This window comes from Lolium perenne, chromosome 2, assembly GCF_019359855.2.
Source record: "Lolium perenne isolate Kyuss_39 chromosome 2, Kyuss_2.0, whole genome shotgun sequence".
Taxonomy (NCBI): domain Eukaryota; kingdom Viridiplantae; phylum Streptophyta; class Magnoliopsida; order Poales; family Poaceae; genus Lolium; species Lolium perenne.
Window position 1 is genome coordinate 4,290,116 of NC_067245.2, and position 72,089 is coordinate 4,362,204.

General features: G+C 42.2%; 3 protein-coding genes across 3 annotated transcripts; 1 reads left to right on the top strand and 2 right to left on the bottom strand.

Annotated features, from left to right (window-relative positions):
- Positions 1–36,525: 36,525 nt before the first annotated feature.
- On the top strand, positions 36,526–38,134 carry LOC127330958 (uncharacterized). The gene has a single exon (XM_051357039.2). The coding sequence runs from the start codon at positions 36,716–36,718 to the stop codon at positions 37,736–37,738; it is 1,023 nt and encodes a 340-aa protein (XP_051212999.1). The 5' UTR covers positions 36,526–36,715; the 3' UTR covers positions 37,739–38,134.
- Positions 38,135–40,602: 2,468 nt separating this feature from the next.
- Positions 40,603–42,316, bottom strand: LOC127328172 (putative F-box/LRR-repeat protein 23). Its single transcript, XM_051354793.1, has 4 exons — positions 41,991–42,316; positions 41,357–41,698; positions 41,060–41,236; positions 40,603–40,612 (listed from the first exon to the last, which is right to left on the bottom strand). Exons 1-4 carry the CDS (start codon positions 42,314–42,316, stop codon positions 40,603–40,605), a joined length of 855 nt encoding a protein of 284 aa, XP_051210753.1.
- Positions 42,317–44,014: 1,698 nt separating this feature from the next.
- Positions 44,015–48,076, bottom strand: LOC127330959 (uncharacterized). Its single transcript, XM_051357041.1, has 9 exons — positions 47,767–48,076; positions 47,011–47,126; positions 46,644–46,816; positions 45,597–45,690; positions 45,112–45,223; positions 44,913–45,001; positions 44,697–44,782; positions 44,506–44,570; positions 44,015–44,416 (listed from the first exon to the last, which is right to left on the bottom strand). Exons 1-9 carry the CDS (start codon positions 47,921–47,923, stop codon positions 44,307–44,309), a joined length of 1,002 nt encoding a protein of 333 aa, XP_051213001.1. The 5' UTR covers positions 47,924–48,076; the 3' UTR covers positions 44,015–44,306.
- Positions 48,077–72,089: the final 24,013 nt, after the last annotated feature.

Below are 72,089 nucleotides of genomic sequence, written 5' to 3' on the forward strand. Positions count from 1 at the left end.
CTAGGCGATCCAGTAGAGTGAGGTGGAGTGCAGGGACATGGTGGCCAGGGTCGGCGATGAAGGAGAGAGGAGGTGGTGCGGCATGGCCGGCATGTGGCCGGCATGGCCATGCCATGCTTGTTCTCTCTCCCTCCCTAGGGTTTCTATGTTGAGGTTAGTGAGAGAGGGGACCAGGGGACCATTTGGGGTTGGTTAGAGTAGGTTAGTTTGAGTAGATCACTATTTGCTATAGTGTAGGAATAGTGTTCAATTTTGGAAAATACAAAAATATCCAAAATGGAAATAATTCAAATGGTGAACCTTTTTGAAAAGTGAGTGTTGAGATAAGTTGTAATTGACCAGAGATGAATGGAGGTGGTGGTGGAAAAATTAGATTTCAAATTTTGGCCAAAATGGCTAAGTGGAGATTGTTGATCTTAATATAAAGTTGCAACTTTGGATGAGCATAGCTAGTGATCAAAGATGAATTTGGCAGGGTGGTCTTCATCAAAGTTGTTCACCTTGATGTTGACTTTGAAATGGTGCAAAGAGTTAGCAAGAATTGGTTTGAGAAAATTGAATTGCAGGGGCTCAAAGTGGTGATCAGACTAAAATTGGCAGATTTGGCCAATATCTCATGTGAGTGGAAAAAGTGTTGGAAATTCATTTGAAAAGTGAAACCTTGGTTCCAAAAGTTGTGATAAGTGTTTAGTAACATTATTCAACTAATGGTGAAGACCAAATAGGTCTAGGGTCAAAATTTATAAAAATGCCATAGGGCAAATGTGAGGGTTTTTAGGGTTTTTCAATTATGGAAATTTCTTCCACTTTGATTTATTTGGTTGGTGATCTTCATATGATCACTCTAGGGTTTTAGAGCACATCAAGATACAAGTAACAACAATCATCATGGCATATCACTCAAATGCACAAGTCCTATGCATGGTACTATATGCAAAAGAAAAGTTTTTGTTGGTTTGAAATTTTGCTTTCTGAATTCTCTAACTTTCTTTTCATTGAAATTTGGGGTGTTACAGCTAGCCAATGCTCAGGCAGCAACTCGAAACCCCCAGGGACCCAGGAGTGAGATCCACCTACCACCTCCTCCCGCGATCACGGACGAAAATCGACACCAACTCAGAATAGCGGCAGCACCACACCCACCTCCATATGTTGATCCTAACAACAACGGCGCGGTCTCGATGATCCAGAAAGCTAGACCATCTAATAGGGCTCAGAAGGTAATCTCGCGGCAAGTGTTCATGGCAGAGAAGATGCCTCCACCAACGATAGAGTACCTAAATTGGTCGGGACAGGACATCGGCTTCACAATTTCGGATCACCCGCAGCAAGTTCCTCGACCAGGGCAGTCAGCACTTATCTTACCAGTGGTGATCGCAGGATTCGACGTATCTCGAGTTTTCATAGACAAAGGCAGCAGTCTAAACCTTATGTATGCAGATACACTGAGGAAGATGAACATATCCCTGGAGAATCTAAAACCAACTGACACGCGTTTCCATGGAATCACACCAGAGAAGCCGAGTTATCCGTTGGGAGGGATTAATCTCGACGTTCAGTTTGGGACCGGAGAAAATTACAGGATAGAAAAGTTGGAGTTTGAAGTCGTGGATTTCCCGTCGCAATATCACGCCTTGTTGGGGCGACCAACATATGCCAGGTTTATGGTGGTACCACATTACACGTATCTGTTATGGAGGTTACCCGGACCTAAGGGACCAATCACAGTCAAAGGGAGCTTCGCACTAGCCGATAAATGTGACAAGGATTTTCATCGACTATCAGAAACTTTCGGGATGCAAGCAGAGTACATGGCGTCAAGGCTCACGACTGACTATGATGTGCTGCCAGATGTAGGGAGATTTAACAAGGAACCAACATTTAACACGACAAAAGATTCCAAGGAGGTGCAGATCCACCCGACAGATCCGAAGAAAACGACGTCCATCGCGACAAACATGGACCTCGCATAGGAAAGCGCGCTCGTCGAGTTCCTCCGTGAGCACTGGAAAATCTTCGCATGGTGTCTAGCTGACATGCCAGGAGTACCCAGGGAACTTGCCGAGCACCACTTAAACTTGGATCCAATAGCGAAACAAATCAAGCAACCTCTGAGGCGTTTTTCGGAGCCAAACCGCAAAGCTATGCTGTCAGAAATTGATCGACTAAGAGAAGCTGGTTTCATTAAGGAGCTGCATACAGAGGCCACATGGGTAGCAAACCCAGTGCTGGTTCCGAAGAAAAACACTAAAGTCCTTCGCATGTGTGTTGACTTTACGTGTCTCAACAAACATTGTCCAAAGGATCACTTTCCCCTCCCAAGGATCGATCAAATTATCGACTCCACGGCAGGATGTGAATGTCTTTCCTTCCTGGATGCATACTCTGGTTATAACCAGATCAGATTGAAAGAAGAGGATAAGGTCAAAACAGCGTTCATCACACCTTACGGCGTATTCTGCTATAGAACAATGCCTTTTGCTCTGAAAAACGCGGGAGCAACATATCAGCGGATGATGCAGAAGTGCTTAGCAACACAGATTGGAAAAAACGTACAAGTATACATTGACGATATCGTCATAACATCAAAAAAGGGGGCAACATTAATCGAGGACTTGAAGGAAACCTTCGACAACCTCGACAAGTTTTGTCTCAAGCTGAATCCGACGAAGTGTTCTTTCGGTGTCTGATACGTCGAAGACGTATCGATAATTTCTTATGTTCCATGCCACATTATTGATGATATCTACATGTTTTATGCATACTTTATGTCATTATTATGCGTTTTCCGGAACTAACCTATTGACGAGATGCCGAAGTACCAGTTCCTGTTTTCTGCTGTTTTTGGTTTCAGAAATCCTAGTAAGGAAATATTCTCGGAATTGGACGAAATCAACGCCCAGAGTCTTATAATTGGACGAAGCTTCCAGAACACCCGAGAGCCGCCAGAGGGAATCCCTGGGGGCCCCACACGCCACCCTGGCGCGGCCAGAGGGGGGGCCGCGCCCCCCTAGTGTGTGGGCCCACCAGGCCCCCTCCGAGGCTGCCCTTCCGCCTACTTAAGGTCTCCGTCGCGAAAACCCTATCACGTTCAACGAAACCAGAGAAAACCTTCCAGAGCCGCCGCCATCACGAAGCCAAGATCTGGGGGACAGGAGTCTCTGTTCCGGCGCGCCGCCGGGACGGGGAAGTGCCCCCGGAAGGCTTCTCCATCGACACCACCGCCATCTTCATCAACGCTGTTGTCTCCCATGAGGGGGGAGTAGTTCTCCATCGAGGCTCGGGGCTGTACCGGTAGCTATGTGGTTAATCTCTCTCCTATGTACTTCAATACAATAATCTCATGAGCTGCCTTACATGATTGAGATTCATATGATGATGCTTCTAATCTAGATGTCATTATGCTAGTCAAGTGGGTTTTACTTATGTGATCTCCGGAGACTCCTTGTCCCACGTGTGTAAAGGTGACAGTGTGTGCACCGTGTGGGTCTCTTAGGCTATATTTCACAGAATACTTATTCACTGTTATGAATGGCATAGTGAAGTGCTTATTTATATCCCTTTATGATTGCAATGTGTTTTGTATCACAATTTATCTGTGTGCTACTCTAGTGATGTTATTAAAGTAGTTTATTCCTCCTGCACGGTGTAATGGTGACAGTGTGTGCATCGTGTAGTACTTGGCGTAGACTATAATTGTGATCTCTTGTAGATTATGAAGTTAACTATTGCTATGATAGTATTGATGTGATCTATTCCTCCTTTCGTAGTGTGAAGGTGACAGTGTGCATGCTATGTTAGTACTTGGTTTGGTTATGTTGATCTGTCATGCACTCTAAGGTTACTTAAACATGAACATTGAATATTGTGGAGCTTGTTAACTCCGACATTGAGGGTTCGTGTAATCCTACACAGTTAGTGGTGTTCATCATCCAACAAGAGGGTGTAGAGTCTAGCATCTATCTATTTATTCTGTTATGTGATCAATGTTGAGAGTGTCCACTAGTGAAAGTATGATCCCTAGGCCTTGTTCCTAAATACTGCTATCGCTGCTTGTTTCTGTTTTACTGCTTGTTTACTTCCTGCAATATTACTACCATCAACTGCACGCCGGCAAGCACTTTTCTGGCGCCGTTACTACTGCTCATATTCATTCATACCACTTGTATTTCACTATCTCTTCGCCGAACTAGTGCACCTATTAGGTGTGTTGGGGACACAAGAGACTTCTTGCTTTGTGGTTGCAGGGTTGCATGAGAGGGATATCTTTGACCTCTTCCTCCCTGAGTTCGATAAACCTTGGGTGATCCACTTAAGGGAAACTTGCTGCTGTTCTACAAACCTCTGCTCTTGGAGGCTCAACACTGTCTACAGGAATAGAAGCGTGCATAGACATCAAGCTATTTTCTGGCGCCGTTGCCGGGGAGGAAAGGTAAAAGGCACTCATACTCCGGTCCCAGGTAAAGTACCTTTCTGTTGTCGTTGTGTGTGTGCTCGAAGCTATTTCCTTTAGATCCTGCAATTGCATCTTTTTGTTTCTTGTTTACACTAGTTTGGCATAATGGACAACAATGAGCTTCTTATTCTACTTCCTGATTTAAGACATGGATGGTTTGATGCGAAAATTAAAAAACCTATGGAACATATTAGTATGAACGCTTTGAACACCATTGTTGCTAATGATATGGAAAATTTTAAGCTTGGGGAAGCTGGTTCTGATGAGCATGATCTTTTTAGTCCCCCAAGCATTGAGGAGAAAATTTACTTTGATGATACTTTGCCTCCTATTTATGATGATTATAATGATATTGGTCTTTTAGTGCCGCCTACTATGGAGAGTATTTTTTATGATGATAATACTATGCCTCCTACACTTGATGAGAATAATAATGATAGCTACTTTGTTGAATTTGCTCCCACTACAACTAATAAAATTGATTATGCCTATGTGGAGAGTAATAATTTTATGCATGAGACTCATGATAAGAATGCTTTATGTGATACTTATATTGTTGAATTTGTTCATGACACTACTGAAAGTTATTATGAGAGAGAGAAACTTGGTTGTATGCATCTTAATAATGTTAAGTTTCCCCTCTTTATGTTGAGAATTGTGAAGTTACTCTTGTTTTATCCTCTTATGCTTGTCACTTTGTTCTTCATGAATTCATTTGTGTACAAGATTCCTTTTCATAGGAAGCATATTAGGCTTAAATTTGTTTTGAATTTGCCTCTTGATGCTCTCTTTTGCTTCAACTACTATTTCTTGCGAGTGCATCATTAAAACTGCTGAGCCCATCTTAATGGCTATAAAGAAAGAACTTCTTGGGAGATAACCCATGTGTTTATTTTGCTACAGCAATTTTTGTTTTGTTGAGTCTTGGAAGTTGTTTACTACTGTAGCAACCTCTCCTTATCATGTTTTTGTGCCAAGTAAAGTCTCTATGGTAAAGTTGATGCTAGATTTGGATTGCTGCACAGAAACAGCATTGCTGTCTGTCACAAATTCGCGCAGAAGTCTCTGTAAAAAAATCAAAAAAATCTGCAAATTTACGTGTGTGATCCTCAGATATGTACGCAACTTTCATTAGTTTTGAGTTTTTCCGTTTGAGCAAGTTAAGTGCCCCTTCCAGGTTCGTCTTTACGGACTGTTTTGTTTTTGACAGATTCTGCCTTTTATTTCGCATTGCCGCTTTTGTTAAGTTGAATGAGTTTCTTTGTTCCATTAACTTTCAGAAGTTTTGTGCAATGTCCAGAAGTGTTAAGAATGATTGTGTCACCTCTGAACATGTGAATTTTTGATTGTGCACTAACCCTCTAATGAGTTTGCTTGAAGTTTGGTGTGAAGGAAGTTTTCAAGGGTCAAGAGAGGAGTATGATATACTATGATCAAGAAGAGTGTAAAGTCTAAGCCTGGGGATGCCCCGTGGTTCATCCCTGCATATTTCAAGAAGACTCAAGCATCTAAGCTTGGGGATGCCCAAGGCATCCCCTTCTTCATCGACAACTTATCAGGTTTCTTCTCTTGAAACTATATTTTTATTCAGTCACATCTTATGTACTTTACTTGGAGCGTCTGTGTGCTTTTATTTTTGTTTTGTGTTTGAATAAGATCTGATCCATCATGCTTGTGTGGGAGAGAGACACGCTCCGCTGTTGCGTATGAACACATGTGTTCTTAGCTTTACTCTTAATGTTCATGGCGAAGGTTGAAACTGCTTCGTTCATTGTTATATGGTTGGAAACGGAAAATGCTACATGTAGTAATTGGTAAAATGTCTTGGATAATTTGATACTTGGCAATTGTGTCCAAACTGAAACTTCCACCATGATTCATGGCTTTAGTTAGCTGCCCAATGTTCTTCTCTAACAATATGCATACTCAAACCATTTGATCATGAAAATCGCTCTTACTTCAGACAAGAAGAACATGCATAGCAACTCACATGATATTCAACAAAGGTGTAAAAGTTGATGGCGTCCCCAGAAACATGGTTACCGCTCAACAAGCAACTTATTAAGAAATAAGATACATAAGTACATATTCTTCACCATAATAGTTTTTAAGGCTATTTTCCCATGAGCTATGTATTGTAAAGGCAAAGAATGGAAGTTTAAAGGTAGCACTCAAGTAATGTACTTTGGAATGGCAGAGAAATACCATGTGGTAGGTAGGTATGGTGGACACAAATGGCATAGTTTTTGGCTCAAGGATTTGGATGCACGAGAAGAATCCCTCTCAATACAAGGCTAGGCTAGCAAAGTTGTTTGAAGCAAACTCAAGTATAAAATGGTGCAGCAAGACTCACATATGAACATATTGTAAGCATTATAAGACTTTACATCGTCTCCTTGTTGTTCAAACACCTCAACCAGAAAATACCTAGACTTTGAGAGACCAATCATGCAAACCAAATTTTAACATGCTCTATGTAGTTCTTCATTAATAAGTGCAAAGTACATGATGCAAGAGCTTAAACATGATCTATATGAGCACAACATTTGCCAAGTATCAAATTATTCAAGACATTATACCATTTACCACATGCGGCATTTTCCGTTTCCAACCATATATCAATGAACGAAGTAGTTCAACCTTCGCAATGAACATTAAGAATAAAGCTAAGAACATATGTGTTCATATGCAACAGCGGAGCGTGTCTCTCTCCCACATAAAGAATGCTAGGATCCGACTTTATTCAAACAAAAACAAAAATAAAAGCAAACAGACGCTCCAAGCAAAGCACATAAGATGTGACTGAATAAAAATATAGTTTCACTAGAGGTGACCTGATAAGTTGTCGATGAAGAAGGGGATGCCTTGGGCATCCCCAAGCTTAGATGCTTGTGTCTTCTTAAAATATGCAGGGATGAACCACGGGGGCATCCCCAAGCTTAGACTTTTCACTCTTCTTGATCATATTATATCATCCTCCTCTCTTGATCCTTGAAAACTTCCTTCACACCAAACTCAAAGCAATCTCATTAGAGGGTTAGTGCATAATTGAAAATTCATATATTTAGAGGTGACATAATCATTCTTAACACTTCTGGACATTGCACAAAGCTACTGAAAGTTAATGGAACAAAGAAATCCATCAAACATAGCAAAACAGGCAATGCGAAATAAAAAGCAGAATCTATCAAAACAGAACAGTCCGTAAAGACGAATTTTCCAGGGGCACTTAACTTGCTCAGATGAAAATGCTCAAATTTAATGAAAGTTGCGTACATATCTGAGGATCACGCACGTAAATTGTCAGATTTGTCTGAGTTATCTACAGAGAACCCTGCCCAAATTCGTGATAGCAAGAAATCTGTTTCTGCGCAGTAATCCAAATCTAGTATTGACTTTACTATCAAAGACTTTACTTGGCACAACAATGCAATAAAATAAAGATAAGGAGATGTTGCTACAGTAGTAACAACTTCCAAGACTCAAATACAAAACAAAAGTGTTGTAGTAAAATGATGGGTTGTCTCCCATAAGCGCTTTTCTTTAACGCCTTTCTGCTAGGCGCAGAAAGTGTGAATCAAGTATTATCAAGAGATGAAGCATCGACATTATTACCTCGGGCTTTACGCCTAGCCTTCTTACTCTTTTTCTTACTCTTTGTTTTAGGGAATACATGTCTGCCTCCCGGTGTAGAGGTGAATTTTAGGGTGCCTTCTCCCACATCTATGATTGCTCCCAATAGTTTCAGCAGGGATCTTCCAAGTGTGATTTGTCCTGTTCCTGCACATTCAATAACAAGATAATCAGTGGATACCGTTCTTCCAAGAATGGTTGTGTGCACACACTCGGCTATTCCCTTAGGAATTATAACAGAGTTATCAATAAGAGTTACTCCTTCTCCCCCTTCAACGAGTCCCCAAAGTGTCAAAGATTCATAAATACTCTTAGGCATAAGGCAAAATTCAGACATAATATCACAATGGGCATGAAAAGTTTCACCACCAATAATAACTTTAATAGTAGGGTCCCACATTGAAGGTTCAGAGTTCACTAAAACTTGATCAAGACGGTTACGAACATAACTATACTTTTCTTTCAAGCAAGATGCACTTGTCTCAAGAGTGTTTAATCTATTATAAATGCTAATAAGAGCTGAATCAAAGTTATTAGCTGAACTATGTGATGCAACCAATTTTTTATGGCATTAAAAGGTTGATCCCCATTGTAATGAAGGAAATCTCCTCCCACTACAGCATCTAAGGCATATCTATAGCGAATCATAAGCCCAAAATAAAAGTTACTAAGGAGCAGACTTAGAGTCATTTGAGGTTCGGCTTTACGATAAGAATCAAAAATTCTAGACCAAGCATCTTTAAAACTCTCCTCATCCCCTTGTTTGAAAGTAAGAACTAATTCCTCAGGTGAGGAAGTAACAGGTACAGAGCTAGACATGATAACAAAACAAAGTAAATGCAAGTAACTAATTTTTTTGTGTTTTTAATATGGAGAACAAGACAGTAAATAAAGTAAAGCTAGCAACTAATTTTTTTGTGTTTTGTTTTAGTGCAGCAAACAAAGTAGTAAATAAAATAAAGCAAGACAAAAAAAAGTAAAGAGATTGGAAGTGGAGACTCCCCTTGCAGGGTGTCTTGATCTCCCCGGCAACGGCGCCAGAAAAAGTGCTTGATGCGTGCAATTAACACACGTCCGTTGGGAACCCCAAGAGGAAGGTGTGATGCGTACAGTAGCAAGTTTTCCCTCAGAACGAAACCACGGTTTATCGAACCAGGAGGAGCCAAGAAGCACGTTGAAGGTTGATGGCGGCGAAGTGTAGTGCGGCGCAACACCAGGGATTCTGGCGCCAACGTGGAACCTGCACAACACAATCAAAGTACTTTGCCCCAACGTAACAGTGAGGTTGTCAATCTCACCGGCTTGCTGAAAACAAAGGATTAAACGTATTGTGTGGAAGATGATGATTATTTGCGAAGAACAGTAAAGAACAATTGCAGTAGATTGTATTTCAGATGTAAAGAATGGACCGGGGTCCACAGTTCACTAGTGGTGTCTCTCCCATAAGATAAATAGCATGTTGGGTGAACAAATTACAGTTGGGCAATTGACAAATAGAGAAGGCATAACAATGCACATACATATATCATGATGAGTACTATGAGATTTAATCAGGGCATTACGACAAAGTACATAGACCGCTATCCAGCATGCATCTATGCCTAAATTGTTGTGCTCATATAGATCATGTTTAAGCTCTTGCATCATGTACTTTGCACCCATTAATGAAGAACTACATAGAGCTTGTTAAAATTTGGTTTGCATGATTAGTTTCTCTAGAGTCTAGATATTTTCTGGTTAAGGTGTTTGAACAACAAGGAGACGATGTAAAGTCTTATAATACTTGCAATATGATCATATGTAAGCTTTGCTGCACCGTTTTATACTTGAGTTTGCTTCAAACAACCTTGCTAGCCTAGCCTTGTATTGAGAGGAATTCTTCTCATGCATCCAAATCCTTGAGCCAAAAACTATGTCATTTGTGTCCACCATACCTACCTACTACATGGTATTTCTCTGCCATTCCAAAGTACATTACTTGAGTGCTACCTTTAAAATTCTATTCTTTGTCTTTACAATATATAGCTCATGGGAAAATAGCCTTAAAAACTATTGTGGTGAAGAATATGTAGCTATGTATCTTATTTCTTATAAGTTGCTTGTTAAGCGGTAACCATGTTTCTGGGGACGCCATCAACTTTTACCTTTGTTGGATATCATGTGAGTTGGTATGCATGTTCGTCTTGTCTGAAGTAAGGGCGATTTTCATGATCAAATGGTTTGTGTATGCATATTGTTAGAGAAGAACATTGGGCCGCTAACTAAAGCCATGAATCATGGTGGAAGTTTAAGTTTGGACACAAATCCTCAATCTCTTATGAGAATATTATCTGTTATTGAATGCTTAAGCATTAAAAGAGGAGTCTGATGCGTACAGTTAACACACGTCCGTTGGGAACCCCAAGAGGAAGGTGTGATGCGTACAGTAGCAAGTTTTTCCTCAGAAAGAAACCAAGGCTTATCGAACCAGGAGGAGCCAAGAAGCACGTTGAAGGTTGATGGCGGCGAAGTGTAGTGCGGCGCAACACCAGGGATTCCGGCGCCAACGTGGAACCTTCACAACACAATCAAAGTACTTTGCCCCAACGTAACAGTGAGGTTGTCAATCTCACTGGCTTGCTGAAAACAAAGGATTAAACGTATTGTGTGGAAGATGATGATTGTTTGCGAAGAACAGTAAAGAACAATTGCAGTAGATTGTATTTCAGATGTAAAGAATGGACCGGGGTCCACAGTTCACTAGTGGTGTCTCTCCCATAAGATAAATAGCATGTTGGGTGAACAAATTACAGTTGGGCAATTGACAAATAGAGAAGGCATAACAATGCACATACATATATCATGATGAGTACTATGAGATTTAATCAGGGCATTACGACAAAGTACATAGACCGCTATCCAGCATGCATCTATGCCTAAATAGTCCACTTTCAGGTTATCATCCGAACCCCTTCCGGTATTAAGTTGTAAACAACAGACAATTGCATTAAGTATGGTGCGTAATGTAATCAACACAAATATCCTTAGACAAAGCATCGATGTTTTATCCCTAGTGGCAACAGCACATCCACAACCTTAGAACTTTCTGTCACTGTCCCAGATTCAATGGAGGCATGAACCCACTATCTAGCATAAATACTCCCTCTTGGAGTTACAAGTATCAACTTGGCCAGAGCCTCTACTAGCAACGGAGAGCATGCAAGAACATAAACAACATATATGATAGATTGATAATCAACTTGACATAGTATTCAATATTCATCGGATCCCAACAAACACAACATGTAGCATTACAAATAGATGATCTTGATCATGATAGGCAGCTCACAAGATCTAACATGATAGCACAATGAGGAGAAGACGACCATCTAGATACTGCTATGGACCCATAGTCCAGGGGTGAACTACTCACACATCGATCCGGAGGCGATCATGGCGATGAAGAGACCTCCGGGAGATGATTCCCCTCTCCGGCAGGGTGCCGGAGGCGATCTCCTGAATCCCCCGAGATGGGATTGGCGGCGGCGGCGTCTCTGGAAGGTTTTCCGTATCGTGGCTCTCGATATTGGGGTATTCGCGACGAAGGCTTTAAGTAGGCGGAAGGGCAGGTCAGGGGGCGTCACGAGGGACCCACACACTAGGGCCGTGCGGCCAGGACCTGGGCCGCGCCGCCCTAGTGTGGCGTCGCCTCGTGGCCCCACTTCGTATCTCCCTCGATCTTCTGGAAGCTTCGTGGAAAAATAAGCCCCTGGGCGTTGATTTCGTTCAATTCCGAGAATATTTCCTTACTAGGATTTCTGAAACCAAAAATAGCAGAAAACAGCAACTGGCTCTTCGGCATCTCGTCAATAGGTTAGTGCCGGAAAATGCATAATAATGACATATAATGTGTATAAAACATGTGAGTATCATCATAAAAGTAGCATGGAACATAAGAAATTATAGATACGTTTGAGACGTATCAGAGTCCATTATATGTTGTCTATGTTGTCCCGGTATGGATGTCTAAGTTGAGAATAATCAAAAGCGAGAAATCCAATGCGAACTTTTTCCTTAGACCTTGTACAGGCGACATAGAGGTACCCCTTTGTGACACTTGGTTGAAACATATGTTATGCAATGATAATCCATGTTAATCCAAGCTAATTAGGACAAGGTGCGGGCACTATTAGTATTCTATGCATGAGGCTTGCAACTTATAAGATGTCTTATACATAACACATATGATTTATTACTACCGTTGACAAAATTGTTTCTATGTTTTCAAAATAAAAGCTCTAGCACAAAAATAGTAATCCATGCTTCCCTCTGCGAAGGGCCATTCTTTTACTTTATGTTGAGTCAGTTTACCTACTTCCTTCTATCTTAGAAGCAAACACTTGTGTCAACTGTGTGCATTGATTCTTACATTTACTTATTGCACTTGTTATATTGCTTTATGTTGACAACTATCCATGAGATATACATGTTACAAGTTGAAAGCAATTGTTGAAACTTATATCTTCCTTTGTGTTGCTTCAATGCTTTTACTTTGAATCTATTGCTTTATGAGTTAACTCTTATGCAAGACTTATTGATGCTTGTCTTGAAAGTACTATTCATGAAAAGTCTTTGCCATATGATTCAGTTGTATAATCATCATCTTTACCATTGCTTTGAATCACTTCATTCACTTCATATGCTTTACAATAGTATTGATCAAGATTATGTTGGTAGCATGTCACTTAAGAAATTATCTTTGTTATCGTTTACCTACTCGAGGGCGAGTAGGAACTAAGCTTGGGGATGCTTGATACGTCTCCAACGTATCTATAATTTCTTATGTTCCATGCTAGTTTTATGACAATACCTACATGTTTTATTCATACTTTGTATCGTTTTGATGCATTTTCCGGAACTAACCTATTGACGAGATGCCGAAGAGCCAGTTGCTGTTTTCTGCTATTTTTGGTTTCAGAAATCCTACAAAGAAAATATTCTCGGAATCGGACGAAATCAACGCCCAGAACCTTATTTTTCCCGGAAGCTTCCAGAGAGCCAGAGAGGGACCAGAGGGGAGCCTTGGGGGCCCCACACGTGGTGGCGGCGCGGCCCAGGGGGGGCGCGCCCCCCTAGTGTGTGGGACCCCCGTGGCCCCTCCGACTCCGCCTCTTCGCCTATTTAAGCCGTCCTGACCTAAATCTTCGACACCGATTGACAAACCTCCAGAAAGACTCCAGGGACGCCGCCGCCATCGCGAAACTCCATTTCGGGGGACAGAAGTCTCTGTTCCGGCACGCCGCCGGGACGGGGAATTGCCCCCGGAATCATCTTCATCGACACCACCGCCATCTCCATCGCCATCGCTGTCTCCCATGATGAGGAGGGAGTAGTTCTCCCCCGGGGCTGAGGGCTCTACTGGTAGCTATGTGATTAATCTCTCTCTCATGTACCCTAATACAATGATCTCATGAATTGCCTTGCATAATTGAGATCCATATGATGAGCTTTGTATCACTATTAATCTATGTTCTACTCTAGTGATGTTATTAAAGTAGTCTATTCCTCCTTCATGATGTAAAGGTGACGGTGTGTGCATCATGTCGTTCTTGGCGTAGGTTATGATTGTAATCTCTTGTAGATTATGGCGTTAACTATTACTATGATAGTATTGATGTGATCTATTCCCCCTTTCATAGCTATTGGTGACGGTGTGTATGCTATGTTAGTTCTCGGTCTAAATTGCAATGATCTATTATGCTCTAAAGGTTACTTAAATATGAACACCGAATGTTGTGGCGCTTGTTAACTCTGGCTTGAGGGAGCTCTTGTAGCCCTACACAATGAATGGTGTTTGTTATCAAACAAGAGTATATGTAGCACAAGTGAGGAGAAGTTATTTATTTATTATGTGATCAATGTTGAGAGTGTCCACTAGTGAAAGTAGGATCCCTAGGCCTTGTTTCCAATACTGCAAACACCGCTTACTTACTGTTCTGTTGCATGTTTACTCGCTGCCATCTTTATTTCAGATTGCTATTACCACTCATATTCATCCATATTACTTGTATTTCACTATCTCTTCGCCGAACTAGTGCACCTATACATCTGACAAGTGTATTAGGTGTGTTGGGTGATACGTCTCCAACGTATCTATAATTTCTGATGTTCCATGCTTGTTTTATGACAATACCTACATGTTTTGTTCACACTTTATATCGTTTTTATGCGTTTTCCGGAACTAACCTATTGACGAGATGCCGAAGTGCCAGTTCCTGTTTTCTGCTGTTTTTGGTTTCAGAAATCCTAGTAAGGAAATATTCTCGGAATTGGACGAAATCAACGCCCAGTATCTTATTTTTCCACGAAGCTTCCAGAACACCGGAGAGAGACCAGAGGGGAGCCAGGGGGCCCCACACGCCAGGGCGGTGTGGCCCAAGGGGGGGTGCGCCCCCTGTTGTCTGGCTGCCCCAGACCCCTTCCGACTCCGTCTCTCCGCCTATAAAAGCCTTCCTGACCTAAAAACTTCGGAGGAATAAGCCACGGGACGAGAAAAGTTACGCAGCCACCGCCATCGCGAAGCCAAGATTTGGGGGACAGAAGTCTCTATTCCGGCACGCCGCCGGGATGGGGAAGTGCCCCCGGAAGGCATCTCCATCGACACCACCGCCATCTTCATCGCCGCTGCTGTCTCCCATGATGAGGAGGGAGTAGTTCTCCATCGAGGCTAGGGGCTGTACCGGTAGCTATGTGGTTCATCTCTCTCTCCCATGTGATCTTTATGTGATCATGAGCTTTGTGATCTAGTTGAATATCATCTATGTGCTACTGTAGTGATGTTATTAAAGTAGTCTATTCCTCCTTCATGATGTAATGGTGATAGTGTGTGCATCATGTAGTACTTGGTATAAGCTATGATTGTGATCTCTTGTAGATTATGAAGTTAAATATTACTATGATAGTATTGATGTGATCTATTCCCCCTTTCATAGTGTAATGGTGACAGTGTGTGCACTATGTTAGTTCTCGGTCTAAATTGCAATGATCTATTATGCACTCTAAGGTTATTTAAATGGGATTTCTATTTTCGTGCCCTCGGGTCCTTAGTTGTGCTCAGTTTTCCCCAGCTCCTTAGTTTTTCCTCAGTTTTACCCAAGCGTTTGTCTGAAACCATCACACGTGATGTAACGGCCGGTTGCCCGACGGTTGACCGTTATCTTCTGACTAGTGGGGCCACGTAGAGCCTGCAAAGACACGTCAGACCATCCATCTTTGTTTGACCGTACGCATCGCTGTATCCCTGACCAAAACGCGAACGAGTGGGGCTTCGCTATATCAAATGACAAGTGGGGCCATGACGCTGATACAAGGGGCAATACACGGGTAGGATTAGATTTTTAAACGGAGCTCTGCAGCGATGGCACAGAGGAGGTGGCATGCGGGGTGCCGAGATGAGATCGACCTCCACAAAGAACTGCATGAGGCGAGACCAGACGCATTAGATAGATATGAACTAGACGCGTTTAACTATGCAAAGAAGAGAAGAAATGGTCGACGACATCGACGACCACCTCAAAACTTTGACTGACCGTGTCGGACACGAACGCGAGCAATGTAGAGAAAACTAGTGTCTCTCCTTTCTGGCGTGTATAGGTGGGTGCTAGGAGAGTGTGGTGGCGAAGGGAAAGACCTCGCGGCGGTCTGTGGCATCCAGCATAGCGGGTCGGCGTGGCCGTGCCCACAGCGGCGTGCATGCATGTTCGGCATTGGCATCAGCATGTACGTTCGGCATTGGCCTCGGCGGTATCTCTGGTGTGTCAGTGATCGAATGAGGGGACGGGATTGAGGGTGCATCCCGACGTTGACCTAGCAGTGGCGGCGAGCATAGCCATTCTGACCATGCCGATATCGGCATCGGCATCGTTTGGAGGCTGTGGTGCTCGAATCAAGTTGGGATTTGTTTCTTGTAGGCCAAAATGAATTTGAAACAAGTTTCATGTTGAAGGTTAGGTAACGAAAGTTTGTAACTATCCCAAAATTATACTAGCGCCATGGTGAGGTTCTTTTTGATAGAGCTATACGGTTGGGCAAACTTTTTTGACACTTTTTAGATAGGGTTCCTTGTTGTTACACGTATGGCATCATGTATGGAAAATTTGGGGTAATTTGGAGATGTTCGAAAAAATCACTTTGCTTAAGCGCATGCCGTTTCGTCTCGCTGAAACCAGCTTTTCTAACAAGGTGATTATTTCTACCTTCTCTAAATAACCTCAAATTTCATACAGCTGATCTTCTATACATAGATAGATAGATTGTTTCGTTTTTACATTTTTCGAACTTTTTATTTCCCTTTATAATACCCAATTGATTTTCAGGTCAAAACCTCGAAAAACAGCATCATGTATGGCATCATTTTCACCCTAAATTTCAAATTTTCTGAATCTTTCCCTTTTAGATATTCCTTGTTGTTATAGGTATGCCATCATGTATGCCAAACTTTTGTAACAAATTAGGTTTTTTCTCGCCTTCTCTAAATGACCTCAAAAATCGTACGTGATAGGTTTATCATTCTATACAAAGATAGATGGTTTATGATTTTTTGCGTGAAAAGTAATGGCTACAACAAATTGTTGATGGTTTATCATTTTTTGCGTGAAAAGTAATGGCAACAACAAATCGGTGATGGTTTATCATTTTTTGCGTGAAAAGTAATGGCAACAACAAATCGGTGATGGTTTATCATTTTTTTGCGTGAAAAGTAATGGCAACAACAAATCGGTGATGGTTTATCATTTTTTTTGCGTGAAAAGTAATGGCAACAACAAATCGGTGATGGTTTATCATTTTTTGCGTGAAAAATAACGCCTAAAAGAGTTTATAATTTTTAGCGCGTGAAAAATAATACGTAAAACCGCCCTTCAAAGATACTTAGAGGGTGGAAGCTAATTAACCGCCAACAGAGAGAGAGAGGGGTTATCCTGCCCGTTCCCTATATCATACGATCAACGGTCGGCGGGCACGATCCGCGTGACATGGGATAGACCAATCAGGGCGATGTTGCACGTCTGCGAGAATTTGTGAAGAGAGAGGGCAAAACTGAGTACTATCAAGAAACCAAGGGCACCTGAGTAGTAAATAGACTAAGGGATTCAAATATGAGATTTAAAAAATGGAAAATGCGTGTTTTGTACAATGAAACCCATCTTGGCCTACCTCAAACTATTTTCAATACCAATATACATCAGTGTGAGAATTGTGGCCTCATTTAGACAAAGTATGATTTGGGGGAAGCTGTTTTGGGAAGGGCTTATTGTGGAAAACCATGCACCTTCATAGCTACTAGGTGATTTGAGAAGTGCCAATTTGTGGTAAAACTTGATTTATCTACGATTTATCTATGATTTGAGAAGTGGCAATTTGTGGTAAAGACTCCATGAGTAAGTGCCACTCTTTTTCGGATTTTTTTGCACATTAAATGACTCATTTAACTAGTTAATCCCATTTGTTGACTCTCTGTTGACCAGCCACTTGAGGGTAAAACTGAGTATATTGCACTAGCCAGTATTAGCACTCGAGGGGAAAATTGAGCACACAAAAAATGCTAGTATAAGACTCGAGGGTATACCTGAGTATATCTAAATTTCCAGGGTTAGACTCGAGGACACGTGCAATTGTTGACGCGTAGACGCGGGTCGCGGTGGAGAAGTCTAGACGTGCAATCGTGGACGCGTGTCGCGTTGCAGAAGTCCAAGACGTGCAGACGTGCACCTGTGCACGCGTAGGACGCGGGTCGCATTAACCACCCCTCGCCTTTATAGACGCCTCCTCGCACTCTCTCTGTCACTCTCACTCGCTCACGCATCGCCAACTCTCTCACGTCCCATCATCTTCTCCAAAGCAAAAAACCCTCTCCCTCTTCCTCTTCCTCCGCCGGAGAGATGGACAAGGAGAATGCCAATCCCATCGTCGAGGTAGGCTCGAAGCGCGACGCCTCCATCTTCGGCGCCGTCCCGTCTACGGACGTCGCCGCCGCCGCCGGTGCATCGGAGGCTGCTGCCGCCGGTGGCAGTCAGATCCCGGCGGGATGGGACCCCTACGACCCCGTGCCGTACGTCCCGCCCCCGAACCCCTACGACACCTCCCTGGAGGACCCATGGAACGAGGTAACTACGGTTTGCTTCCTTTTTTGTTCCCCATTCCTTTTTGAACCCTATTTTTGCTGGTGTAGATGGATCTGTAGATGGATGAGTATTGGGCTAATATTTGCGCCGATTTTATTCCATTTTGTTTTGATCACTTCTTGATTTCGTTTAAGATTTGGGGTTCGGCTGTTCGGTTAATTTATGCAAGTAATATTGGATCTCAATCAGTTAATTTATGCAAGTAATCATGGGATCTCAATCAGTTATTTTATGCACTAATCAAAAGATATCAACTGTTTAATTTTGCAAATAATCTCGAATGTGTTCAAGTTCAGATCTAGTTCAGATCTAGAATCTGTTTCTTTGCCTATGATGAATGGTTGGGCACAAATTTTTACAGGGAGGGTTCAGCGAACCATTGCTGTGTACAAATCTGTTGTGCATGAGCTTTAGTTCGCTTACACCTTCCCTGTAGATATATAATCATGTCCACTCTAACTGAGGCTGACTCTGTTTTTCCTAACTTTGTTATCATGTACGTTAGTCATCGTTGCAACTCATTCACTAGTTTCTGTTTGATATGGATCAGATGTCTGGCAGCGACGTCGGCAGCGACGAGGAGGAGGAGGACGTCAAGACTCGCCAGGTGCTGTGGAGGCTGCAGGTCGGCCAGTACATCTCCTACTTCGCCAAGGAGGTCTACAAGTGCCCCTTCTGCACCAGGAGACTCGGCGCCACGGACTTCAACTGCCTCGTCACGCATGCTGAGAACATCAGCACCACCTTCCCCAAGGTCGGCACGACGGTGAACGTCCACTCCTTCCGCGCCAAGCACAGGGCGCTCGGCATGCACCTCCGCAGCTTGCAGCGGGTGGAGATCTCCGCCGGGCGCATGCCTCCGCTCAAGCCCAAGGCTCCCAAGGGGAGCAAGAGCAACAAGTGGAGGAAGAGCCAGATGGGGTAGGCGGAGTCCTGGACGTGTGCTGCTGCTGCTGCCTCCTAGTTTGTTGTTGGGATCCCTTTGTTGTTAGCTAGGGATCCCTTGTTGTTATGTTAGTATGATGGTGCTGTGAAGAACCTGTTACTATGTTGGCTGCTGTGTATGCAGCTTATTATCTATCCATATTATCTAGGGATTATCTATCCCTAGTCTACTATATTTTGTTGGCCGTACTTAGTTTTCTTGATTTACTTTGACTGTGAATTTATCGTACATTATCCTGGAGATTTGCTTCTAGATTTAACTACATACATATGGACCAGAGGGAGTACTAGATTTGCTGCCATATTGGGCAAACAACGAGGGCCAAAAGGCACAAATAATTGAAGAAAGTCAGAAATGCAAGCTTCTCTAGATTTTATACTAATTTGGTGAAAAGGACAGAGAGAAAGAGGGGAAAAAGGTGCACTTAATAATGCCAATTTGGGGCCGAGAGAGACAGAACCCAGCTCCTGCTCACGTGCAACCAAACGCTTCTCGTCCTGTCCCACGCGGTCCCTTTCTACCAGCCCCACGCGACGCGGGCCCACACGACGCGGCCCCACACGACGCGGCCCCACACGTGATAGAACGGTCAACTAAACGGGAATCCTGCCGTCTGAGCTGCTTCTGCGGGTTTCAAACAAGGGCTTGGGGAAAACTGAGGAAAAACTAAGGAGCTGGGGAAAACTGAGTACAACTAAGGACCTGAGGGCACGAAAATAGAAATCCCTATTTAAATATGAACATCGAATGTTGTGGAGCTTGTTAACTCCGACATTGAGGTGCTCTTGTAGCCCTACGCAATGAATGGTGTTTGTCATCTAACAAGAGAGTGTAGAGAAAGTAGTATTTGTTTATTCAGTTATGTGATCAATGTTGAGAGTGTCCACTAGTGAAAGTATGATCCCTAGGCCTTGTTTCCGAATAGAAAGTTACACCACAGAGAATTGCTTCCCACGCCAGCAAGCTATTTTCTGGCACCGCTTGTTTACTGTTTTACTGCATCTTTACTTCCTGCAATATTACCATCATCTATACCACCTGTGTTTTACTATCTCTTCGCCGAACTAGTGCACCTATACATCTGACAAGTGTATTAGGTGTGTTGGGGACACAAGAGACTTCTTGTATTGTGATTGCAGGGTTGCTTGAGAGGAATATCTTTGACCTCTTCCTCCCTGAGTTCGATAAACCTTGGGTGATCCACTTAAGGGAAAACTTGCTGCTGTTCTACAAACCTCTGCTCTTGGAGGCCCAACACTGTCTACAGGAATAGAAGCGTGCGTAGACATCAAGCATATTTTCTGGCGCCGTTGCCGGGGAGGAAAGGTAAAAGGCACTCATACTCCGGTCCCAGGTAACTAAGTTATTTTCTGGTGCCGTTGTAAGTGCTCGAAGATATTTCCTTTAGATCCTGCAATTGCATCTTTTTGTTTCTTGTTTTTATTTCACTAGTTAGGCATAATGGAAAGCGATTATGAGCTTTTTAAGCTATTTCCTGAGTTAAGACATGGATTGTTTGCTGCGAAAATTAAAAAACCTATGGAATCTTATTTGCATGCTAGTAGCAATGATATTAGTATGAACGCTTTGAACACCATTGTTGCTAATGATATGGAAAATTCTAAGCTTGGGGAAGCTGGTTTTGATGAGCATGACATTTTTAGTCCCCCAAGCATTGAGGAGAAAATTTTCTTTGATGATACTTTGCCTCCTATTTATGATGATTATAATGATAGTGGTCTTTTGGTGCCGCCTACTATGGAGAGTAAATTTTATTATGATTATACTATGCCTCCTACACTTGATGAGAATAATAATGATAGCTACTTTGTTGAATTTGCTCCCACTACAACTAATAAAATTGATTATGCTTATGTGGAGAGTAATAATTTTATGCATATAGCTCATGATAAGAATGTTTCATCTGATAGTTATATTGTTGAGTTTGTTCATGATGCTACTGAAAATCTTTATGAGAGAGGAAAATATGGTTGTAGAAATTTTCATGTTACTAAAACACCTCTCTATATGCTGAAATTTTTGAAGTTACACTGGTTTTATCTTCCTATGCTTGTTGCATTATGCTTCATGAATTTGTTTATTTACAAGATTACTTTTCATAGGAAGTGGGTTAGACTTAAATGTGTTTTGAATTTGCTTTTTGATGCTCTCTTTTGCTTCAACTCTTATTTCTTGGGAGTGCATCATTGAAATTACTGAGTCCATCTAAATGGCTATAAAGAAAGCACTCCTTGGGAGATAACCCATATTTTTATTTTGCTACTGTTTTGTTGTGTCTTGGAAGTTGTTACTACTGTAGCAACCTCTCCTTATCTTTATTTTATTGCATTGTTGTGCCAAGTGAAGTCTCTGATAGAAGGTTGATACTAGATTTGGATTTCTGCGCAGAAACAGATTTCTATCTGTCACGAATTTGGGCAGGGCTCTCTGTAGTAACTCAGAAAAATCTGCCAATTTACGTGCGTGTTCCTCAGATATGTACGCAACTTTCATTAGTTTTGAGATTTTTCATCTGAGCAAGTCCAGTGCCTCTAAAAAATTCGTCTTTACGGACTGTTCTGTTTTGACAGATTCTGCCTTTTATTTCGCATTGCCTCTTTTGCTGTGTTGGATGGATTTCTTTGTTCCATTGACTTCCAGTAGCTTTGGGCAATTTCCAGAAGTGTTAAGAATGATTGTGTCACCTCTGAACATGTGAATTTTTGATTATGCACTAACCCTCTAATGAGTTTGTTTCGAGTTTGGTGTGGAGGAAGTTTTCAAGGGTCAAGAGAGGAGGATGATATACTATGATCAAGAAGAGTGAAAAGTCTAAGCTTGGGGATGCCCCCGTGGTTCATCCCTGCATATTTCAAGAAGACTCAAGCGTCTAAGCTTGGGGATGCCCAAGGCATCCCCTTCTTCATCAACAATTTATCAGGTTTCTTCTCTTGAAACTATATTTTTATTCGGTCACATCTTATGTACTTTACTTGGAGCGTCTGTTTGCTTTTATTTTTGTTTATGTTCGAATAAATTCATGCTTGTGTGGGAGAGAGACACGCTCCGCTGTTGCGTATGAACACATGTGTTCTTAGCTTTACTTTTAATGTTCATGGCGGAGTTGAAAACCGCTTCGTTAATTGCTATTTGGTTGGAAACAGGAAATGCTTCATGTGGTAATTGGTATATGGTCTTGAATAATTTGATACTTGGCAATTGTTGTGCTCATATAGATCATGTTTAAGCTCTTGCATCATGTACTTTGCACCTATTAATGAAGAACTACATAGAGCTTGTTAAAATTTGGTTTGCATGATTGGTCTCTAGAGTCTAGATATTTTCTCGTTAAGGTGTTTGAACAACAAGGAAGACGATGTAAAGTCTTATAATGCTTACAATATGTTCATATGTGAGTCTTGCTTCACCGTTTTATACTTGAGTTTGCTTCAAACAACCTTGCTAGCCTAGCCTTGTACTGAGAGGGAATACTTCTCGTGCATCCAAATCCTTGAGCCAAAACCTATGCCATTTGTGTCCACCATATCTACCTACTATGTGGTATTTTCTGCCATTCCAAGCAAATAATTCATGCGCTACCTTTAAACAATTCAAAAGCTATTATCTCTTATTTGTGTCAATGTTTTATAGCTCATGAGGAAGTATGTGGTGTTTTATCTTTCAATCTTGTCATTTACTTTTGACAGACTTTCACAATGGACTAGTGGCTTCATCCGCTTATCCAATAATTTTGCAAAAAGAGCTGGCAATGGGGTGCCCAGCCCCAATTAATTAACTTGCATTAATAATTCTCTTCACATGCTTTGCCCTGATCTATCAGTAAGCAACTTAATTTTGCAAATAGACACTCCTCCATGGTATGTTAATGTTGGAAGGCACCCGAGGATTCGGTTAGCCATGGCTTGTGTAAGCAAAAGGTTGGGAGGAGTGTCATCAATAATGAAACTAAAATACATGTGTAAACAAAAGAGAAGAGGGACGATCTACCTTGCTGGTAGAGATAACGTCCTTCATGGGAGCCGCTCTTGAAAGTCTGGTTGATAAGGTAGTTAGAGTACCCATTACCATTCGTTGACAACAACAAACACCTCTCAAAACTTTACTTTTATGCTCTCTATATGATTTCAAAACTTGAAAAGCTCTAGCACATGATTTAATCCCTGCTTCCCTCTGCGAAGGGCCATTCTTTTGCTTTATGTTGAGTCAGTTTACCTACTTCTTTCTATCTTAGAAGCAAACACTTGTGTCAACTGTGTGCATTGATTCTTACATGTTTACCTATTGCATTTGTTATATTGCTTTATGTTGACAACTATCCATGAGATATACATGTTACAAGTTGAAAGCAATTGCTGAAACTTAATAATCCTTTATGTTGCTTCAATGCCTTCTACTTTGAATCTATTGCTTTATGAGTTAACTTTTATGCAAGACTTATTGATGCTTGTCTTGAAAGTACTATTCATGAAAAGTCTTTGCTATATGATTCAGTTGTTTAATCATTGTCTTTACCATTGCTTTGAATCACTTCATTCATCTCATATGCTTTACAATAGTATGATCAAGATTATGTAAGTAGCATGTCACTACAGAAATTATTCTTTTTATCATTTACCTACTCGAGGACGAGTAGGAACTAAGCTTGAGGATGCTGATACGTCTCCAACGTATCTATAATTTCTGATGTTCCATGCTTGTTTTATGACAATACCTACATGTTTTGTTCACACTTTATATCATTTTTATGCGTTTTCCGGAACTAACCTATTGACGAGATGCCGAAGTGCCAGTTCCTGTTTTCTGCTGTTTTTGGTTTCAGAAATCCCAGTAAGGAAATATTCTCGGAATTGGACGAAATCAACGCCCAGTATCTTATTTTTCCACGAAGCTTCCAGAACACCGGAGAGAGACCAGAGGGGAGCCAGGGGGGCCCACACGCCAGGGCGGCGCGGCCCAAGGGGGGGCGCGCCCCCTGTTGTCTGGCTGCCCCAGACCCCTTCCGACTCCGTCTCTCCGCCTATAAAAGCCTTCCTGACCTAAAAACTTCGGAGGAATAAGCCCCTGACGAGAAAAGTTACGCAGCCGCCGCCATCGCGAAGCCAAGATTCGGGGGACAGAAGTCTCTGTTCCGGCACGCCGCCGGGACGGGGAAGTGCCCCCGGAAGGCATCTCCATCGACACCACCGCCATCTTCATCGCCGCTGCTGTCTCCCATGATGAGGAGGGAGTAGTTCTCCCTCGAGGCTAAGGGCTGTACCGGTAGCTATGTGGTTCATCTCTCTCTCCCATGTGATCTTTATGTGATCATGAGCTTTGTGATCTAGTTGAATATCATCTATGTGCTACTCTAGTGATGTTATTAAAGTAGTCTATTCCTCCTTCATGATGTAATGGTGACAGTGTGTGCATCATGTAGTACTTGGTATAAGCTATGATTGTGATCTCTTGTAGATTATGAAGTTAACTATTACTATGATAGTATTGATGTGATCTATTCCCCCTTTCATAGTGTAATGGTGACAGTGTGTGCGCTATGTTAGTTCTCGGTCTAAATTGCAATGATCTATTATGCACTCTAAGGTTATTTAAATATGAACATCGAATGTTGTGGAGCTTGTTAACTCCGGCATTGAGGTGCTCTTGTAGCCCTACGCAATGAATGGTGTTTGTCATCCAACAAGAGAGTGTAGAGAAAGTAGTATTTGTTTATTCAGTTATGTGATCAATGTTGAGAGTGTCCAGTAGTGGAAGTATGATCCCTAGGCCTTGTTTCCGAATAGAAAGTTACACCACAGAGAATTGCTTCCCACGCCAGCAAGCTATTTTCTGGCACCGCTTGTTTACTGTTTTACTGCATCTTTACTTCCTGTAATATTACCATCATCTATACCACCTGTGTTTTACTATCTCTTCGCCGAACTAGTGCACCTATACATCTGACAAGTGTATTAGGTGTGTTGGGGACACAAGAGACTTCTTGTATTGTGATTGCAGGGTTGCTTGAGAGGAATATCTTTGACCTCTTCCTCCCTGAGTTCGATAAACCTTGGGTGATCCACTTAAGGGAAAACTTGCTGCTGTTCTACAAACCTCTGCTCTTGGAGGCCCAACACTGTCTACAGGAATAGAAGCGTGTGTAGACATCATTGGGGACACAAGAGACTTCTTGTATCGTGATTGCAGGGTTGCTTGAGAGGAATATCTTTGACCTCTTCCTCCCTGAGTTCGATAAACCTTGGGTGATTCACTTAAGGGAAACTTGCTGCTGTTCTACAAACCTCTGCTCTTGGAGGCCCAACACTGTCTACAGGAATAGAAGCGTGTGTAGACATCAACCAGCACCACGAGGAAGCAACTTGGACTTCCGTAGCTTCGGAAACCTATCCTTGCGAAAATGTACCCAGACCATATCACTAGGCTTGAACAACATCTCCTTGCGCTTCTTGTTCATCCTTGCAGCATTGCTCTTGCCTTTCTTCTCTATCAACTCTTTAGTCTTCACATGATTTTTTCGCACATAATCTTCCCTCTTGGATGCCTCCATATTGACTCTCTCATGTATGGGTAGAGGCAACAAATCAAGCGGAGTAATGGGTTTGAAACAATACACCACCTCAAACGGACACAACTCTGTGGTAGAATGTACCGTCCTGTTATAAGAAAACTCCACATGCGGCAAACAATCTTCCCACTCCTTCAGGTTCTTCTTGATCATGGATCTCAACAATTGTGACAATGTTCTATTCACCACTTCAGTTTGACCATCGGTTTGGGATGACAAGTAGTGCTGAAAAGCAGCTTCGTCCCCAGCTTTCTCCAAAGCGTCTTCCAGAAGTACCTCATAAACTTCACGTCACGATCAGAAACAATAGTCTTCGGGACTCCATGTAGACGTACAATCTCCCTGAAAAACAAGTTAGCAATATGCGACGCATCGTCGCTCTTGTGGCAGGCAATAAAATGTGACATCTTAGAGAATCTATCCACTACCACAAATATAGAATCATGGCCTCTCTTAGTACGCGGCAAACCCAACACAAAATCCATACTAATGTCTTCCCAAGGTGTAGTAGGTGCCGGTAACGGAGTATACAAACCGTGAGGCTTCAGCTTGGACTTGGACTTGTTGCAAGTAATGCACCTCTTCACATATCTGTCCACATCCCGCCTCATCTTTTGCCAATAAAAGTGATCAGCTAGCATGAGTAGCGTCTTCTCACGCCCAAAGTGACCCATCAAACCTCCAGCATGAGATTCCTGCAATAAGAGCAAACGCACAGACGATTCTGGAACACATAGTTTGTTAGCTCTAAACAAGAACTCATTATGTATGTGATATTTCTCCCATGCTTTACCAATAGCACACAAGCGATATGGTTCAGCAAAATCTTGATCACTAGCATACAAATCACATAGTATCTCTAATCCAGGAATTTTAACATCAAGTTGAGTTAATAGCATATTCTTCCTAGATAGATCATCAGCAACAATATTATCTTTTCCCTTCTTATGCTTAAAATGTATGGAAAAGACTCAATGAACTCAACCCACTTAGCAAGACTCTTATGCAAAGTAGACTGAGCTTTTAGATATTTGAAAGCTTCATGATCAGAATGTATGATAAATTATTTTGGCCACAAGTAATGTTGTCAAACCTCAAGAACTCTAATTAAAGCATACAATTCTTTATCATCTATAGGATAGTTCAACTTAGCACCAGAAAGTTTCTCATAAAAATATGCAATTGGGTGACCCTCTTGCATCAACACACCTCCAATTCCAATACCACTAGCATCACATTCAATCTCAAATTGCTTATTGAAATCAGGAAGTGCAAGCAACGGTGCAGAAGTTAACAATCTTTTCAGTTCATCAAAAGCATGATCTTGGGCTGCGCCCCACTCAAAGACAACACCCCTTTTAGTTAAGTCATTCAAAGGTGCAACAATAGTACTAAAATTGGGCACAAATCTTCTATTAAACCTAGCTAGACCATGAAAACTTCGTACTTGACTCACATTCATGGGAGTATGCCAATTTTGAATAGCTTCAATTTTAGACACATCTACTTCTACCCCATGCTGAGAGACAACATAACCCAAAAATATGACCTTATCTTTGCAAAATGTGCATTTCTCAAGATTACCATAGAGTTTATTATCACGCAATACTTGCAAAACATGTCAAATATGTATAGTATGATCAGATTCATTGCGCCTGTAGATTAATATGTCATCAAAGTACACAACCACAAACTTGCCAATAAAATCACACAAAACATGGTTCATCAGTCTCATGAAAGTGCTAGGTGCATTAGTCAAACCAAAAGGCATTACTAACCACTCATATAAACAAAATTTTGTTTTAAAGGTTGTTTTCCATTCATCCCCATCTTTCATCCTAATTTGATGATAACCACTACGCAAATCAATTTTAGAGAAAACATCAGCACCACTCAATTCATCTAGCATGTCCTCTAAACAGGGAATAGGATGACGATATCGAATAGTAATGTTGTTTATCGCTCTACAATCTACACACATGCGCCATGTACCATCTTTCTTAGGAACTAGAATAACAGGAACATCACAAGGACTAAGGCTTATGCGGATATAACCTTTGTCGAGTAGCGCTTGTACTTGCTTCTGTATCTCCTTCGTCTCTTCGGGGTTCATCCTATATGGTGCCCTATTGGGCAGCGAAGCTCCGGGGATCAAGTCAATTTGATGCTCAATACCACGCAATGGTGGTAGTCCTGCGGGCACCTCCTCCGGAAACACGTCGCTGAATTCCTATAACACTTTAGAAACACCAAGAGGAATAGGGGTCATGTCGTTAGAAACCAAAACTGTACCCCTGTACATGAGCACAAGAGGCATGGCTGTAGGATCCTCACTAAATTCTCTCATATCTTCTTTGGTGGCTAAAAGCATTAAGTAATTCACTCTCTCACTTTTCGTTATATCACTCACGACATTACAATTCTCTCGCCTATCTATAGGTGCATCCTCCAAGTTTACTTCAACTTTCTGATGAGATTCATTGACAATTTGTTGTGGTGACATAGGCTGTAAGTTGATGTTCTTGCCCTTGAACTCCAAGTGATATGTGTTGGCACGGCCATTGTGTTGCACAGAATGGTCATAGAGCCAAGGCCGACCCAATAGTTGGTGACACACCATCATAGGAACCACATCAAAATCAATGGAATTGTGTTCATGTTATCTTTTTCTTTTTGAATTTTTTTTCTTTTTATCACACGCAGCTATGTAGCTCTTTTTGCTTCTTTTCAAGTTTTTTTATTTTTATTTTATGACTCAACTCCTTGATAACAAGGCCAACAGATAATGCAAAGCACCAAAACCCTAATGAGCAGCCTGTCGAGCAGTAAAACTAGTCTCTTCTGGGGAAGTTTCTAGTCACTTATATCGAAAGGCTGTGTCTATGGTTTGGACAAACACACTGTATGCTATGTGGACTCGGAGCAACAAAAACTGACTCTAGATGAAAACGGAAACACAAACCATAACAATACTAGACGGAAGAAAAAGATACGCAAAAACAACTACGAAAAGCAACTAAAACTCGAAATTAGTGCAATCTAAGGCTATGGCAAACCCTAAACCTAATTTTTTTTGGCTTTTTCTGGATAGGAAACACTCACAACTCAACTATGGGGTGGATTGTGGATGGCTTACCGAGGAAACACTGCAATCTGATACCAAGATGATAAGGGGGTGGCCCGATCTTCTCAGTAAGCAACAGCGGTGATGATGATCACGGGATAAACACAGCGGAGATAACTTGATGATGAAGTGGATGATAACTTGTATGACGCAACGAGATCTCTCGATTGGTCCCTGTCGCCAATGCAACAGCTCTCAACCCTGCAAGATATTCGCAACTCCACACACTTGCGCACGTAGCCGCCGACTACGAAGCGGTAAGTTGCAACCATCTAATTCCCAATGGAACAGCAGATCACACAAGACTTTCAGGGTTTACACCAAATCAATGCAATATGGTGTAAGGATTCAATAGAGTTGCAAAGCAATCAACTATGAACTAGGGTTTATCTTAAATGTGGTCTAAGCCTAATTTGGGGGCGTCCTGGGCACTTATATAGGGGTTCAGGTCGACCAGGGTTCGAGAAAATACAAGAATAACCGACCCAGATCGGTATCTGGTCGAGACAGACTCGGACACGGCCGGCTCAGGGTCCTGGTCGACCGGGCCTGAGACCGTGTCAGGCCGGTTGAAACCGGAACTGGCGCCAGGTGGAAATCGGCTAGGTGTCCAGGCTTACTAGATGTGGCCCGGCTGGCACAAGCGTGGCGCCCGGTTTGGACCGGACGGATCCGACGTGGAAGCCGGTCGGACCGGGGCTGGGACCGGGTGGCCCGGCGGCACGGCCAGTCTGACCGGGCCTGACGCCGGCCTGAACTGCATCTCCTCCTCTCACGCATGCCTCCCGCTCCTCCCTCGCGCGTCCATGGGGTGTCTTCATGTCCAGCTCCATGTCCAGCTTCACGTCCAGCTTCTTGTCCAGCTGCTCCTCTCCTTGTCGTGCGATGCTTGCTTCCTCTTCATACCTGATCATACATAAGTAATACGACTTAGGCCGTATAAAGTTCTCATCGATCAAAATATTACTTAGGAACAAGTTCACCTGTTGTTTGAGTAGCTTCGCACGAGCTCGTGTTATTGGTCCAATCCTGACTTCATTGGACTTGAGCTTCACAGCAGGATCATCTTCATCTTGCAATGACGGGGGTAGTACTGTAGTAGGGATGTCCTCATCAAGGGTGGTGTTGGGGAGGCAGGTGCCGGAGGTGCGTCCGTGCAGCAGTGGGGTCGGTCGACTGCGCGCGTGCGGTTCGTTCTCCAGAGGGAGACGGGATAGGTTGGCACTTTGGACTCCCGAGCGGCGGCTCCTTATGGTGGGCAGTCTCGGCTGTGTGGGCAGCGGGATGGTCAACGTGGTGCAGGAGATCCCCGTGCTCCTTCCCAGATCTTGGCGTATTTCGTGGGACGGTGGTCGCTATTCGGGCGAAAGCCCTGCCCGTCATTGCCGGTGCGAGTGACGTCGGCACTCTCGAGCGCCGAGTCCATCCTTGGGGCGTCATTGAAGATGGTGCTCCTCCACCATTTGCTCCGGGTGAAAATCCTCAGTCTGGTTCGCCGGACGGGGCAACGACGACGCCTTGGCGCTGCTTCCTTCTTGAAGGCGCCGCCTTTGGAGCCACTGGTCATGTCAATTGGTGGTTGCGGTGTGGTTCTTTGGATACGACTGAGTGGCTTTCGGAATGGCGGTCTTCCCGTGGGGAGAAGGCTCAGAATCTCTTCTTTCTCGGTTGCCCGACTATCGGCTATAACTCGAGCTGTAGGGTGAGCGTTCCATCATCTAACGGTACGGTGCCCTCGAACCTGGGCAAGGTGGCAGGGGCCCTCTTCGGCGATGGACTGGTTGTCCCGTGATGCAATGTGTCCGTGTTTGGAGCAGATGAAGGCATTCTCTTTTGTTGGTGTGGCGTTCTCCGCTTCGCTTCCTCTACCTTGATCAGCGTTTGTTTCGACTTCTAAAGACCTAGGCGTTTGCAGGCTATGTATCTCGTTTCATTTTGTGTTGCCATGTAATGGTTCTGGATTTTGTTGTTGTTCTCCTCAACACCCTGTAATTCTAGCCGTTGGTGGCTTTATTCATTTAAAGCTGAGCATAATGCCTTATGTTTTAAAAAAATTCTCTTGTAAACGATATTATATTTCAGTTTGCTTAAATGGAAAGGGGTTGAAGTTTCGTTGGAAAATATCGTAAAAAAACACTCATGTACATACGATAACATGAGCTTTAAATTAAAAACGATAATATTTGTCCAAAAAAACTCAATATGTGTGCAATACATTTTTCAAAAGATAGAAAATAAACTAAGTGCTTAGTTACGCCTTGTGTGGCGTGCCTGCATGAGAATCAGAGGACGCCTACTCACAGGGATGGAGCCAGAAGTTGAACTCAAGGAGGACAGAGCTAGACTAATTAGGAGGGGTAAAGTAGCTAAAACACCATAGACATGGAGCGAATGTTAGCCAATTTCCTTAAGAAAATCATGGCCAGAAGGGGGGAGGAGGGCCGGGGGGGGGGGGGGGGGGGGGCCGGGGGGTGTAGCAGCCCTTGAACTGGTCATCTAGACCATCTTCAAGGCATGTTGAATGCTTTGCTCGTCCAGTGGTCGTTTCCCACGTGGGCTACCATCTGTCAGGATAAACGCAACACATCCCCTTCAATTGCCCTTGATACGATGATATCATATCGGGGATGGCAAAAGGGATGGCTGGTGATAACCGGTCAACGTTGGCCGAGTGAAGTGAAAAATGTTCGATTGTATAGGAGAGAGGCGAATGCCAGGGGAGGAAGAAAAGTTTTGGCGCAAAACCTCCCGCTGCTGTCCGCCGTCGTACCGACTACTACGACTCATGTGGCTGTGTCGATGACAGGGGTGACAACTAGGGGTTGAACAAAATAGTTGAAATAGAAAGCAACCTTACCGCCGTCCTCCGTCCGCGCTTCCGAACTTGCCCTAGGAGCGATCAGAGAGACTCTTTCAGAGATAAAATATTTTTATTTTTTGGAATAAGGAAAATAAACATATTGAAACTTTTTTTTTGTATGCGGGTTTGCCATAGGAGCTATGGAATATTAGGAAGAGAGAACAGCCATTCACCAGAATGCAGACGTACACTATATGCAGCCTGATATTTTTCAGAAAAACAAAATCGGTATCTAAAAGCTTCAAGAAAATCTAATATTTCTACTGATACATAAAGATGATTTCTATGAACGTCAGAAATATGGTATCTTGGCCAAATAAAAAATATTTTAGTACGTAGGTGTTAAAATATTTGATTGTATCTTCATATTTTACTTTTTTTCTGTAGGTCACTGAAAGAAACATAATTATATGTACAATGTAGACATCTATATGCTTTTATACCTTCAATAGACTTTTTAGAGTGCTAAAATGAAGATTTCTAAAGACAGGGCTACATGTACCCAGCTGGGGTTTCGGGTTCACCGTGCATATGTGGCTAGATTATTCCATGGCTAGGAACCTAGACATGTGGGGATCTGGTAATTACTCTTTTTTTTAAAAAACAAGAGAGGGGTCTGGAAGACCCCAAAGAACCATTCATTCAACACGTGCCGGGTACATTTTACACCGAAGTCCTTTTACATCACTCGCACAGAGAAACCAAAAATTTGAAGAAAGGACCTCGGAATTAACAAGAAACACCCTGGAGCAAAAGAAGAAAACGCAATCAAGCCCATGGGCCAGTCGCCGGCGATCTCAAGACGTTTCCGTCGAGATACGGCACCGAAATGCCCAGCAGCACACTTCCGGTGAGGCTTAGCATCCACCGGCCACCTCTCCTCCTCCGGGGACGGACCACTTGGCGTTGAAGAGGTGTTGAGCTCCGGCGAACGAAGCAGAGGAGGGCCTCCGACATGGAGGTTGGAATAGGGCCGCCTTGCCGGCCAAGGATCACGGCGCCGCATGATGACGCCGCGTGTTTCGCTCGAAGGAGTTCTTGGACAGCAACTCCGTATCACCCTATAGGCAGAAGCCAACGAGCAGGGGCCGCCAGAGCATCGCGGCCGCTTCTCATCTGGCCACCATGGCGAGGAAGAAGAAGCTGCGCACTAGCCTCGGCCAGCCACATGCCACATCGGCAGAGAGGACAGGGTCTTCCATCAGAAACCAAAACCAGCACACCGCACTCCAGCTCCTCCTCGCCACCAAGGCCGGCCAGGAGAGAAGTCACAGTGTACCTCGCCGCAGGAAGAATGATCCCCACCTCACCTCCACGGCCGGCCTGGGGATCTCCGTCTTACCAGCAGGCAAAGGATGGAGAAGAGCCTGTCGCCGCATCTTTATTGAAGAAGACGGCGTTGCTTGCCGCCTCATCTCCCTCCGATCACCGGAGCAGAGAAATTTCCAGCAGCAACCCTAGCTTGGCCAAGATCTGGCGGCAAGGATCCTGGCCACCGCCTCCTCTATGGGGCATCCGCCCAAAACGGTGGCAAACAGCCACAAACAACACTAAATATGAAGATCTACACCTAAGCTACTCCGGCGCTTCACCTCCACCGCCTCCGGCCGGCTATTCCGGCGGAGTGGCTTCGGATCGGCCCGGCGGAGAGAGAGGGGTCGACCGAGTACTGTAGCAAGGTGAGAGCTAGTGGTGGCGTAAAGAATCAAGTGCCTCCTGGTAATTACTCTAAATACATTATGTTTGTTATATACTTCGTACCCTCATGAGAGATCAATTGACATGAGAGGACACCTAAGTTCAAATGTCTTGTTCTTTGGACTATAAGCTATATATATTGCTTTGATTTCAGCTAATCGGTACGATAAATAGTTCATACTGCGCAAGACAACTGCCAAAAAATAGATGTATAAAAATAAGTAACCCGCTGACAATGTACTAAGAAGTTAATCAGATACGGATGAAAGGAAGCTGGCTTAAGCTATTCGGAAGAAGGTATTAACGAGGCAAGCATGATAAACCTAAGGACTATACTTCCAGCTGCCATATAAATTGGACTCCACACTCCCAGTACTAAAAGTCCAATGTAAGATGTTGACTCTTTGGTGTATAATGATAAGGATCAGGGTTGTTTTCTCCTGCAAACAAGTGTAGTGCGTGTACGTAGATGTCCATGGCTATGGCTAGCTAGGAGCTAGAGCAAATTAACTGAATAAGCGGTAATTATTTGGCGCGTAGTCAAACAGGGCATGTAGATATACTGTTCGGTTGACTGGCGCACGTATTTTGTCAACAGTCCGTGGATGGTTAGAAGGAAATTGAACCCTAGCTGGCAGCAGTATTGCATGTCCGCTACCGCAAAATGGAGGACATGTATGCACTGTTGTCCAAGCCATGGTTTTTAACAGGAACCTCCATCGCTCCTTGTTGGAACATCGTATCTCAAGTAAGTGCATAGGCCCGGAAGGGCTGCCCATGTGCTATGCTGCGCCCTAATCAGCCATGCCGACTGAGGGATAGGGAGTTATTACTTGAACTAGATGTTATTATCCTTTGACTAATCGGTAAGATTAGTGGTTAACTGATGCACATACGGAGTAAGGAACAAACTATCCAGCAATGTAGCGACAGTGATAGAAATTGACCAGAGTGACCGAAAGTAAACCAACATTATTCTTTGGCTAGTTAAACGACTCAGGCACAACGATAAGCGAGGGACTGATTATCATTGCATCTGTCCCAAATTGGACTCCACTCACGAGTAGCTAAAAGTCCAATGCAGATATTTTATTCTTGTAGTGGATAATAATAAGTATGGATGTCTTTTCATGTGAGGATGCAAGTGTGTAGATGTCCAAGCCTAGGCACGAAGAAAATAAGTACGGCAAAATTTTCCGCTAACATAGAAAACAAAGGAAAGCTTAATAACATGGATAACATTGCTATGGTCTAAAGGTGGAGGGGAGAAGGACACGGAGAATAAACATGTGGTGTCAGTGGAACCGAAGAAGAATATAACATGTGGCGTGAGTCGAAAGCCTCGAGCAAAGCATCCATAGTCACTCATCTCAAAGCTGTAGTTGGTCGTCGGAGGCGGTCTTATCCGAGCTACACGTAATTTACTAGCGCTGACAGCAACAAAGGTGATATTAGAGGGGAGCTACAAGCAGTACGTAAGAGGGAGCAATTGGTGGATGGTTGCAAGTTGGTGCCCGATGTGGAATCCCCACCTACTCACTCGGAACATCACTTACTTAGATGCATCACACCAAAAAACCAAATCTGAACTGGGGTGTAGATGCTCCTGGTTTAATAAAAAAATCAAAATAAATAGTAAAATAATTTTAAAAAATCTAATATTTTTGGACAATGAACATGAACAAGTGTTCTAACTGCACACCAAAAATTTCCGAGAAAAGACATCTATAGTGGTTTGTGCAAAAAAGCTAAAATACGGTACTGTTTAGAACGTCTAGATTTGTTTCTTACATCACTTCAATTTGTCTTTTTTGCACAGATCACTACGTAAGTCTTTTTCTGGAGATTTTTGGTGTAAAGTTAGAACAAGTGTTCATGTTCATTTTCCAAAAAATTCAGATTTTTTAAATTTGTTTTGCTATTTTTTTCGAATTTTTTATTAAATCAAGAGCATCTACACCTGGGTTCAGAAATGCCTTGTCCGCATCACACTTCTTTTTTTCTTTTACTAAGAAAGCCTTGCAGTACACTACCAACCACATATGAGAAATTACTAGTCACCTTTATACAAATATACCGAGATTCTAGTTTGTCGATTTATGTTTTGGCATGTCAATTCCTTTTTATCTATTCTCAAAAAGTATGAGGACCGCTGGGATTTGTATTGATTAATGCACAACCCCACCTATTCAATAATCAAAACCTAATCGCCAATGATATCTCCACAATCTTACCACGAAACCAAATTAGAGAGAAACATAATAATAATAAGTACACTACTCGTAAGGAAAGCCTTAAAACAAATTTATCACATGTACGCAAATGTTGTCAAATCGAAGAAATGTTGGAACTTGAAATCTTCGCAAAGTCGATCTTTGAGCCAACACCTTGAAAAAGGTAACAATGCACATACTTCGATATTGCATGCTCTAGATGGAGGAGAGATCATGTGTTTTCACCCATAGTATATCTGTACACACTTCTACCTGCAATTTATATTTGGGTTGACGACTTATCGCTAGCCATTTCCGAGTGCCAAGAGAGACCAATCCGGCTCACATCATAAGACTACTCATAATAGGAATATCATAGCTAGTATCATGCACTACATGTATGCAAAAAAGCTGATGTGTCACATCAATTAATGATGAAAAAGATGATAGTGGTATCATAGGTAGATACCGTATCATATCACGTAGAACTAGAAAAATAATGCCAAACAAATCTTGTACAAACTTTTGTACTGAGATTCTCCAAATCATAAATACATGTAACATATGATATTATTATATGATACTACATGATACTTTGCATTGTGAAGATAATATCGTACACTAGTATCATATGCATGATACTACTATATGATACTCTCGATTGTGACTTGTCTAACAGAAGACATGGAAGCACGCGAGGACCTCATAAGGGCCAAAGTTTGAAGAGGAGGAGGGTGAAGCAAAAGTCACATTGAAATCAACCTCATCACGGCATAAGATGTTTATTTTGACTTTGGAAATATATATAGGCTTGTGCCATGCAATTAGCTGTATGTATAAATAGACCACGAGCCAAGGTACATGGATTTGGGTCGTTGACATCTAGGTGTATATTTTTCATTTTGATTACGGCCTAACGCACCGGCCTTTGACTTGAGCATTTCGTGAGGGGTTTGACATATTTTCTAGCTACCTCCACCAGCGCATCACGGAATCCGCGAGCTATAAAGATCCACAGCCATTATGTGCACGTAAGACATCGATGCGGATGGCGCCGCGCTCTTGTCGGCTTCCCCTGCTTCTGCTCTTCGCCTCGGCGACGGCCATCTCCTGCCACGGCGCCGCGACTGGCTCCGGCCACTACAGCTTCCCGGTGTTCGACGGCAAGTCAAACACCGACGGCGTCGTGGTGGTCACCAACTCGTCCATGCTGGCGCCGGCCACCTTCCTCTTCGACGCCCAGATCTTCCCGGAGTTCAACGAGTCCAAGGGCTTCGTGCTCCTCTCCCGGGCCGTCGCACTCTGGCGCGCCGCCGACGATGGCACCCGCGATGAGGCGTCCTTCAGCACCAGCTTCACGGTGGACGGCTCGGACACGGTCGCGTTCGTCGTCCTCCTCGACAGCTTCCCGCCGTTCAACAGCAAGAACAGGAAGCCGCCACGGGACAGGAATGGCCCGGCCTTGTCTACCGTTGCTGCCGTGTCGAGCGCCGCCAACAGCCTCGCCGCCGTGGAGGTTGGCACGGTAAGCTCGTACGGTCCACGGCCACCTCCGGGCGTCGGCCTAAACGTCACCATCACGCCGAACAGCTCGTCTGCGGCCAGAGCCAGCCAGCTCGCCGTGCGGATTGAATACAAAGCCTCCGTGCACCGATTGTCGGTCTACGTCGGATACGCGGACGCCGGCGACAGCACACCCGCCCTCCTCGAAGCGCCGCTCGACCTCGCCGGCCGTCTGCCTGCCCAGGACGCGCTGGTGGGGTTCTTCGCCGCGACGGTCCGGGACGTCGTCGTCGGCGTCAGCGGCTGGGACCTGACGGTCGACGCTCTACCAGACGACGACGACGGCGACGCTGGACCACCGCTTCAAGATGGCGACGAACAGAGCGCGCGGTTGTCGCCGTCATCGCGGCTGGCGATACTGCTCGCGGTGCTGGGTTCTGTGGCGGCCGTGTGCGTCGCCGTCGTCTCCGTGATGTTGTACCGCGTCGTGTCCAGGCGCAGAGCGGTGGACATGGAGGTGCAGAAATGCTACAAAGATTACTTCGCGAGGACGACTCACTGATCGAGTCAAGTCAAGTGGTTGGTGTGACTTCAGTGACTGTGTGTGACGACAATACATAGCCAGCTGCTGCTCGCCCGACGGGATCCTGTTTCGCCTGACAATACCTAGCGAAGAAGGCTTTGCACAGCGATCAAATTGCTCGTCCCGTTGGAAGATTCACAAGGCCGGTTTGGGTGTCCGCATTTTCCAGAACAAAAGGAGTCCCATGCATGAAATTTTTCAGGAATATGAACATGCATATAGGAGCATGTTGTCAGCATAATCTATACTCTAATGACTTGACTGGAACATGCATATCAGAGCATGTTGAGTTATAGTAGTATTTGTTTAGATAAGTTTTTTTTCTCTTTCCTTACGTATAGATTTGATCACAAGAATCAATTAAAATATTATACGGTTAGATTTTTAATAGAAAAGGGATCACTGCCGCATTTGTTCTTAATATATGAAGTTTTATGAATTCAATTGAAACTTCTAAAACATCTTATATTTAGGAACATTGGGAGTTCTAATTTATAGTAGCGCATATGAGGTGATCATGTGAACCAATTTTTTGCAAATCCTAATCGATGTGTAACATACATACGCTATTCTATGTTATATGTTTGGTTGGAAGTAGGTTGAGATCACCAAGGGGATCGCTAGACACGGCGTATCAAAATTCGGACCACCTCAAATTGACGTGTACCAGACGAAGCAGCGAAGCAAGGCATGTCGAACACGTCCCATGGCGACGGCCACATCGGCCGGAGCTCGCCGGAGGGAGGAGGCTACGGCGCAGGTGACCTAGTGTAGCGGGAGACGAGGGGGGATTAGGGTTAGGGTTCGGCAATGGGGGGAAATGCGACTGGGGGTGAGTCAAACCGGGTCAGTCAGGCCTAACCCAGTGGGTTTGGTGTGACCATTGGACCTAGGGGCATTTCGAACATTTTCAAAATCATTCGAAACTAAATAAATCATAGGAACCCAAACATGGCCCCTAAAAATAAAATAAAAATAGGATTATAGTAAAATAAATTATGTATTAGAATATAATATTAAGTTATTTTTTGTCAGTATCGTTTAAAAACTAAGATTCCTAAATTTAACATAACTTCGGAAACTCATTTAAGAATTTTATTTAATGTTAAAATAAAATATTAAAATAGCATATATTAAAATTATGTTCTCTTAAAAAAGAATTTTTTGGAAATTCATAAAAATATTTTTTCTTATTTTAAATAATTCTAAGGAATTCCAGAAAAACCTAAAAAGTTGATTCTTATTTCTTTTGGAATTCATTTAAATAATTATTAACCATTATGCTTGAAATGAATTCAACATGTTATATCAACTTTATTCTAAGATTTAAACAACAATCACGGCATAAGAAGGTAATACCACACAATCCACAATCCACTAAAGCATGCATCATTTGGATCTTTTAACCATTGCACTTACCGAACAATAAATGCTATATTTTTATAGAACCCGAGTGATAAGGGATTAACTTGTCAATGGCTACGGATTGTAGACTTAGGGTTTCGTAGAAAGTAGAGGGCAAGTAGATCTCAAAGGTTCAGCCGAAAAGGTGCTTGACTAAGAAAACTAGGGTTATGTTGACAATAGATTCGATCATTTTTCCTCCCCTCGGCTCCCCTTCGTAGAAACTAGGGTTGCCGTACAAGTTACAAACTATGGGAGACTATCCGAGTCTTTTCCGTACAATTACATGACTCGTGATTTCTAATATAACCCTATATTCCATATTGATGTTCGCTATGCTTCTGGGCCTTGAGAATCTTCTGGTCGTGGGCCTCCAAATGCCCTCGGGTACTTTATTCGGCAGGTCCATTCGGGATGCTTATGTCAGTAGCCCCCGAGATTTTGTTTGAGTCATAGAGTCGAGCAAAATCTCCAACATAGAATTGAATCATTTTTATATACCAACGAGTCGAATATTTTTGTTTAACATTTATTTTCTACAGAGATACTAGTAGATGAGGTTGGTTCATCTGACGGATAAGGTAGCAGTTAACTGCTCTTGTGGTAAACCCGCATAAACCTACTTCAAGCCCAAGTCCATGGACTTGAACTCGGAATACTGGCGTAATTCGACACGCGCCGCTTGAGGACTTATCGTGAATCGAATCTCAGATATGTTTTATCGAGTACCTAACGCGTCCGCAAGGATTTTTCTTCGTATCTGTTGATACGGATGAAGTGATAGAGCACATTCGGGTGCGATATCACGTCATGCAGGATGGATCCTGGGGACTTAACTTCGTAAAATATTACGGCATTCAGAATTTTTACCGCGATGGCATGCTCTGAGAATATATTGTCGAGTGCCTTTGTCGGCTGCTGGATTTGTGAATTTCTTCGAGTTGTCATATGACAATATCTTGAACTCCCGATGGGAGTACATGACGAGTTACGTGTAACTCGAAGATGTACGATGAAAATTCTTCGTATGTACTTCTATATTGTCTTGTCATTTTCTTATTTTTTTCTTCCTCATATTTAATCGGGTGTGCGACCAGCGCTCCCGATGGGAGTAGCCCCCGAAGCTACAGCCGTCCTCATATTTCTTCCTCATATATCCCGGATGCCGTAATATTTTACGAAGGTATGTCCCCTAGATCCATCCTGTGCGGCGTGATATCGCACCCGAATGCGCTCTGCTACTTCATCCGTATCAACAGATACGAAGGAAAATCCTAACGGACGCGTTAGGTACTCGATAAAACATATCTGAGATTCGATTCACGATAAGTTCTTAAGCGGCGCGTGTTGAGTTACGTCAGTTTTCCGGTTGTCAGGTTGATTGGGCTCTAACTTAGTTTCCGGCTAATCAGGAGTTAGCAATCCGGTAATAGTAATAATTAAATTTCTCTGCACAAGACAATAAGGCAAGAAAAACTTTACACATATTCAGAAGGGGAACACGGATGGGTGTTTCAAGTTTGCCACCATGTAGGTCGACGCAAGTGTCAGCCGAGACTGCACGCAGCAACCAGAACCTCCATATCTCAGTTCCATTATGCCCTCATTTTATCTCAGATACGAATTCGGATGATGTTACATAGCTCATTAATTATCATAACTCCGGAAACTCGTTGATCCACTTGTTCTTGCGAAATGAAGGAAAACATGGCCACTCGGAGACTCGAGAGTAGTTTATTTCAAAGGATCCTTTATCTTGTGAAGGTGAGATCTTGCACACACAACACATGCTAATACCATGAAGAAAAGTCGGTCCTCATTTGATGAGTTGTGGACGGAACGACGCAACAAACCATCATAACATCCAAAGCAACACCACTACATTAGCTCAAGTACCTTCGCATGCTCTTGACGTCGAGGATCCTTTCATGCTCCTCAAAATCGGCCCCATCAATCTCATCACCTAGGTAGGAATAAAGAGAAAGATCATGGTAATCGTTGGAGTCGTAGTCACCCCCGAAGTCCGAGTAAATCGGAGAAAAATCCCTTAAGTCCCAATAAAATGAAGAAAACCTACAGGGACAAGGTCCAGATAGCGGAATGTACTCGCAGTAATCCATGGTGATCGCTGCACACTTTTCTGTTAGGTTACCATTCATATTGATATTGCAGCAATCACTTATGTTAAGATACTGTAGGTGGCGGCAGCTGTCAATGATGGATGTCAGGCCTTCATTGCTGAGATTATCGCCGACGAGCTCCAAGGAACGTAGCCCGTACATCCTTGTGATTGCGAATGCTTTTCGATCATCGGTACGCCCCTTAGCAGGGCAAGAGTGACGCCTTTTCTGGACAAGCCTGAAGCGCTTCAGGCATGGGCACAGTTTTGCTACTAGCTCGAGCACTTCTTCATCGTGTAAACAATGATAAAGCTCAAGCTCCTCCAGCAAAGGGAGCTTCTTTATTGCATTTGCAAATCCTCCTTTCGAGATACCATAACACCTGGTGAGATCAAGGCTCTTCAGCATAGGCGCCCTGCAACATATAATTAATATTAATATAACAACAATTAAAAAACCATCCTAGCATTACAGTTCTAAATAAAACTGCCGGATATCTATTTTTTTAAAGGGCCAGTGAACTCGTATCTTTGTTGAGCAGAAATGAATAATTGGAGCTAGCGTGCAAGAGAACATTTATATGTGCTATAATTTGGCATACGAGAAGAATTGCAGCCGTGACCTAATAAGAACGTAGGGAGATTATATGAGAACAGCCAGACAATTGCCTAAAAACAGAGGGAGGTTATAAGACGAAAAAAACTAACCGCTGAGCGATGAGCATGAAGAGGTTGTCATCGAGGCTCTCGGCGAGGAAGGTGTGGCACTGCCCCGCGCTGAGCCGTAGGGCAGACCGCATGACATTTTCGAGCGTGGCCCGCCAGGTGAAGGGCGGGACGTCGGGAAGATCGCGCACGTCAATGCGCCGCCACAGCTCGGGCTCCTCCCGCGCAGCGCGTCGCCATGACCGGCACACCTCCGCCACGCCGCCGAGCAGAAGCTCCGGGAGGCTCAGCTTGTGCAGGACGCAGGAGATCGAGTCCGCGGGCAGCTCCGCCCAGTCCCGCTCCCACGCCTCCACCGGCTCCGGCATGCAGTGGAAGACCGAGACGTGGAACGCCGGGGCTTTCCTGGATCGTCCCCTTCGCGTACGCCGCCAAGCGGCTGCAGGCGGAGGCATCACGATCGCGTCGCGACCTGCAAGGCTTGGGAGGATTTGGTTTTATGGAGAGGGGTAGGTCGGTGGCCCCTTTTTTTTCATGGGGCTAGCCCGATCCGGGGACTATAGGTACTCAATTGTTAGATGAGAGTTAACAGCAAAAAAGAAAAGAGTTTCACCACATTCATGTTGCAACTTCCAAGGATTCAGGTATAAATATTTCAATTTTCTCTACAGTAATTTATTTGAAGATTCTTTGATAGTTCGATTGGTTGTTGGGATGTCGGAAATCATCGTAACTGCACTTCCAATATGTTTTCAGGCGAAAACTCGGAGTCGGAGTTGATCTCGTGTTCTACGTCAGATAATGGAGGGATTACAGCTTATATGTTCTAGTTATACTGTTCCAACAAACAGAAGTCTCGGTAGAACTTTCAGAACAAAAAAATTAACCGGAAATTTAGATAGAATGAACACTGAATCGTAAGAGATCGAGATAGATAAGGCATTGACATTATATTTCTGGTGAAAAATAAGGTTAAGTTCAGAACTGAATGGCTAGAAAGTCAAATGGAGAAATATTTCCCGTAGAACACTGAGACGTGGAACGATGGGGCCTTCCTGTCTCGTCCCCTTGGTTGCGCTGCCAAGTGGCCACCGGCGGAGGCGTCGTGATATCGCTTTGGAGTTTCAATTTAAAACTTGGTTTTATTGCGATCAGTACGTGGGTGCCCCAATTTCATACTAGGGTCCACATGTTAGGCAATCGTTAAAAGAAAAAAAAAATGGTTTCACCACATTCCTGTTGCATCTTCCAAGGGTTCAAACACAAAAATATTATCAATTTTGCATATTTCTTTTATTTGAAGGTTCATCGATTGGTTGCTGGGATGTCTCAATGCGATAGAACTCAACTTCAAGTATGGTTTTAGTTGGAAATTCAAGGAGGGTTTTACAATTCACCACACTTTTCTTTATACTTATATTATTTGCCACACTTCAAGTATGGTTTCAGCTCGAACTTCAGATGGCGCCTGGATTTAATTTCATTCATGAAACCTATAATCCGTAATTGGTTCTGTGACTAACAAGCACGTCGTTGGTTTAAACTTTGGTTGAAGGTGGTAGCTCAAAACAAAGTCACACCAAATTAATATGTTCCAGCAATGCTGTATGCCCTGTACCAACAAATCAAAATTAGACGAATGTGAATGGATAAAATGAACACTAAACCAAAAGGAAATATGACACACGAATGTGACATATTTCCGGTGAAAAAATAGGTTTTGTTCAGAGCTCAGTGGCTAGAAAATCCAACAGAGGATGACCACCGAGAAGGATAAATATACACAATTGCACTGTGCAGAGGTGAACAAGAACACTCAATCGAAGGAAATGAGACAGACAAAGGTTACTATATTTCTGGTGAAAAATCAGGTTAAGTTCAGAACTCAATGGCTAGAAAGTCAAACAGTGGAACTTGTGCAGTGTCTACATAGTTTCTAAACCTGTCAGGGCAACAAAACCGATGGTATGACACATCCCTACGACCCCCTTGACATTGTCATTCACTCTGGGTAAGAAGAATTGTTCAACGTACGGGTAAAATGAACACCGAAGCCAAAGGAAACAAGACAAGCAAAGGTGACTACATTTCCGCGGACAATTCAGGTCAAGTTCAGAACTCCATGTTCAGAAAGTCAAACAGAGGATGACCACCGAGCAAAACAAATATACACCCTTTACATTGTGCAGTGTTTGCATAGTTTCTAAAACTGCTTGGGGCAACAAAAAAATCGGCAGTTACGCTGGTTCCACACATCCCTACTGTCCCCTTGACATTGATATTCACTCAGACTGAGGGTAAGAACCCCCGCAAAAAAAAAACTCAAGAGTAAGAAGAATTGTTCAACGTATGTGGCTATTAATTACTGACACCAAGGAACTCTGTGAAGGTTGGGTATTTGGGCTCCCATCCAATATCAGCCCGAGTTTTCGGGTTCTCCATCCTCTTCCCTAATGGACCATCGGTACCTGAAGTAAAGGCCAATTGAAGATTATCCTAGAAACGGTCAATGTATGTACACCAAAAAACGTCACAATGGAGCAGGTACAGAACTTACCAGTAAAACCTTGAAATTCTGTGTCAAACTTTCCACTTTTGTTAACAGCATCCATTATTTCTTGCCTGAAAAGTACAAATTTATCCATTTTAACTGGCAGAATGAGTTGATCGTTCAGCTATCAGTAGATCCATGATACCCTCAAGAAAACCGAGCTAGATGGATATATAATTGATGTGAACAACCCTAACCTGGAAAGAGGCTTATTGTCACAGCCCAAAAAGATGCGACCCCGAGGTCTCTTTTTCATTATGGCAATTGCAAGGGACGCAGCATCCTGAAATTATATAAGTATATAACACAAGATTACAGCTCACAAAATGCTGATTGAACAGCAGGAGACAACATCCCCACAATATCAATATTAAATGAGTATAAAAAGATAAATTTTACTAAGCTCATTTAACCTCATAATGGATCTGATTGATAACATGATCTGGTCGCGAGTCCAATGTTCCCTTCCTCAACCAGAAAAAATGAGCACCTCTATCTATTTTGTGTGTCCAAGTTAAGGAAATTATCTACCAGTTCTTTTCATCCTATATTGCTCAAAAGCTCTGTGTTCATGCTTGCACTTTTGAACAAGTAATTTATAAGTTGAGGATATATAAAGTCCTGCTAGCCTGAGAACACAGCCTCCTGCCTCCAGCACAACATTTTCAGCTCTAAGAAGGACATCAGTACGAGGACCCCTGCCAACAGGAATAGATGGACAATCCTGCAGAAAGTTAGAGGAAAAAACATGGTCAAAGCAATGAAAATTCACAAAATATTTAGAGGTAGTTGTGTGTTGTAGGCAAGAAATGTTACTACTGTGAACGAAAATAAGAAATGTTTCTAGTGTAAACTATAATAAATATGAAGTTGCAACTGTATTACTATGCTAGGGATGGAGTCAAGACAAAGGGAACAACAAGAGAAAAGCATTCATCCATTGTTTCTTTTGCTAAGATCCATAGCAACGCATGGGTACTCTGCTAGTTTCTATGATTTGTGAATATGTTTCATTTACTGTAACTTTTATCACCTAATGGAGCCAAAACTGGTAGACACTTATGATCTATGCAAAATACGCAGTCTAGCAGTCATACCTCGTTGCACAATTTGTTGTCGCTGCAGTCATAGAGAGCAGTGCTCGATGTAAACAGGAAAGAACCTTCACCACTCCAATTTGAGGCAGCCACTCTGCATGCATTTTCTGAAATGAGGATACAATGCATGTCCATGAAATGCAATTTGTTTAGCATAAGATAGATGCACATTGCACAATAATATAGGGAAACTATTCTAGTTACTTCCTACCAGTTCATTGAGATGCAAAAAATGGTGTAATTCATGAACAATGGTAAAATCCTACAAACCAAATTGGTGATAAACAGGACTGTATTGACATCGGAAAAGGTTGGCGGCCCCCATCTGTATATAATACTAGTAATAACATATCCTTTGTAGTTTATACATTAAAAAAAAACTATCCAAAATCAACAACCATAAGAGCCTAGTGGAGTTAGTTGTTCCAAGCACAGTGTACATGTAAAATCCATAAATTAAAAAAAAATACAATATGAAGCCTCGTGGCGATATGTATGTACATGTGTTAAAATTGCGATAAGCTCATCTAATATGTTTATAAATACCACAAGACGAGAAAGTCCTGGCTGAACCATGTTATACCACACATTTCCCTCTACTACTCCGAACAGCACGTTGAAAGTGATATTGCCACTAGTAACTCTGACACGTGTCACACGTCCATTTGCAGATTGCAGTTACACTTAAACTAGTGTGATCATCTGCATAATGTCTGACCAACCATCACTATTGATGCCACCATCGCCGTCCATACATACGTCCATCAAAATCAATTCCATTATGTGAATGTCTTCATATTAAGTTCTTAACAAATGTTCACTATTGTTCATAAGCCCTAACCTTTGTATCAGCAATTAAACTTCCTTGCTTTAATATATTCAGTTTCGACACAAGTTCGGTTTGGATATGAGACCCCAACCCAAACAGCCCAGACATAGGGAAGTAACCACAAACTGGAGATAGGTACCAATGCTTCCAATCTTAATTGTTCCAGATCGGTACCAAATCTATTTCATGGAATTATCACTAAAATCACCGTCACTTACCTTAAATCACCAGGGTAATCATCAGAACGAGATGGAGGGGCACAGAAAATAACATATGGAGCCTTCTGAGAAATCATGGATCCCTTTAAGGAGGGAATGATGCCCATATCGGTTAGCTCGCTGTGATGATCTGTGCTTGCAGTCTGGCCAAAAACTTTGCAGCCTGGATGTTCCTGTAGAAGATGAAGTTGAGTACCTAATTAGACAAATTGACAATGTGGTTCCAATTTTCCATCTTCGCATTGAAATTTAGCCTTACAAAAATAATATCCAAACAGGAAAAACATAAGCAGAAGAGATGTCATAATTTCGCTCATTCCGACAAGCAAGATTATCTTTAACAAGTATCAACCACATGTATTCATACCTTTAGCCACTTCTCAGCTACCAGTCTCCCAAGCACACCTGGGCCCACAATCAGTAAATCATTCTGGGTAACAACGTTGGTGTCGGGCATCACGACCCCTGTATTTTGAGTTACCCCTAGCAGCAATGAAGAACAATATACAGAAGTCAGTTAGTTGCAAGCATCACTATGGAGTTCAACATTTGGAGATAAAGAAGACGGCACTAGAGACTCTATCAGTTATATAACCTTCACCACACAGAAGCTTAGGTAAGTTCAATATGTACATCTGTTCAATGTCTTTTCATAATCAATTCCACCATGACTCAAGGCCATAAATTTCCGCATACTGGTGAAGTTACTACCTAATGTTGCCGCGTCCATCATTATATGAGAGGAGATGGATGGCCCAAGAACTAAACTAGTATAAACTAGTTACTTGCCAATGAAAAAATGGGCATAGTGATAATTATTGGCAGGGTGCACGTCATGCGAGCTAGCCTGATCACATGGTTTCTCCAGAAGCCTTGTTCTAGTTTCCAAAATTCATGTAGTCGTGTCATGTTGTTGTTGCCTATTATCTATCAGAACGTGTATAAAGAAAATACAATGCTGAAGCTATGCACACCTACACAAAACAGCAACATCAGTGTTGCTTGAGCTGAGTTGGAAACAGGTTGGTACCAAATGTTACGGGTCAACTAACAGTAAATACTTTAGGCTTGCACGCGCAGGGAATGGAAGAGAAAGGGGGGCGAGGGCCAGTGGGAATGTTACCGAGAGAGGCGGCTATAGGCGTGCGGCGGGCGAAGCGGACGCGGGCCGGGCCGTCGGCGGAGGCGGAGAGCGCGCGGTGGCTGACGAGCGGGGGCGCGGACGGGAGCAGCCTGGTGCGGAGCGGCGACGGCGACCCCACGAAGGTGCACGCCGCCATGTAGTACGAGAGCTTTCCTTCGCCGGAGCAGGGATGGAGGATGGATTGGATGGCGACGACCTGAAGACGATATTTGGGTTTGGGGCCCACGCCCACCACGACCTGAAGCGAGCCCTGTTGCCTGTTGGTGTCCGGCTGACATGTGGGGCCTGCTTGCTAGATGCTTCAGAGCTTTTTTATGTTCCCATTTTCGTTTTCCCCATTTTTCTCGGACTTGTAGTTTTGATTAAAGCTCTGGCGATAAACTATTCAAGATTGAAGAAGAAAAGGTGTGGTATCGTCATGCATGGATGGATGAAACCGAAGAAAACTTTTGTAAAACTTAATGTGGATGCAGGCTTCGATTTGGATTTAGGTATGGGAAGCACTTGAGCTATCCTTCGGGATGACAAAGGTTTCTTTCTAGCAACGAGTTATTGTGGAATACCGAATGTCTCATACCCCTCTACGGAGGAATCTTGGGCCCTCCGATATGGTTTGATCCTAGCAGGATAGTTCGGGTGCAATAGGATTGAAGTCAATTTTGATTACCTCAGCGTGATTGAGGTGATGCGGAATGGGTGAATTCTTTGGGACTAGCGGTAGAAATCTATGAAAAACGTTCCTCTTTATCAAAACTTTGTAATAGTTTAATTTTTTCATTGTCCTACAAAAGTTAATGTAGCGGCAGACTGTCTGCCTACACGCTCGGAAGGATCTATGTCAATTGCTTGGCATGAGGCACCTCCCAATTTCTTAGTTTCGGTTATGTCAAACCTCGATGTATCCATATTGCCGATTTAACGACATGTTGGCTTTTCCTAAAATAATAGGATAACACGTAGGAATAGAAATCCTGTAGAATTAGGACGCCATGTCCTACTTGAATTTCATAAGAAGAGACATTCTCTTTGATTATGGTGATGAAGAAAAATTTCCATGATGTATCTCATGCTATTTTTCTATAAAACTTGACCGCGGCTTGTTCTCAATTAACTTGGAACTAGCTTAATTCTCAACCACCTAATTTCTTGTGCACCTGGAAAAAAGATGTGCAATTACACACCCATATACAATTCTCGCATGCACGAAACAAGAAGCAACTGTAATGGTCCTAGAGTCAACCTAAAACTAAATTAATTCTCGTACGAGCAAGAACTAGCAAAATATATAAAATTTGCAATACAGGATTCTAATGTGATTTTTGCCTATGAAATCTGGTCCTATGAATCAAACGGCTTTTCAAGAAAAAAATTCCATACGATTTTAATCCTACACAAATCTTTGTAAAATTCTACTAATCAAATAGGCCCTTTGGATCTTCTAACCCAGTCCACTACATCTGGATTAGTATAACAATTTGATTAAAAATATACGGAAACGGTTCCTTAATTATGTCATTTCCATGTACAATGCTCTACACTCTAGTTCTCCTTTCTCCCCTAGCTTCTTCCGCCATGGCTCCTCCTCCTACTATTTCGTTGTTGCTCCTCCTCGGAATCTATAATCACAAATGACAACCATGGATGGAACTCATAAGAGGCTCGACTTGAATAAAAATGGGGCTTTTTTGTTGTACGAAGTTCAAGGAAGGCGGTAAACTAGGTATAGTTGATATTTTCAAATGATCTGCTACAGGCACTGCCGAGCCCGAAGCGGCGAAGTTAGTGCTTGAAAAGTAAATATTACTACTATTGATTAAGAGTATGTATTTGCTAGATACCATTGTTCAACATGCTACAGTGTTCTTTTTGGTTTGGTGTGAACACATGGGCAACATGTTGTGGTGATGATGAGTGTCTATTTCAACACGCCATTTTTTTCCCATTGTTGTGAGTGTTGGCTTGTACTACATTGATTTTCTCGTGATTTGGTTAGATGTGAGTGTGACCAGTGAAGATTTGATGCATGACCTAAACTTTTGCTTCATAAGTGGTAGACATTCTTTTTGCATATTTTGTATGCACCTTCTACTTGGCCACCCAAAAAGATTTAATGATCCCTATTAAAACATTGTTTTGATATATAGTGTGTGCCACGCTAGTGGCTTCAGTACCCCATACATGCCATGCCTAGTTAATCAGTCACATCAACATGACAATAGGGACAAGAAAAATACTTAACTTGGCACCTTTAATTCTAATAAAAAGTTAAGCATTGATGTTTAAAAAAACCGATTTTTAACACTTCCATTATATATGACCTAACACATATCCAACTGCTAACACAGTAACATTGATTTTTTTTTTGACAGAACACAGTAACATTGATCTAAGGTCGCGCGCTCGGTCAAAACGGCGCGTTGGCAGGAGCCCAATACCACCCACGCCGCTTGTTGAAGGCCAACGCTGGGCGTCGGGCGACGGATTTGGTGCAAAAAATCGGTCGTTCCTGCACCGTCCGATCGTAATCCGGCGGGCGGAATTAGCAGCATTGCGATTTTTGCATTTTGCCCCCGGTTTTTAGAAAATCAACCCGCGGTCCTAAGCCTATCAGTTTAAACCGAACACGTGTTTTCCTTTGCCCCCAAACTTTCAGATATTTACAACAAAACCCGCCGCTTAGTATAGCAACAAAACCCGCCGCTTTGTGTACAAAAGTTAAAAAGTATTACAACAAAATTTTCACAGTAAATCTTCACATATATGTACAACAAATTATCAATATATTTACAATAATAATTAACAACAAAAACAATATTTTTTATTTGTGTGTTTACAATAATAGTCAGTTTCCATGCAAAAATATCTTTACAACAAATCAGAAACATACTTACAACAATAATTAATTACAAAAACCAACATTATTTTATTTGGATGTTTACAATAAAAGTCCGCTTTCATTCCAGAAATATCTTTAGAACAAACCAGTAACATATATACAACAATAATTAGCAACACAGAACACAAATAATTTGGGTGTTTACAACAAAAGTCGCAAACATCATCCACAAAAACCGCAGACTATTTACAACTTAATATATATGTTTGCAAATAATTCAAAAGTTGTTAAGAAAATAATTTAATTTGCTACAATTTGAATTACAACAAAAATCATCGTCTATTTTTACAAAAGTTAGAAACAAATACAACAAAAATTCATATGTTTGCAAACAATCAAAAGTGGTCAAGCAACAATTAATTTGTTATAGATTGAATTACAATAAAAGTCGCAAACTATATTTACAAAGGGTGTCAAACGATTACAACAAAAAGTCTATATGTTTGCAAACACTGCAAAAGTGGTGAAGCAACAATTAATTTGCTACATATTGAATTACAACAAAATTCACCAACTATTTGTACAAAAGTCAGAAACAATTAAAAACAAAAAATATATATATGCAAGACATTGCAAAGTGGTCAAGCAAAATTTAGTTTGGTACATATTGAATTACAACAAAAAAAACATCAACTATGTTTACAAAATGTCACACATGGATACAACAAAAATCGGTTGCGTAAAAAGAACGAAACAGCGCCAGCAATTGGTTCCTATGTGTCTTGAGTGCTGGGTCAAAACGTGTGGGCGAACAAGTAATGGGCCATGGGCCAGCCGAAACAGCGGGTCGCGGCCTAGCAGCGAGCGCGGACCGAGCGACCGATCCTTTTCGCTCGATCGGTCGCCGGATCGCAAGCGTTTTCCCTTGTTGAACCTCCGCACGTACTGCTTCACCACCCTCGACGGAACACTGTCGCAGTAGCTCCCGCAGCAGCCTGCCGCGCGGCCGGTGCCGCCAAAGCGAGCCCACACCTCACCGTCTTCGTCGATGAACTTGTCCACCCCGTAGCAGTTGGAGGTCATCTTGCGCAACATCACTGCTCCGCCGGCCTCCGCCACCGCTCGCCGCCGCGGTCCTCCAGCAGTTCACGCTACGGATGTAGGCGCTCCTGCCCCGGCCGCCTTCCGAGGGTACCCGGTGATACGTCTCAAACGTATCTATAATTTCTTATGTTCCATGCTACTTTTATGATGATACTCACATGTTTTATATACATTATATGTCGTTATTATGCATTTTCCGGCACTAACCTATTGACGAGATGCCGAAGAGCCAGTTGCTGTTTTCTGCTGTTTTTGGTTTCAGAAATCCTAGTAAGGAAATATTCTCGGAATTGGACGAAATCAACGCCCAGGGGCCTATTTTTCCACGAAGCTTCCAGAAGTCCGAAGAGGAAACGAAGTGGGGCCACGAGGCGACGCCACACTAGGGCGGCGCGGCCCAGGTCCTGGCCGCGCGGCCCTGTTGTGTGGGTCCCTCGTGATGCCCCCTGACCTACCCTTCCGCCTACATAAGGTCTTCGTCGCGAAACCCCCAGTACCGAGAGCCACGATACGGAAAACCTTCCAGAGACGCAGCCGCCGCCAATCCCATCTCGGGGGATTCAGGAGATCGCCTCCGGCACCCTGCCGGAGAGGGGAATCATCTCCCGGAGGACTCTTCATCGCCATGATCGCCTCCGGATCGATGTGTGAGTAGTTCACCCCTGGACCATGGGTCCATAGCAGTAGCTAGATGGTCGTCTTCTCCTAATTGTGCTATCATGTTCGATCTTGTGAGCTGCCTATCATGATCAAGATCGTTTATTTGTAATCCTTCATGTTGTGTTTGTTGGGATCCGATGGATATTGAATACTATGTCAAGTTGATTATCAATCTATCATATATGAGTTGTTTATGTTCTTGCATGATCTCCGTTGCTAGTAGAGGCTCTGGCCAAGTTGATACTTGTAACTCCAAGAGGGAATATTTATGCTCGATAGTGGGTTCATGCCTCCATTAAATCTGGGACAGTGACAGAAAGTTCTAAGGTTGTGGATGTGCTGTTGCCACTAGGGATAAAACATCGATGCTATGTCTAAGGATATTTGTGTTGATTACATTACGCACCATACTTAATGTAATTGTCTGTTGCTTGCAACTTAATACCGGAAGGGGTTCGGATGATAACCTGAAAGTGGACTTTTTAGGCATAGATGCATGCTGGATGGCGGTCTATGTACTTTGTCGTAATGCCCTGATTAAATCTCATAGTACTCATCATGATATATGTATGTGCATTGTTATGCCTTCTTTATTTGTCAATTACCCAACTGTAATTCGTTCACCCAACATGCTATTTATCTTATGGGAGAGACACCACTAGTGAACTGTGGACCCCGGTCCTATTCTTTACATCTGAAATACAATCTACTACAATACTTGTTCTTTACTGTTCTTCGCAAACAATCATCTTCCACACAATACGGTTAATCCTTTGTTCACAACAAGCCGGTGAGATTGACAACATCACTGTTACATTGGGGCAAAGTACTTTGGTTGTGTTGTGCAGGTTCCACGTTGGCGCCGGAATCCCTGGTGTTGCGCCGCACTACACTTCGCCGCCATCAACCTTCAACGTGCTTCTTGGCTCCTCCTGGTTCGATAAACCTTGGTTTCTTTCTGAGGGAAAACTTGCTTCTATACGCATAACACCTTCCTCTTGGGGTTCCCAACGGACGTGTGTTAATTGCACGCATCAAGCACTTTTTCTGGCTCCGTTGCCGGGGAGATCAAGACACGCTGCAAGGGGAGTCTCCACTTCCAATCTCTTTACTTTGTTTTTGTCTTGCTTTATTTTATTTACTACTTTGTTTGCTGCACTAAAACAAAACACACAAAAAATTAGTTGCTAGCTTTACTTTATTTACTATCTTGTTTGCGTTCTCTATATCAAAAACACAAAAAAATTAGTTACTTGCATTTACTTTATCTAGTTTGCTTTATTTACTGTTGCTAAAATGAATACTCCTGAAAACACTAAGTTGTGTGACTTCACAAACACAAATAATAATGATTTCCTATGCACACCTATTGCTCCACCTTCTACTACAGCAGAATTCTTTGAAATTAAACCTGCTTTACTGAATCTTGTTATGAGAGAGCAATTTTCTGGTATTAGTTCTGATGATGCTGCTGCCCATCTTAATAATTTTGTTGAACTATGTGAAATGCAAAAGTATAAGGATGTAGATGGTGATATTATAAAATTGAAATTGTTTCCTTTCTCATTAAGAGGAAGAGCTAAAGATTGGTTGCTATCTTTGCCTAAGAATAGTATTGATTCATGGACTAAATGTAAGGATGCTTTTATTGGTAGATATTATCCTCCCGCTAAAATTATATCTTTGAGAAGTAGCATAATGAATTTTAAGCAATTGGATAATGAACATGTTGCTCAAGCATGGGAGAGAATGAAATCTTTGGTAAAGAATTGCCCAACCCATGGACTGACTACTTGGATGATCATCCAAACCTTCTATGCAGGATTGAATTTTTCTTCGCGGAACCTATTGGATTCAGCTGCTGGAGGTACCTTTATGTCCATCACTTTGGGGGCGGCAACAAAGCTTCTTGATGATATGATGATAAATTACTCTGAATGGCACACGGAAAGAGCTCCACAAGGTAAGAAGGTAAATTATGTTGAAGAAACTTCCTCCTTGAGTGATAAGATTAATGTGATTATGTCTATGCTTGTGAATGGTAGATCTAATGTTGATCCTAATAATGTTCCTTTAGCTTCATTGGTTGCTCAAGAAGAAAATGTTGATGTGAACTTCATTAAAAACAATAATTTCAACAACAATGCTTATAGGAATAATTCTGTTAACAACTATAGGCCATATCCTTCTGCTAATGGTAATGGTTATGGTAATTCTTACAACAATAATAGGAGTGTACCCTCTGGTCTTGAAGCCATGCTTAAAGAATTTATTAGTACACAAACTGCTTTTAACAAATATGTTGAGGAAAAGCTTGATAAAATTGATATTCTTGCTTCTAAGGTTGATAGACTTGCCTCTGATGTTAATCTTTTAAAATTGAAAGTTATGCCTAATAAGGATAATGTAAATAAGATTGTTACTACAGCAAATGCCATCCAAGTTAGAATTAATGATAATATAAGATTAATGGCTGAATTGCGTGCTAGGTGGGATAGAGAAGAAAATGAAAAACTAGCTAAAGAGAATAATGTAGCAAAAGTTTGGACTATTACCACCACTATTAATGATAATGATTCACATGTTGCTACACCTCCTACTATCAATGGTAAAATAATTAGTGTTGGCAATGTTTCTACTCCTAGTACAAAGCGTACAAAACTGCCTGAAATTGCTAAAACTGCTGAAACTGCTTGTGATAAAACTGCTGAAATTTTTTCCAACATTGGGGACAATGATCCCATTGCTGTAGCTCATAATGGTTTAGATTTTGATGATTGTCACATCTCTGAAGTTATAAAGTTCTTACAAAAACTCGCTAAAAGTCTCAATGCTAGTGCTATAAATTTGGCCTTTACAAAACATATTACAAATGCTCTCATAAAAGCTAGAGAAGAGAAACTAAAACTTGAAACTTCTATTCCTAGGAAGTTAGAAGATGGTTGGGAGCCCATCATTAAGATGAGGGTCAATGATTTTGATTGTAATGCTTTATGTGATCTTGGTGCAAGTATTTCTGTTATGCCTAAGAAACTCTATGATATGCTTGACTTGCCACCATTGAAAAATTGTTATTTGGATGTTAATCTTGCTGATAATGCTATGAAGAAACCTTTGGGGAGGATTGATAATGTTCGTATTATGGTTAACAATAACCTTGTCCCCGTTGATTTTGTTGTCTTGGATATTGAATGCAATGCATCTTGTCCCATTATATTGGGAAGACCTTTTCTTCGAACTGTTGGTGCTACTATTGATATGAAGGAAGGTAATATTAAATATCAATTTCCTCTCAAGAAAGGTATGGAACACTTTCCTAGAAAAAGAATGAAGTTACCTTATGATTCTATTATTAGAACAAATTATGATATCGATGCTTCATCTCTTGATAATACTTGATTCACACTTTCTGCGCCTAGCTGAAAGGCGTTAAAGAAAAGCGCTTATGGGAGACAACCCATCATTTTACTACAGCACTTTGTTTTATATTTGAGTCTTGGAAGTTGTTACTACTGTAGCAACCTCTTCTTATCTTTATTTTATTGCATTGTTGTGCCAAGTAAAGTCTTTGATAGTAAAGTCAATACTAGATTTGGATTACTGCGCAGAAACAGATTTCTTGCTGTCACGAATCTAGGAAGAATTCTCTGTAGGTAACTCAGAAAAATCTGCAAATTTATGTGCGTGATCCTCAGATATGTACGCAACTTTCATTCAATTTGAGCATTTTCATCTGAGGAAGTTAAGTTCCCCTGTAAAATTCGTCTTTACGGACTGTTCTGTTTTGACAGATTCTGCCTTTTATTTCGCATTGCCTGTTTTGCTATGTTCGATGGATTTCTTTGTTCCATTAACTTTCAGTAGCTTTGTGCAATGTCCAGAAGTGCTAAGAATGATTATGTCACCTCTGAATATATGAATTTTCAATTATGCACTAACCCTCTAATGAGTTTGTTTTGAGTTTGGTGTGGAGGAAGTTTTCAAGGATCAAGAGAGGAGGATGATACAATATGATCAAGAAGAGTGAAAAGTCTAAGCTTGGGGATGCCCCCGTGGTTCATACCTGCATATTTTAAGAAGACTCAAGCATCTAAGCTTGGGGATGCCCAAGGCATCCCCTTCTTCATCGACAACATTATCAGGTTCCTCTAATGAAACTATATTTTTATTCAGTCACATCTTATGTGCTTTGCTTGGAGCGTCTGTTTGCTTTAGTTTTTGTTTTTGTTTGAATAAAATCGGATCCTAGCATTCTTTATATTGGAGATATTACGCTCCGCTGTTTCGTATGAACACATGTGTTCTTAGCTTTATTCTTAATGTTCATTGCGAAGGTTGAACTACCTCGTTCATTTATATATGGTTGGAAACGGAAAATGCCGCATGTGGTAAATGGTATAATGTCTTGAATAATTTGATACTTGGCAATTGTTGTGCTCATATAGATCATGTTTAAGCTCTTGCATCATGTACTTTGCACCTATTAATGAATAACTACATAGAGCTTGTTAAAATTTGGTTTGCATGATTGGTCTCTCTAAGTCTAGATATTTTCTGGTTGAGGTGTTTGAACAACAAGGAGACGATGTAAAGTCTTATAATGCTTACAATATGTTTATATGTGAGTCTTGCTGCACCATTTCATACTTGAGTTTGCTTCAAACAACCTTGCTAGCCTAGCCTTGTATTGAGAGGGATTCTTCTCGTGCATCCAAATCCTTGAGCCAAATCCATGCCATTTGTGTCCACCATACCTACCTACCACATGGTATTTCTCCGCCATTCCAAAGTACATTACTTGAGTGCTACCTTTAAAATTTCATTCTTTGCCTTTACAATATATAGCTCATGGGACAAATAGCCTTAAAAACTATTGTGGTGAAGAATATGTACTTATGTATCTTATTTCTTAATAAGTTGCTTGTTGTGCGGTAACCATGTTTATGGGGACGCCATCAACTTTTACCTTTGTTGAATATCATGTGAGTTGCTATGCATGTTCATCTTGTCTGAAGTAAGGGCGATTTTCATGATCAAATGGTTTGAGTATGCATATTGTTAGAGAAGAACATTGGGCCGCTAACTAAAGCCATGAATCATGGTGGAAGTTTCAGTTTGGACAATTAATCATCAATCTCTTATGAGAATATTATCTGTTGTTGAATGCTTAAGCATTAAAAGAGGAGTCCATTATCTGTTGTCTATGTTGTCCCGGTATGGATGTCTAAGTTGAGAATAATCAAAAGCGAGAAATCCAATGCGAACTTTCTCCTTAGACCTCTGTACAGGCGGCATAGAGGTACCCCTTTGTGACACTTGGTTGAAACATAAGTTATGCAATGATAATCCGTGTTAATCCAAGCTAATTAGGACAAGGTGCGGGCACTATTGGTATACTATGCATGAGGCTTGCAACTTATAAGATATCTTATACATAACTCATATGATTTATTACTACCGTTGACAAAATTGTTTCTATGTTTTTAAAATGAAAAGCTCTAGCACAAAAATAGTAATCCATGCTTCCCTCTGCGAAGGGCCATTCTTCTACTTTATTGTTGAGTCAGTTTACCTACTTCTTTCTATCTTAGAAGCAAACACTTGTGTATACTGTGTGCATTGGTTCTTACATGTTTACCTATTGCACTTGTTATATTACTTTGTGTTGACAATTATCCATGAGATATACATGTTGAAGTTGAAAGCAACCGCTGAAACTTATATCTTCCTTTGTGTTGTTTCAAAGCTTTCTACTAAGAATTTATTGCTTATGAGTTAACTGTTATGCAAGTCTTATTGATGCTTGTCTTGAAAGTACTATTCATGAAAACTCTTTGCTATATGATTCAGTTGATTACTCATTATCTTCATCATTGCTTCGAATCGCTGCATTCATCTCATGTGCTTTACAATAGTATTGATCAAAATTATGATAGCATGTCACTTCAGAAATTATCTTTGTTATCGTTTACCTACTCGAGGGCGAGTAGGAACTAAGCTTGGGGATGCTTGATACGTCTCAAACGTATCTATAATTTCTTATGTTCCACGCTACTTTTATGATGATACTCACATGTTTTATATACATTATATGTCGTTATTATGCATTTTCTGGCACTAACCTATTGACGAGATGCCGAAGAGCCAGTTGCTGTTTTCTGCTGTTTTTGGTTTCAGAAATCCTAGTAAGGAAATATTCTCGGAATTGGACGAAATCAACGCCCAGGGGCCTATTTTTCCACGAAGCTTCCAGAAGTCCGAAGAGGAAACGAAGTGGGGCCACGAGGCGACGCCACACTAGGGCGGCGCGGCCCAGGTCCTGGCCGCGCGGCCCTGTTGTGTGGGTCCCTCGTGACGCCCCCTGACCTACCCTTCCGCCTACATAAGGTCTTCGTCGCGAAACCCCCAGTACCGAGAGCCACGATACGGAAAAACTTCCAGAGACGCAGCCGCCGCCAATCCCATCTCGGGGGATTCAGGAGATCGCCTCCGGCACCCTGCCGGAGAGGGGAATCATCTCCCGGAGGACTCTTCATCGCCATGATCGCCTCCGGATCGATGTGTGAGTAGTTCACCCCTGGACCATGGGTCCATAGCAGTAGCTAGATGGTCGTCTTCTCCTAATTGTGCTATCATGTTCAATCTTGTGAGCTGCCTATCATGATCAAGATCGTTTATTTGTAATCCTTCATGTTGTGTTTGTTGGGATCCGATGGATATTGAATACTATGTCAAGTTGATTATCAATCTATCATATATGAGTTGTTTATGTTCTTGCATGCTCTCCGTTGCTAGTAGAGGCTCTGGCCAATATGATACTTGTAACTCCAAGAGGGAGTATTTATGCTCGATAGTGGGTTCATGCCTCCATTAAATCTGGGACAGTGACAGAAAGTTCTAAGGTTGTGGATGTGCTGTTGCCACTAGGGATAAAACATCGATGCTATGACTAAGGATATTTGTGTTGATTACATTACGCACCATACTTAATGCAATTGTCTGTTGCTTGCAACTTAATACCGGAAGGGGTTCGGATGATAACCTGAAAGTGGACTTTTTAGGCATAGATGCATGCTGGATGGCGGTCTATGTACTTTGTCGTAATGCCCTGATTAAATCTCATAGTACTCATCATGATATATGTATGTGCATTGTTATGCCTTCTTTATTTGTCAATTGCCCAACTGTAATTCGTTCACCCAACATGCTATTTATCTTATGGGAGAGACACAACTAGTGAACTGTGGACCCCGGTCCTATTCTTTACATCTGAAATACAATCTACTGCAATACTTGTTCTTTACTGTTCTTCGCAAACAATCATCTTCCACACAATACGGTTAATCCTTTGTTCACAGCAAGCCGGTGAGATTGACAACCTCACTGTTACGTTGGGGCAAAGTACTTTGGTTGTGTTGTGCAGGTTCCACGTTGGCGCCGGAATCCCTGGTGTTGCGCCGCACTACACTTCGCCGCCATCAACCTTCAACGTGCTTCTTGGCTCCTCCTGGTTCGATAAACCTTGGTTTCTTTCTGAGGGGAAATTTGCTTTTATACGCATCACACCTTCCTCTTGGGGTTCCCAACGGACGTGTGTTAATTGCACGCATCACCCGGCCGCTCCCCATCCCACTCGTCGTGAACATGTGGCCCCCGCCGTACGTGTTACAGATCTCCCCGCCCCAGGATGCCCTAAAGCCTTGGTCGAACTCCGGGAACGGCGGCGATGGCCAGTACCCGACCACCGTGTCACCGTACATCGCGCACCATTTTCCGCTCACGTCGTGTTTGCTCCACGCCTTGTGGTACTGCACGGGCGAGTGTGTGTTAAAGGCAGCTCAGGTGTTCGACAGTTACGAGTATAGCATGTATGTACCTTGTATAGTGTGAGCGGGACCTCGTACTATGCGCCATCGTGCTCTAACTATGGCGCCAGGGCAGCACCGAGTGCGTACTCGCGGGAGATTTGGACGAACCCGGTGCACGCCAGGTTGAAGCACTCGGTGCCGCGCTGCGTGTCCTGATCATATATGAATCCAGACATAATAAAGTTTGTCTAGATATATAGCGCCACAAGTAAAATATCACTAAGGTGGCCACGATCCGGCTCAACACAGTGGCTGATCATGTGATTAGGCCTTCACAAACTGTTTTTATGCAAGGACGGAACATCCTCGATGGGGTTGTAGTCCTACATGAAACTGTTCATGAATTGTATAGAAAGAAGTTGAATGGTGTGATTTTAAAGATTAACTTTGAAAAAGCCTATGATAAGGTTAAGTGGTCTTTCTTGCAACAAACTCTCAGAATGAAAGGTTTTTCTGATGAGTGGTGCGCGTTGATCAATAGTTTTGTCTCGGGAGGGAGTGTTGCCATTAAAGTCAATGATGACGTGGGCAAATACTTTCAAACCAAGAAGGGGCTAAGACAGGGAGATCCTTTATCGCCAGTGTTATTTAATATAGTGGTTGATATGCTTGTTGTTATGATTGAACGTGCAAAGTCAGAGGGCCAGATTGAAGGGGTCTGATACGTCTCAAACGTATCTATAATTTCTTATGTTCCATGCTTGTTTTATGATAATACCTACATGTTTTGTTCACACTTTATGTCATTATTATGCATTTTCCGGAACTAACCTATTGACGAGATGCCGAAGTGCCAGTTCCTGTTTTCTGCTGTTTTTGGTTTCAGAAATCCTAGTAAGGAAATATTCTCGGAATTGGACGAAATCAACGCCCAGCATCTTAGAATCACACGAAGCTTCCAGAACACCCGAGAGCCGCCAGAGGAGGGCCCTGTGGACCCTAGATGATAGGCTGGCGCGGCCAGGAGGTGGGCCGCGCCCCCCTACTGTGTCGTCGCCTCGTCAGCCCTCCGACTCCGCCTCTTCGCCTATTTAAAGGTCCCTGACCTAAAACTTCGATACGGAAAAGCCACGGTACGAGAAACCTTCCAGAGCCACCGCCATCGCGAAGCCAAGATCTGGGGGACAGGAGTCTCTGTTCCGGCACGCCGCCGGGACGGGGAAGTACCCCCGGAAGGCTCCTCCATCGACACCACCGCCATCTTCATCACCGCTGCTGTCTCCCATGAGGAGGGAGTAGTTCTCCATCGAGGCTAAGTGCTGTACCGGTAGCTATGTGGTTAATCTCTCTCTCATGTACCCCAATACAATGATCTCATGAATTGCCTTGCATAATTGAGATCCATATGATGAGCATTGTATCACTATTAGTCTATGTGCTACTCTTGTGATGTTATTAAAGTAGTCTATTCATCCTTCACGGTGTAATGGTGACAGTGTGTGCATCGTGTAGTACTTGGCGTAGGTTATGATCATAATCTCTTGTAGGTTATGGAGTTAATTATTACTATGATAGTATTGATGTGATTTATTCCCCCTTCATAGTGTAAAGGTGACAGTGTGTATGCTATGTTAGTACTCGGTTTAAGTTGCAAAGATCTATTATGCTCTAAAGGTTACTTAAACATGAACATCGAATGTTGTGGAGCTTGTTAACTCCGGCATTGAGGTGCTCTTGTAGCCCTACACAACGAATGGTGTTCATTATCAAACAAGAGTATATGTAGCACAAAGGAAGAGAACTTATTTATTTATGTGATCAATGTTGAGAGTGTCCACTAGTGAAAGTATGATCCCTAGGCCTTGTTTCCAAATACTGCAATCATCGCTTGTTTACTGTTTTACTGCATCTTTACTTCCTGCAATATTACTACCATCAACTGCACGCCAGCAAGCACTTTTCTGGCGCCGTTACTACTGCTCATATTCATCCATACTACTTGTATTTCACTATCTCTTCGCCGAACTAGTGCACCTATACATCTGACAAGTGTATTAGGTGTGTTGGGGACACAAGAGACTTCTTGTATCGTGATTGCAGGGTTGCTTGAGAGGGATATCTTTGACCTCTTCCTCCCTGAGTTCGATAAACCTTGGGTGATCCACTTTAGGGAAACTTGCTGCTGTTCTACAAACCTCTGCTCTTGGAGGCCCAACACTGTCTACAAGAATAGAAGCACCCGTAGACATCAAGCACTTTTCTGGCGCCGTTGCCGGGGAGGAAAGGTAAAAGGCATTCATACTTCGGTCCCAGGTAACTAAGTACTTTTCTGGCGCCATTGTGTGAGTGTTCGAAGCTATTTCCTTTAGATCCTGCAATTGCATCTTTTTGTCTCTTGTTTTACACTAGTAAGGCTTAATGGAAGACAACAACAAAATGAGAGATCTTTACGAACTTTATCTTGAATTAGGACATGATGTGTTTGAAGAGAAAATTAAAAAACCCATGGAACTTATGCATGCTAATGGGAATGTTATTAGTATGAATGCTTTGAACACCATTGTTGCTAATGCTATGGAAGAATTTAAGCTTGGGGAGGTCGGTTTTGATGAAAATGATCTCTTTAGCCCTCCGGGTATTGAGGAGAAAGTTTATGTTGATTATGATATGCCTCCCATATATGATGATTATAATGATAGTGGTCTTTTGGTGCCGCCTACTATGGAGGATAAGTTTAATTATGATTATACTATGCCTCCTACACTTGTTGAGAATAATAATGATAGCTACTTTGTTGAATTTGCTCCCACTACAACTAATAAAATTGATTATGCTTATATGGAGAGTAATGATACTTTTATGCATGTGAATAAGATTGCTTTATGTGATACTTATATTGTTGAGTTTGTTCATGATGCCTCTGAAAGTTATTATGAGAGAGGAAAATATGGTTGTAGAAATTTTCATGTTACTAAAACACCTCTCTATATGCTGAAATTTTTGAAGTTACACTGGTTTTATCTTCCTATGCTTGTTACTTTGCTCTTCATGAACTTGTTTATTTACAAGATTCCTATGCATAGGAAGCATGTTAGACTTAAATGTGTTTTGAATTTGCTTTTTGATGCTCTCTTTTGCTTCAACTCTTATTTCTTGGGAGTGCATCATTGAAATTACTGAGCCCATCATAATGGCTATAAAGAAAGCACTTCTTGGGAGATAACCCATGTCTTTATTTTGCTACTGTTTTATTGAGTCTTGGAAGTTGTTACTACTATAGCAACCTCTCCTTATCTTATTTTATTGCATTGTTGTGCCAAGTAAAGTCTTTGATAGTAATGTTGATACTAGATTTGGATTACTGCGCAGAAATAGATTTCTGTCTGTCACGAATTTGGGCAGGGTTCTCTGTAGGTAACTCAGAAAAATCTGCCAATTTACGTGCGTGATCCCCAGATATGTACGCAACTTTCATTCAATTTGAGCTTTTTCATCTGAGCAAGTCTGGTGCCACTTTAAAATTCGTCTTTACGGACTGTTCTGTTTTGACAGATTCTGCCTTTTATTTCGCATTGCCTCTTTTGCTATGTGGGATGGATTTCTTTGTTCCATTAACTTCCAGTAGCTTTGGGCAATGTCCAGAAGTGTTAAGAATGATTGTGTCACCTCTGAACATGTGAAATTTTGATTATGCACTAACCCTCTAATGAGTTTGTTTCGAGTTTGGTGTGGAGGAAGTTTTCAAGGGTCAAGAGAGGAGGATGATATACTATGATCAAGAAGAGTGAAAAGTCTAAGCTTGGGGATGCCCCCGTGGTTCATCCCTGCATATTTCAAGAAGACCCAAGCATCTAAGCTTGGGGATGCCCAAGGCATCCCCTTCTTCATCGACAAAATTATCAGGTTCCTTCTCTTGAAACTATATTTTTATTCGGTCACATCTTATGTACTTTACTTGAAGCGTCTGTTTGTTTTTGTTTCTGTTTTTGTTTGAATAAATGTTTGTGTGGGAGAGAGACACGCTCCGCTGGTTCATATGAACACATGTGTTCTTAGCTTTTAATTTTCATGGCGAAGGTTGAAACTGCTTCGTTAATTGTTATATGGTTGGAAACAGAAAATGCTGCATGTGGTAATTGGTATAATGTCTTGAATAATTTGATACTTGGCAATTGTTGTGCTCATATAGATCATGTTTAAGCTCTTGCATCATGTACTTTGTACCCATTAATGAATAACTACATAGAGCTTGTTAAAATTTGGTTTGCATGATTGTTCTCTAGAGTCTAGATATTTTCTGGTTAAGGTGTTTGAACAACAAGGAAGACGATGTAAAGTCTTATAATGCTTACAATATGTTCATATGTGAGTCTTGCTGCACCGTTTTATACTTGAGTTTGCCTCAAACAACCTTGCTAGCCTAGCCTTGTACTGAGAGGAATTCTTCTCGTGCATCCAAATCCTTGAGCCAAAAACTATGTTATTTGTGTCCACCATACCTACCTACCACATGGTATTTCTCTGCCATTCCAAGCAAATACTTCATGTGCTACCTTTAAACAATTCAAAAGCTATTATCTCTTATTTGTGTCAATGTTTTATAGCTCATAAGGAAGTATGTGGTGTTTATCTTTCGTTCTTGTCATTTACTTCGGACAGACTTTCACCGATGGACTAGTGGCATATCCGCTTATCCAATAATTTTGCAAAAAGAGCTGGCAATGGGGTGCCCAGCCCCAATTAATTAACTTGCATTAATAATTCTCTTCACATGTTTTGCTCTGATTCATCAGTAAGCAACTTAATTTTGCAAATAGACACTCCTCCATGGTATGTGATTGTTGGAAGGCACCCGAGGATTCGGTTAGCCATGGCTTGAGAAAGCAAAGGTTGGGAGGAGTGTCATCCATAAATAAATAAAAAAACTAAACTAAAGTACATGTGTAAACAAAGAGAAGAGGGATGATCTACCTTGCTGGTAGAGATAACGTCCTTCATGTGAGCCGCTCTTGAAAGTCTGGTTGATAAGGTAGTTAGAGTACCCATTACCATTCGTTGACAACAACAAACACCTCTCAAAACTTTACTTTTTATGCTCTCTATATGATTTCAAAACTTCAAAAGCTCTAGCACATGATTTAATCCCTGCTTCCCTCTGCGAAGGGCCATTCTTCTACTTTATGTTGAGTCAGTTTACCTACTTCTTTCTATCTTAGAAGCAAACACTTGTGTCAACTGTGTGCATTGATTCTTACATGTTTACCTATTGCACTTGTTATATTGCTTTATGTTGACAACTATCCATGAGATATACATGTTACAAGTTGAAAGCAATTGCTGAAACTTAATCATCCTTTGTGTTCCTTCAATGCCTTTTACTAAGAATTTATTGCTTATGAGTTAACTCTTATGCAAGTCTTATTGATGCTTGTCTTGAAAGTACTATTCATGAAAAGTCTTTGCTATATGATTCAGTTGTTTACTCATTGTCTTCACCATTGCTTTGAATCGCTGCATTCATCTCATATGCTTTACAATAATGTTGATCAAGATTATGTTGGTAGCATGTCACTTAAGAAATTATTCTTGTTATCGTTTACCTACTCGAGGGCGAGTAGGAACTAAGCTTGGGGATGCTTGATACGTCTCAAACGTATCTATAATTTCTTATGTTCCATGCTTGTTTTATGACAATACCTACATGTTTTGTTCACACTTTATGTCATTATTATGCATTTTCCGGAACTAACCTATTGACGAGATGCCGAAGTGCCAGTTCCTGTTTTCTGCTGTTTTTGGTTTCAGAAATCCTAGTAAGGAAATATTCTCGGAATTGGACGAAATCAACGCCCAGCATCTTAGAATCACACGAAGCTTCCAGAACACCCAAGAGCCGCCAGAGGAGGGCCCTGTGGGCCCCAGATGATAGGCTGGCGCGGCCAGGAGGTGGGCCGCGCCCCCCTACTGTGTCGTCGCCTCGTCAGCCCTCCGACTCCGCCTCTTCGCCTATTTAAAGGTCCCTGACCTAAAACTTCGATACGGAAAAGCCACGGTACGAGAAACCTTCCAGAGCCGCCGCCATCGCGAAGCCAAGATCTGGGGGACAGGAGTCTCTGTTCCGGCACGCCGCCGGGACGGGGAAGTGCCCCCGGAAGGCTCCTCCATCGACACCACCGCCATCTTCATCACCGCTGCTGTCTCCCATGAGGAGGGAGTAGTTCTCCATCAAGGCTAAGGGCTGTACCGGTAGCTATGTGGTTAATCTCTCTCTCATGTACCCCAATACAATGATCTCATGAATTGCCTTGCATAATTGAGATCCATATGATGAACATTGTATCACTATTAGTCTATGTGCTACTCTTGTGATGTTATTAAAGTAGTCTATTCCTCCTTCACGGTGTAATGGTGACAGTGTGTGCATCGTGTAGTACTTGGCGTAGGTTATGATCATAATTTCTTGTAGGTTATGGAGTTAATTATTACTATGATAGTATTGATGTGATTTATTCCCCCTTCATAGTGTAAAGGTGACAGTGTGAATGCTATGTTAGTACTCGGTTTAAGTTGCAAAGATCTATTATGCTCTAAAGGTTACTTAAACATGAACATCGAATGTTGTGGAGCTTGTTAACTCCGGCATTGAGGTGCTCTTGTAGCCCTACACAACGAATGGTGTTCATTATCAAACAAGAGTATATGTAGCACAAAGGAAGAGAACTTATTTATTTATGTGATCAATGTTGAGAGTGTCCACTAGTGAAAGTATGATCCCTAGGCCTTGTTTCCAAATACTGCAATCATCGCTTGTTTACTGTTTTACTGCATCTTTACTTCCTGCAATATTACTACCATCAACTGCACGCCAGCAAGCACTTTTCTGGCGCCGTTACTACTGCTCATATTCATCCATACTACTTGTATTTCACTATCTCTTCGCCGAACTAGTGCACCTATACATCTGACAAGTGTATTAGGTGTGTTGGGGACACAAGAGACTTCTTGTATCGTGATTGTAGGGTTGCTTGAGAGGGATATCTTTGACCTCTTCCTCCCTGAGTTCGATAAACCTTGGGTGATCCACTTAAGGGAAACTTGCTGCCGTTTCTACAAACCTCTGCTCTTGGAGGCCCAACACTGTCTACAAGAATAGAAGCACCCGTAGACATCAGGGTCATTCCTCATCTTGTTGATGGAGGATTGTCCATCCTCCAATATGCCGACGACACAATTCTTTTATGGATCATGACTTTGAAAAAGCTCGAAATCTGAAGTTAATTCTTTCAGTATTTGAGCAGCTTTCGGGTCTAAAAATTAATTTCCATAAAAGTGAGTTGTTTTGTTTTGGCGAGGCCCAAGATAATGTTGCAGATTATGTTGAGCTGTTTGACTGTGGGCAAGGCCAATTTCCGATTAGGTACTTGGGGATTCCGATTCATTATCGGAGACTAACCAATGTCGAATGGAAAATGGTCGAGGAAAGACTACGAATTAGATTAAGCAGTTGGAAAGGCAAACTCTTATCCTTGGGAGGAAGATTAGTTCTCATAAACGCGGTACTAAGTAATATGGTACTGCATATGATATCTTTCTTCCAACTTCCTAGAGGGGTCTTAAAATGATTGGATTATTTCCGATCTAGATTCTTCTGGCAAGGGGATAGTGAGAAGCGTAAATATAGATTGGCTAAGTGGAGTGTGCTTTGCCGCCCCAAAGACCATGGAGGACTGGGCATCCAAGATCTCCAGGTCAGGAATAAGGCCTTAATTGGTAAATGGCTCTCTAAGCTACTTACCGAGGAGGGAGTTTGGCAAACACTCCTCAAGAGAAAGTATATTGGCTCAAAGGCTCTATCTCAGGTTCTTTGGAAACCAGGAAATTCACACTTTTGGGCAGGCCTTATGGATACAAAGAAGTATTTCTTTCCATATGGATCTTTCTCTATTAAGGATGGGTCGGAAATTCGTTTCTAGGAGGATAAATGGTTTGGCAATGCCACACTCCGAGAACAATATCCGTCATTGTACAATATTGTGCGCCACAAAAGTGATACTATCGCTAAGGCGTTGGAAACTTTCCCACCAAATGTGGCGTTCAGAAGAACCCTCATTGGACCTAGACAAATCTCTTGGCATGAATTGCTACAACGTCTTGAACTAGTTCAATTGACGCAGGGGTCAGATGAGTTTCGCTGGAACCTCACCGAAAATGGTTCATTCTCTATGGCTTCTATGTACAATGCTTTGATTCAGCCTGATATTCCAGTCGATAATAACTCTAAAATTTGAAAGATGAAGATACCGCTAAAAACAAAAGTGTTTGCGTGGTATCTTTGTCGTGGGGTCATACTCACTAAAGATAATCTTGCCAAACGCAACTGGCATGGAAGTAAAAAGTGTGTTTTCTGTCACCAAGACGAGACTATTAAACACTTGTTCTTCCAATGTTAGTTTGCTAGGTCTATATGGTCAGCTGTCCAAATAGGGTCTACCTTATACCCACCGCATCGTGTTGCCAATATATTTGGTAATTGGCTCAATGGTGTGGCTGTTAGGTTTAAGCGTCTTATTAGGATGGGAGCGATTGCCATTATTTGGTCGCTCTGGCTATGTAGAAATGACAAGATTTTCAATAATATTTTTTCTTCTCTTATGCAGGTCATATACCGGTGCACAGCTACGCTTCGCTCATGGGTGCCTCTCCAGCGGATGGAGCATGGAGTCCTCTTTTTGGAGGTGTCTTCACGGTTGGAGGATACGGAGAGGGAAAATATTTTTTCTCAACATGGGTGGCAGCGTGATCTTCGTCTGGATCCACCTAGCTAGTTTTTTATCGAGAACTTTGGTCTTTATCGTCGAATGGTTTAATGTTTTGTACAAGATATTTGTACGGCTGTGTGCATCATAGCTATGCAGAGGCCGGGTCTATTGCTTAAAGTAATAAAGCGCCCATTTTCGAAAAAAGTAAAATATCACTCCCCAATCCCCATTGAAATGCATAGGCCTATGCAAGTGGCATGCTCATGTTCCCAATATTGGTCGGTATATGCTCGAAGGATTAGTGATATCTAAGAATTGAATAATCTACTCCATCTGATCCATAATAAGTAATTTTTTTAAACGAGGCAAAAGCTTTGCCTTTGCCTTTCATTGATATAGGAGAAAAAATTGGCCCGTTTATAAGGAAAACTAGCCGAAAAACCGTTACAACACGACACCACACGTCAGCCTCGAGGTGCGCTCCACACGGGTAGACGACTAACTAGGTCGACACCACTGCTAACCGCAACAGGCGGAGGCGAAAGACCGGAGCCACCGCTCCAACTACCACGCCGGCCCCAAGGCCGCGCCCCGCCTGGCCGAAGACGAATCCGTCTCCGCCGAACCACCAAAATACTCCACAAGTCTCTCGGTCCGGTGGACACGTCCAAAGCGAGGCCCCAAGAGGCAAAGCGACCCAAGAGCGCCGCCCACACCCGATCCCGCGAAGGATCTAGGGTTTCCCCCAGAGAGCCCGGGCGGAGATCAAGAAACGCCCGCTTCGACGACGCCTTCAAGAAGGATGCGGCGCCCACGGGCGTCACCGTCGTCGGTCCTGGCCGGCCGCCAAGACAAAGCTTTCGCCTAGCAAAGAGTCCCAAAACCTCGCGCCCACCAAACAAGGACCAGAACAGACCACCACCTGCATCCGCCGCATCGCGACCCCCGGAGAGCCGCCGCACGCACCCCGCCCCGCAGCCTCCAACGCTCGTCTAGAATGTTGACACTCATTATGATGACACTCATACTAAAATGTTGACGCTCGTCTAGAATAATAAGTGATGTGGCTTTAGTTCAAATTCACACTAAAATGATGACACTCATTATGTATCAGAGGATCTAAATAATTCTAGAATGTTGGATGCTGGCGATGGGTCTTTGAGCCATACAACTGTCCGGATAAATAACCTTGGCTTGCCATCATCCTCGTATATGGTAGGACTTACCTGAAAAAACCAATACAGCTTAAATTTTACCTTTTTTCTTTTCTCTGAAACTACTAATTTGTAAAACGGGTTCTCAAAAAGGTTAGCTTGGGACATACCGTAAGTCAAACTTTTAAACTTATTTAAGTTCTAGATTCAAAATTATGAAAATCATACTCGGGAAGTATTTCCGGAACATTATAAATGTGCTACCTGGTCATTATACACACATCATAAAAGAAACTAGTTGTACATTTTGAAAACCAGGTAAATGTCCGAAATGTCATTTTCCATGAACTAGTAGGTGTAACACAACAATATTCCACATAATTATCATTTTCAAAACAAGAATATTTGCAATATATATAAGAAAAGTAAGTAAGAATGAATAAATAAATATTCATTTTTCTAGACTATAAATTATAATACTACAAATTAAGACAAAGCAAGTAGCTATATTACCATCAAGCCCAACTGAATATAAGACCAATTCCGACTGTAGATGCTGATTGCACTAATGCTCCACTCATTCGGTTCAACTTTTGTGGACCATATATTTAAATTTCCTCTTGCTCCGAATATTCCTTCGTATGCTTGAATTTTGGCATATTAAATAATTGCGATGAAAAAGATATGCAATATTGCAAAGAGGATACTCAACATCATAAATTTAACTTATGCAAATATCCGCGATAAGCATAATTGTTAACAAGTACTTCTACCTCAATGTGGCATGCATTGGGATATTCTCGATTTAGCAGGGGACTAACATTTCTCGCCATCCTTCGGACTGGTATTGTTTTGTTCGGACATTTGCCACTTCTGCGCCATACTTGATGAACCACGACATTAGTCATGTTAGTCCTTCTATTCATTGTAAAATCGAGTGGTTTCATCTGATAAAAGGTGAACACAGATATTTTTTGTTGGTTCTGAGTGATCCTAACTAAAAACAATGTGAAAGGAAATAATAGTTATTTTCATGACCGCAGGATCCTCTCTTTTTTTTTGTTCCTTTCAAGGATGCAGTGGGACTTTTAATTAGGTCCCGCCCACATTGCATTTTAAAGGAGTACGTCGATTGTAGAATGAATTTTTTAAAATTTCTTCTACTACTTATGTTGGTACTAAACAAGAACTGTTACCTCTCCGATTATTGCATTGTTTTCAAGAAGTGCATGCTGGAAGGCTGGCTGTTTGTGGACATCAACACAATCGATGGAACTCCATCGGCAACCTACGAATAGACGATGTAAGATGTGTCTTTCCTTGGTAAGTAAATGCTTATAGTGTCAAAAGGATAAAATGGATACACACCTTGATAGACTTGATGACTGGCCACATCGGTCTCGCAGTGTTGACCAATAGCAACAAAAACACATATACAAGGAACATGCCACCAAAAATCCTCAAATATTGCTTCATCTCTTTCATCTCTAGGACTATAGACTGCTTATTCTGCACAATGAGAAACAAGGAAAATGTTGGAGTCTCTCAAAGCCAGGAGTGATGTTTTGGCACATGTGAGCATATACTCCCTTTATTTTGAAATACATGTTAGACACATTTTAAAATGTCAAAAAATTGAAACAAAAATTTCGCACGTACATCTTCATGTGCTATGCGCTCACAAAGTCGTTTCATGAAAAATCGACATGTCATGTGGCGTGTGTAAAAAAGACAAAATTCGGTGCTGAAACAAAGATTTGTCACAAGATAAATTTTCTCTTTTTCGCTTAGACTACAAAAAATATTATTTTTTCGTGAAACTTGACGAATACACATATATTATGGAGATGTACATATAAACTTTTTTATCAAAAATTTTTAACACTTGAAAATATGTTTTTATGGTAGAGGGATCATACGCACCCGAGAGCCGAATTGAGTTTCTGCTCAAAGCCTCACTATAAAACAATGGTTTGTTATA

Coding starts and splice junctions, on each gene's coding strand:
- LOC127330958 (XM_051357039.2), top strand. CDS start 36,716: ATGCGGATGGCGCCGCGCTCTTGTCGGCTTCCCCTGCTTCTGCTCTTC.
- LOC127328172 (XM_051354793.1), bottom strand. CDS start 42,316: ATGCCGGAGCCGGTGGAGGCGTGGGAGCGGGACTGGGCGGAGCTGCCC. Junction 41,699..41,990: donor TTCATGCTCATCGCTCAGCG/GTTAGTTTTTTT, acceptor TATATGTTGCAG/GGCGCCTATGCTGAAGAGCC. Junction 41,237..41,356: donor GACAGCTGCCGCCACCTACA/GTATCTTAACAT, acceptor TTGTCCCTGTAG/GTTTTCTTCATTTTATTGGG.
- LOC127330959 (XM_051357041.1), bottom strand. CDS start 47,923: ATGGCGGCGTGCACCTTCGTGGGGTCGCCGTCGCCGCTCCGCACCAGG. Junction 44,571..44,696: donor GACAATAAGCCTCTTTCCAG/GTTAGGGTTGTT, acceptor TGTACTTTTCAG/GCAAGAAATAATGGATGCTG. Junction 44,417..44,505: donor AGAATTTCAAGGTTTTACTG/GTAAGTTCTGTA, acceptor CCTTTACTTCAG/GTACCGATGGTCCATTAGGG.